The sequence below is a fragment of the Manis pentadactyla genome, chromosome 17 (assembly GCF_030020395.1).
Source record: "Manis pentadactyla isolate mManPen7 chromosome 17, mManPen7.hap1, whole genome shotgun sequence".
NCBI classification, from domain to species: Eukaryota; Metazoa; Chordata; class Mammalia; order Pholidota; family Manidae; genus Manis; species Manis pentadactyla.
The window spans coordinates 13,684,067-13,756,155 of NC_080035.1; the positions used below are offsets into that span (position 1 = coordinate 13,684,067).

General features: G+C 42.0%; 1 protein-coding gene across 1 annotated transcript; it reads right to left on the reverse strand.

Moving 5' to 3' along the window:
- Nucleotides 1-23,685: 23,685 nt before the first annotated feature.
- Nucleotides 23,686-52,527, reverse strand: TNFSF11 (TNF superfamily member 11). The gene is made up of 5 exons (XM_036932426.2): nt 52,154-52,527; nt 45,722-45,889; nt 29,210-29,255; nt 29,031-29,129; nt 23,686-25,220 (listed from the first exon to the last, which is right to left on the reverse strand). Exons 1-5 carry the CDS (start codon nt 52,382-52,384, stop codon nt 24,799-24,801), a joined length of 966 nt encoding a protein of 321 aa, XP_036788321.1. The 5' UTR covers nt 52,385-52,527; the 3' UTR covers nt 23,686-24,798.
- Nucleotides 52,528-72,089: the final 19,562 nt, after the last annotated feature.

Genomic DNA, 72,089 nt, shown 5'->3' on the forward strand with positions numbered 1-72,089 from the left:
TATACTTAGAAATGGAAAGGTTATGCATGAACATTTTAAAGCACTGTTTAATTGTCTTCTAGAAAGATTTTAGCAGTTTGTCATTCTAGCTGTGGTATGTAAATCTGCCTCCCCACATAATTTCCAATACCTAATATTTTTATATTTAAATCTTTTTCCCCCGATGTAACACATTCTTGCGTTTAGAAGAGAATCTTATTGCAAGAATTGAATCAACTACATATACTAACCACTTATAATAATAAGACCAAAAAAATGATTTTTTGAAAGTTCTTGTTTTAAGGAACTATTTTGAGAGAAGAGTAGAGTCAATTTGGAGCAAATTAAACAAATTTTAAGCTGTGTATGTTTGCATGTGAAACTTGGTTTCAAATTTAAAAAATAAATACAATTTCACTGTGAAACATTTGAGGGCAAAAAATATAAATAAAGTGAGAATCACCCTAGTTACCCCATGATAGAAAATCACCTATAACAGTTTGTTGTATATCTATCTATTCTTCTTCTTTATTTATACTTTCATTTATATTTACATTATTTATTAACTTTTCTTGATGCATGCATCATTTCATATCCTTTCTTCACTGAAAAATATCTTTATATATTTTCCCATGCTATTACAACTCCTTCAAGAATCTGATTTTTAATGACTCTATTATATGGTTATAACACATTAGAAGCTAATATTCATTAAACACTTATTAAAATAGTAGCAATTGGATTTAATCCTTTGAAAAACAATATAAGATCATCAATATTTTAACCCTTGCAGTGGTAGACTTCATTATTGTACCTAATTCTTCACTCCTCCTTACAGAGTAGTGGTTCTCAGCCAGGGATGAATTTTGCACCCCAGGAGACATTTGGCAATGTCTGGGGACATTTTTGGTTTATAATTGTGGAGATGCTACTGACATCTAGTTTGAGGAGGTCGGAAATGCTGCTGAACACCCAATGATTCATAGGACAGCCCTTGACGAAAAAGAATGATCTTGTCCAAAAGGATAATAGAGCAAAGGTTGAAAATCCCTGCTCTGGAGCCATATCCTTTGCTGTGTTATTTTTTTCACTCCTTGGCTTGAGGTTTGGTCAATGTCACTTGCTTTAGCTAGTAGAACGAGGTGGAAATTACAATGTCATATTGTTTATGTGTTTTCACATTTCCCTCTTGTGGCTCTTCTATCACCATTTAAAGAACATGCTTGTCTACCCCAGCAGAGTAAGAAAGGATGAGAGATGTGTGAAGCACGGCCACCTAGCGGACATACGGACCTGCAGTAAGACGCAGAGGCGCCCAGCCCAGTCCAGCCTTGATCAGGCCAACCCCAGCCAACCTTTCCATGTGGTAACTATGGTAATTAGTGACTATTGTCTTAAGCCACTGAGTTTGGGGGCATTTTTAAATTTAGCAATAGCTAATCATTATGTTAGATGAGAAAAACTGATTTGTTGCAGGTCACAAAATTAGCAAGTCAAAGAGCTGGGTTTCAAACTCAGATCTGGCTGACTCCAAAGTCCATTCTTAACCTTCAGACTATATTGTTTTTCTAATACCATCATTTATGTAAGGACTCTTCTGTTGGGTAACTAAGTTGTGTTTCTGTGTTTTGCAATTGCAAATAAAGCTTCTTTGGTAAACATCTTTTTACATATATGTTTATCTCCCATTCAGGTTTCTCTAGGACAGAATTTCTCCGACGATATGGACTTTTTAAGGAAGTTGTTGCATTTTATCTGCCTAATTTTAGAAAAGATTTAAATTATCTAAATAATTAAAAAAATTCTTTGTAACACTTTGCAATATATACATGTATTAAATCATCACATTGTACACCTTAAGCTTATATGTGTTTCATGTCAGTAATATTTCAATAAACCTGGAAAAAAATAAAATAAAATGAACCCTCAAATTCTATTAAAATTGAGTCTAATTTGTCTCATAGGCCACATTGTAGTTTTAGATAAAACATACAATGCATAAAAAATGTACTCTTGGGCAATATTTATAAAATTTAAACTTTATAAGGAACCCTTCTACTACAGACAGCCGTGTGGTTTTACGCAAGATGCAGTATATCTGTATTTTTAAGTTATATATCATTGGCTACAGCTATAGTAAGATTTAACTTTCTTCTTCTATCTGGAAAAATACAACCCTCTTCTATAACAGTTTATCTTAAGGAGCCATTTTTAACAATGAATCAGATCTTGAAATAAAAGGCGGGTGGGGGGACCTGTCTAAAGTAGTCACTCCCTGAACGTGAAGTTCACAGCAACTGTGTGGCAGCAGAGGGGTTAAAGCTGGCTGGAGGGTGATGTGCTGTAGCCGTCCTACGCCTAATAAAATGCACGTCAAACTGGCATGTGAATAATGTTACTTCACCACTGTAAGCCCTGGTATAAAAAATATAGATAGATGTAAATGGCTCCCGGAAGCCAGCATGTGACCCCATGTGGATGGCAGGATTTATTAGTGGTTTTACTGCCACTTTCACTTAGCATGACCACATCAGCCCTAGACCATCGGTGTCAAAGCCCTCCTCCCGATGGGTGGTGGTCAGCAAGGGCCAATGCAAAGAACAAACATCCAGCTCCCTGTGAAAGGGGGCAGAGGAAACTGACCAGGGAATCTGGGGCAGGCACCTGATAAACATTTTTTGACACTGGAGCTTTGATGTCACTGTTAGAAGCCACCTGGGGCCGAAGCTACCCCGCCTCTCCACCTTGCTGGCCTCCTCCACCACGGAGCCCCCACCCCTGCCGCTGCACAGCAGGCCAGCCCTGACACCAGGCTGCGGCCCTGCACCCAGAGAGGCTTGCTTGAGATTTAAGGCTCTTCTGCCAACCTAAACATTTTATCTTAGTCATTTTATCTTGCAATTAATTTGTTTACAACTGAAGTCTGACGGTACGATGGAGCATGCATGCCCTGGGAGGCTCGAAGGGTCAGCTGGCCGACCCTTCCCCCCGCAGGTGCCCCCCATGTTCTTCCCGGGTCCCCTCCCCCGGCCCCTCCCCCTCCCTCCCATGACAGCGGCAGCCCAGCCCTGACAGTGACTGGTAGGTCGTGGGGAGGTTGGGAAGAAGGAGAAGCCCGCTTTCTGCCCTTGGACTCCACCTCCAGCAGGCACAGGGATGGCGGGGAGGAGATGAACTTCTCCCGCTATGATGCTGTCCTTGGGCCCTGTGTGCGTGGGGCCTGTGTCATGTATTTTCTTCTCACACATTTCACACATTATTTACTAATTTTGTACCATCCATGAGCAGGGAGGCCTCTGTCTGAATGCTGTCTTCCACCGGCTGGCTGCTGCCACCCCAGCAGAGGGGGCTGCTCTGTTCACTCATTTTCTATCACGCCAGCTCCACAGTCATGAATGTGACTCACCCATTTAAAGTGTTAGAAGCTTCATTCTGGTAATGAGAAGACTTTACCCCTAGAGGTTAAATAGCGTGTTCAGGATGACAGAGGTAACAAATGGCAGAGCCTAGACCTGAGCCAGATCTTGTGACTAAATCCAAATTCCAAACCCACTCTCTTCCCATGGCTCGATTGCTGAAGCCCTCGGCTAAAGAACCTCGTAAGAGATGGTGAAGCGCAACCCCGGCCGGACCTCTCCCGTCTAAACACAACGACTGCCATCAGCTCTCATTAACTTCTCTTTCTGGCTAGTAGACGAGATATGCATAAAAAATGGAGGGCAGTGCATACCTGGCCTTGTGTGGTACATAATAGGGTGTTGAGTAGTGGCCTCTGGACTACGACTATCTGGGTCTGAACTCGGACTCTGCCACTTACTGTGTGCCCTTGGTCAAGTTACTGAAACGCTCATGCCTCGGTTTCCCCATCTATCAGGTGAGGATAACAATAGTAATTATTTTGCAGGAAAGTTAGGTGTGATGGCACCCAGTAATTTTTTAATTATCATTATATAATAATATATAATTATCATTATGATGCAATCTTTTGCAATTTCACAGCTTGAGGGGGTGTTACCCATGTGTTCCTACCACATCTGAACCTCAGTATTTCAGATGCTCCAATAACCTTCTAATTGCTCTCCCCACTCCCACCCCCAACCCCATAGTCTCTATTTAGCCTCTTAAGTGACACCGTAAGTTCTTAAGAACCGTAGTCATACCACCAGGGAGAGAGACTTTTAAAGGCGCTGTAGCCAACATCCAGCGTCAACTGCCAGCCATGAATGAAGATATCTCTACATGATTCCAGCCAAATGATTGCTTTAGGTAACTAAGTTTTGGGCCTTTACGTTACAGAGCAATAATAAACAGGACATTGGCTCAGATATTGAAGTCATCAAATATATTAAACACAGACTAATCAGTTCAAAAAAGAAATGGCAAGAGGGAGAAGTTCAGCATAAAACTAGGACTTATTGGAAAGAAACAAATAGAAATTCTAGAACTAAAAAATACCTCACCTGAAATTTATTCATTAAATGAGGTTAGCAGCAGATAAGAAATAGCAAAGGCTGGGATCAGTAGGAAATGCCTAGGCCAAGGATGACAACCCAAAAGGACGGTCAGTGCAGAGGAGGGTGTGAGATGCACACGGGAACAGTAAAGGGTTAATATGCATGTAATTGGAATCCCAGAAAGGGAAGAGAGAAGTGGATATGGGAAGAAAAACCAAAGAAAAAAATAAGAGGCTGATTGTCTGATTTCTGCATTCAGGTTCAGTGTGGTGTGAAAATAGGGACATTCTTGGGACCCTGAGCAGTGACGTTAGAGTTCAGAAACAACCATGAACTGGAGAGAAGGGGAAGTTATAGGAGGTGAGAAAAGGGGATGGAGTCTGAGGTATACAGAAAAGAATATTGAGATGACTAAATTGCAGACCACTGAAGCCTGTGTCTAATTATTTTTTGTGTTTTTTTTTAACACTAACATCACTTGGCACATGCCCGGCACAGAAGAGGTTCTCAGTAAAACATGTACTGAGTGGGGGGCATGTGTTCCAGCAAAAGGAGAAGGCGGTTGCTTGGGCTCTTCAGGCTGGCCCTTGAAGACCTGCAGCAAGTACCCTCCGAGGAAATCCTTCAGGTCCTCTCACTGCCTTCAGTCTTAATTTGCAAGAGATGCTTGGCCAGAGACAGGACCTGAGAGGGAGATGAAGTGTGCCAGGACTAGGACGGCATGCTGTCCAGCTTGCTTCATTCCCGCTCCCTCCCTCCCTCCCTCCCTCCCTCCCTCCCTTCCTTCCTTCCTTCCTTCCTTCCTTCCTTCCTTCCTTCCTTCCTTCCTTCCTTCCTTCCTTCCTTCCTTCCTTTCTTCCTTCCTTCCTTCCTTCTCTTATGAAATATTCTTTGGACAGCCCCTAGCTGCTGGTCACTGTGTGCACAAAGATGAATAAGACATAGTCCGTGCATTGGTGAGGGCAACAAACAGGTAAATACAGAATTACAATTCAACCTTCAAGTACCACAGGGACCCAGAAAAGGGACTGACTGAATGATGGCCATGACAACACAGAAAGCCTCTTGTGAAGGGGATGTTTGAGCTGGAACCTCAAGAATGAGGAGACAGAGGTGGGAAAGGGCACATAGTCAATGACCCAGCATGTGGCATTTTGATGTAACTGGGACATAGTGTGTACAGGCCAGGGGATAGAGATTTCAGGAGAAAAACTTGAAAAATGAGGTTGATGCCAGTAGATGTTAAGTGTTAAGATGCACTTAATCTGTTGGTGTAAGACTTTAGGACCAGCAAGTGCCATGACTGTACCTGTGTTTCAGGGACTTGTCCTGCGGACACCATGGAAGAGGACTGGGCATGAGGAGGCAGGGCTGGGCAGGAACAGTCTGGGGCCGCATCAACTCGCTGCCACGAAATCAACTGATGTTCAGTTGAAATATGTTTCCTCATCGTCTTAATAACCATTGTTTCCACTCATCTGAGCAGTTGTGCAGTTGTTAAGTCATCTAGGAACCCAAGTGGCTATTGATCTCATGTTTTGAGCAGCCCGATTTGGAAGCACAAGCCTTTAGCAGGCCCTGTCCAGCCAGAAAGGAACCATGTTGAAAGAACGGGAAGCTTTTTTTTTTTTTTTTGTGAGGGCATCTGTCATATTTATTGATCAAATGGTTGTTAACGACAATAAAATTCTGTATAGGGGAGTCAATGCTCAATGCACAATCATTATTCCACCCCAAGCCTAATTTTTGTCAGTCTCCAATCTTCTGAGGCATAACAAACAAGTTCTTACATGGAGAACAAATTCTTACATAATGAATAAGTTACATAGTGAACAGTACAAGGGCAGTCATCACAGAAACTTTCGGTTTTGCTCATGCATTATGAACTATAAACAGTCAGTTCAAATATGAATACTCATTTGGTTTTTATACTTGATTTATATGTGGATACCACATTTCTCTCTTTATTATTATTATTTTTAATAAAATGCTGAAGTGGTAGGTAGATACAAGATAAAGGTAGAAAACATAGTTTAGTGTTGTATGAGAGCACATGTAGATGATCAGGTGTGTGCCTGTAGACTATGTGTTAATCCAAGCTAGACAAGGGCAATAAAACATCCACGTATGCAGAAGATTTCTCTCAGAACGGGGGGGTGAGGTTCTAAGCCTCACCTCTGTTGATCCCCAATTTCTCACCTGATGGCCCCCCTGCGACTGTGCCTGTCTTAGGTTGTTCCTCCCTTGAGGAATCTTACCCGTCTCTGGCTAACCAGTCATCTTCCGGGGCCATACAGGGAAATGTGAAGTTGGTAAGTGAGAGAGAAGCCTTATTGTTTGAAAAAGTTAGCTTTTTACTTCTTTGCATATTTATGCCCTGTGGCTTCTATGCCCAGCATTTGTCTTGAGGTATCTTTACCACTTGGAAGAATTATGATACTCGGTAAATTTGATATGAGGCACAAATTCTATTTAAGGGTTGTAATTAGGAAGGAAGAAGAAAAGCTATAGAAGTAGCAGGCGGAAGAAAACATGGGAAGATTGATTATTTCTTTGATATATCTTCTTGTAGAGTAACTTCAGCATGTATAGGTTTTAAGCTACTACTTAAATTGCACACACACATTAACATAATAGGAGTATAGTTACATAACCAAAGCATATCTGTAATTACCAGCCATCTGCAGTGAAACCAAGAAAACCAGTTAGGCACCTTAGGCATTTGTGAAAACTTATCTATGATATGGTGGATATTGTCCAAATGAACTTGAACAGTCTGAGAGAAATCAGACAAATTAAAACAACCCATTCCTGGGGACTGTTCACATGCCATATGTTCTTTTAACAATAAATAGTTTGTAGTTGTAAGACTTTGGAGCGCTACAATTTGCACTTCTCCAAATTCTTGGTTGAGTTCCAACAGTATAGATCCAGTCCAATTTTGTTGTTTTACTGTATGCACAGGCCAGCTTAGATATCTCCTTCCTCATTCCCATGGCAAGTCCAGGAACTGGTGGGATGAGTGCATCTACAGCTGTAGCAGTGCGTGGATCTTTGTTGGGGTTTTTTGATGATCATCTTCTGGCATGAGTCTTCCCGAGAGTGCAGATGTTGGAAGTTCTTTTTCATATCGTATCTTAGTTCATTTTCGGGGTAGCCCAATTAGGCTTTGATCCTCTGTATAAACACAAACAGACCCTTTGCCTACACTTTTATATGCCCTTTATACCCTTGTGTAGAACTCGTTGGAGGTTACCACACAGGAACTGCCCTTTTTTTTTTTTTTTTTTTTTTGCTATCACTAATCTACACTTACATGACGAATATTATGTTTACTAGGCTCTCCCCTATACCAGGTCTCCCCTATAAACCCCTTTACAGTCACTGTCCATCAGCATAGCAAAATGTTGTAGAATCACTACTTGCCTTCTCTGTGTTGTACAGCCCTCCCTTTTCTCCTACCCCCCCATGCATGTTAATCTTAATACCCCCCTACTTCTCCCCCCCTTATCCCTCCCTACCAACCCATCCTCCCCAGTCCCTTTCCCTTTGGTACCTGTTAGTCCATTCTTGAGTTCTGTGATTCTGCTGCTGTTTTGTTCCTTCAGTTTTTCCTTTGTTCTTATATTCCACAGATAAGTGAAATCATTTGGTATTTCTCTTTCTCCGCTTGGCTTGTTTCACTGAGCATAATACCCTCCAGCTCCATCCATGTTGCTGCAAATGATTGGATTTGCCCTTTTCTTATAGCTGAGTAGTATTCCATTGTGTATATGTACCACATCTTCTTTATCCATTCATCTATTGATGGACATTTAGGTTGCTTCCAATTCTTGGCTATTGTAAATAGTGCTGCAATAAACATAGGGGTGCATCTGTCTTTCTCAAACTTGATTGCTGCATTCTTAGGGTAAATTCCTAGGAGTGCAATTCCTGGGTCAAATGGTAAGTCTGTTTTGAGCATTTTGATGTACCTCCATACTGCTTTCCACAATGGTTGAACTAACTTACATTCCCACCAGCAGTGTAGGAGGGTTCCCCTTTCTCCACAGCCTCGCCAACATTTGTTGTTGTTTGTCTTTTGGATGGCAGCCATCCTTACTGGTGTGAGGTGATACCTCATTGTAGTTTTAATTTGCATTTCTCTGATAATTAGCGATGTGGAGCATCTTTTCATGTGTCTGTTGGCCATCTGTATTTCTTTTTTGGAGAACTGTCTGTTCAGTTCCTCTGCCCATTTTTTAATTGGGTTATTTGTTTTTTGTTTGTTGAGGCGTGAGAGCTCCTTATATATTCTGGACGTCAAGCCTTTATCGGATGTGTCATTTTCAAATATATTCTCCCATACTGTAGGTATCCTTCTTGTTCTATTGATGGTGTCTTTTGCTGTACAGAAGCTTTTCAGCTTAATATAGTCCCACTTACTCATTTTTGCTGTTGTTTTCCTTGCCCGGGGAGATATGTTCAAGAAGAGGTCACTCATGTTTATGTCTAAGAGGTTTTCGCCTATGTTTTCTTCCAAGAGTTTAATGGTTTCATGGCTTACATTCAGGTCTTTGATCCATTTTGAGTTTACTTTTGTATATGGGGTTAGACAATGGTCCAGTTTCATTCTCCTACATGTAGCTGTCCAGTTTTGCCAGCACCAACTGTTGAAGAGACTGTCATTTCCCCATTGTATGTCCATGGCTCCTTTATCAAATATTAATTGACCATATATGTCTGGGTTAATATCTGGATTCTCCAGTCTGTTCCATTGGTCTGTGGCTCTGCTCTTGTGCCAGTACCAAATTGTCTTGATTACTATGGCTTTATAGTAGAGCTTGAAGTTGGGGAGTGAGATCCCCCCTACTTTATTCTTCTTTCTCAGGATTGCTTTGGCTATTCGGGGTCTTTGGTGTTTCCATATGAATTTTTGAATTATTTGTTCCAGTTCATTGAAGAATGTTGCTGGTAGTTTCATAGGGATTGCATCAAATCTGTATATTGCTTTGGGCAGGATGGCCATTTTAACGATATTAATTCTTCCTAGCCACGAGCATGGGATGAGTTTCCATCTGTTAGTGTCCCCTTTAATTTCTCTTAAGAGTGACTTGTAGTTTTCAGAGTATAAGTCTTTCACTTCTTTGGTTAGGTTTATTCCTAGGTATTTTATTTTTTTTGATGCAATTGTGAATGGAGTTGTTTTCCTGATTTCTCTTTCTGTTGGTTCATTGTTAGTATATAGGAAAGCCACAGATTTCTGTGTGTTGATTTTGTATCCTGCAACTTTGCTGTATTCCGATATCAGTTCTAGTAATTTTGGGGTGGAGTCTTTAGGGTTTTTTATGTACAGTATCATGTCATCTGCAAATAGTGACAGTTTAACTTCTTCTTTACCAATCTGGATTCCTTGTATTTCTTTATTTTGTCTGATTGCCGTGGCTAGGACCTCCAGTACTATGTTGAATAACAGTGGGGAGAGTGGGCATCCTTGTCTTGTTCCCGATCTTAGAGGAAATGCTTTCAGCTTCTCGCTGTTCAATATAATGTTGGCTGTGGGTTTATCATAGATGGCCTTTATTATGTTGAGGTACTTGCCCTCTATTCCCATTTTGCTGAGAGTTTTTAACATGAATGGATGTTGAACTTTGTCAAATGCTTTTTCAGCATCTATGGAGATGATCATGTGGTTTTTGTCTTTCTTTTTGTTGATGTGGTGGATGATGTTGATGGACTTTCGAATGTTGTACCATCCTTGCATCCCTGGAATGAATCCCACTTGGTCATGGTGTATGATCCTTTTGATGTATTTTTGAATTCGGTTTGCTAATATTTTGTTGAGTATTTTTGCATCTACGTTCATCAGGGATATTGGTCTGTAGTTTTCTTTTTTGGTGGGGTCTTTGCCTGGTTTTGGTATTAGGGTGATGTTAGCTTCATAGAATGAGTTTGGGAGTATCCCCTCCTCCTCTATTTTTTGGAAAACTTTAAGGAGAATGGGTATTATGTCTTCCCTGTATGTCTGATAAAATTCCGAGGTAAATCCATCTGGCCCGGGGGTTTTGTTCTTGGGTAGTTTTTTGATTACCTCTTCAATTTCGTTGCTGGTAATTGGTCTGTTTAGATTTTCTGTTTCTTCCTGGGTCAATCTTGGAAGGTTATATTTTTCTAGGAAGTTGTCCATTTCTCCTAGGTTTCCCAGCTTGTTAGCATATAGGTTTTCATAGTATTCTCCAATAATTCTTTGCATTTCCGTGGGGTCCGTCGTGATTTTTCCTTTCTCGTTTCTGATACTGTTGATTTGTGTTGATTCTCTTTTCTTCTTAATAAGTCTGGCTAGAGGCTTATCTATTTTGTTTATTTTCTCGAAGAACCAGCTCTTGGTTTCATTGATTTTTGCTATTGTTTTATTCTTCTCAATTTTATTTATTTCTTCTCTGATCTTTATTATGTCCCTCCTTCTGCTGACCTTAGGCCTCATCTGTTCTTCTTTTTCCAATTTCGATAATTGTGACATTAGACCATTCATTTGGGATTGCTCTTCCTTCTTTAAAGATGCTTGGATTGCTATATACTTTCCTCTTAAGACTGCTTTTGCTGTGTCCCACAGAGGTTGGGGCTTAGTGTTGTTGTTGTCATTTGTTTCCATATATTGCTGGATCTCCATTTTGATTTGGTCATTGATCCATTGATTATTTAGGAGCGTGTTGTTAAGCCTCCATGTGTTTGTGAGCCTCTTTGCTTTCTTTGTACAGTTTATTTCTAGTTTTATGCCTTTGTGGTCTGAAAAGTTGGTTGGTAGGATTTCAATCTTTTGGAATTTTCTGAGGCTCTTTTTGTGGCCTAGTATGTAGTCTATTCTGGAGAATGTTCCATGTGCACTTGAGAAGAATGTATATCCCGCTGCTTTTGGATGTAGAGTTCTATAGATGTCTATTAGGTCCATCTGCTCTACTGTGTTGTTCAGTGCTTCCGTGTCCTTACTTATTTTCTGCCCAGTGGATCTATCCTTTGGGGTGAGTGGTGTGTTGAAGTCTCCTAGAATGAATGCATTGCAGTCTATATCCCCCTTTAGTTCTGTTAGTATTTGTTTCACATATGCTGGTGCTCCTGTGTTGGGTGCATATATATTTAGAATGGTTATATCCTCTTGTTTGACTGAGCCCTTTATCATTATGTAGTGTCCTTCTTTATCTCTTGTTACTTTCTTTGTTTTGAAGTCTATTTTGTCTGATATTAGTACTGCAACCCCTGCTTTCTTCTCACTGTTGTTTGCTTGAAATATGTTTTGCCATCCCTTGACTTTTAGTCTGTACATGTCTTTGGGTTTGAGGTGAGTTTCTTGTAAGCAGCATATAGATGGGTCTTGCTTTTTTATCCATTCTGTTACTCTGTGTCTTTTGATTGGTGCATTCAACCCATTAACATTTAGGGTGACTATTGAAAGATATGTACTTATTGCCATTGCAGGCTTTAAATTCGTGGTTACCAAAGGTTCAAGGTTAGCCTCTTTAGTATCTTACTGCCTAACTTAGCTCGCTTATTGAGCTGTTATATACACTGTCTGGAGATTCTTTTCTTCTCTCCCTTCTTGTTCCTCCTCCTCGATTCTTCATATGTTGGGTGTTTTGTGCTGTGCTCTTTCTAGGAGTGCTCCCATCTAGAGCAGTCCCTGTAAGATGTTCTGTAGAGGTGGTTTGTGGAAAGCAAATTCCCTCAGCTTTTGTTTGTCTGGGAATTGTTTAATCCCACCGTCATATTTGAATGATAGTCGTGCTGGATACAGTATCCTTGGTTCAAGGCCCTTCTGTTTCATTGTATTGAATATATCATGCCATTCTCTTCTGGCCTGTGGGGTTTCTGTTGAGAAATCTGACGTTAGCCTGATGGGTTTCCCTTTATAGGTGACCTTTTTCTCTCTAGCTGCCTTTAACACTCTTTCCTTGTCCTTGATCTTTGCCATTTTAATTATTATGTGTCTTGGTGTTGCCCTTCTTGGATCCTTTCTGTTGGGGGTTCTGTGTATTTCCGTGGTCTGTTTGATTACTTCCTCCCCCAGTGTGGGGAAGTTTTCAGCAATTATTTCTTCTAAGATACTTTCCATCTCTTTGCCTCTCTCTTCTTCTTCTGGGACCCCTATAATACGGATATTGCTCCTTTTAGATTGGTCACACAGTTCTCTTAATATTGTTTCATTCCTGGAGATCCTTTTGTCTCTCTCTATGTCAGCTTCTATGCGTTCCTGTTCTCTGATTTCAATTCCATCAATGGCCTCTTGCATTCTATCCATTCTGCTTATAAACCCTTCCAGAGTTTGTTTCATTTCTGCGATCTCCTTTCTGGCATCTGTGATCTCCTTCCGGACTTCATCCCATTTTTCTTGCGTATTTCTCTGCATCTCTGTCAGCATGTTTATGATTCTTATTTTGAATTCTTTGTCAGGAAGACTGGTTAGGTCTGTCTCCTTCTCTGGTGTTGTCTCTGTGATCTTTGTCTGCCTGTAGCTTTGCCTTTTCATGGTGATAGGAATAGTCTGCAGAACTGGGACCAGTGACGGCTGGAAGGACTTCCCTTCTTGTTGGTTTGTGGCCCTCCTCTCCTGGGAGAACAGCGGCCTCTAGTGGCTTGTGCTGCGCAGCTGCGCGCAGACAGGGTTCCTGCTTCCTGCCCGGCTGCTATGGAGTTTATCTCCGCTGTTGCTGTGGGCGTGGCCTGGCTCGGGCAGCTGCTCCAAAATGGTGGAGTCGCGTTGGAGCAGGAGCTGCTGGGAGGCTATTTATCTCTGTAAGGGGCCTCCCTGCTCCCTGCAGCCCAGGGGTTAGGGTGCCCAGAGATCCCCGGATTCCCTACCTCTGGATTAAGTGACCCGCCCTGCCCCTTTAAGACTTCCAAAAAGCACCCGCCAAAACAAAACAACGACCACAAAAATAACAAGAAAAAAAAATTTTTAATTAAAAAAAAGGTGGTCGTTCGTTTTTCTTTATTCTCCAGTGCCAGCCTCTGGCCTCTGCTCACTGGTCTTTCTGCCCTGTTTCCCTAATATTGGGGTCCCTGTCCCTTTAAGACTTCCAAAAAGCGCTCGCCAAAACAAAGCAGCAAAAAAGAAAAAAAAAAAAAATGGTCGCGCGCTTTTCTTATGTCCTCTGTCGCCCAGCCTCCAGTGCCTGCTCACTGTTCTTGCTGCCCTGTTTTCCTAGTATCCAGGGCCCTGCACTCTGGCCTGGATGGCGGGGGCTGGGTGTTCGGCAGTCCTGGGCTCCGTCTCCCTCCCGCTCTGCCTGCTCTTCTCCCGCCGGGAGCTGGGGGGAGGGGCGCTCGGCTCCCGCGGGGCCGGGGCTTGTATCTTACCCCCTTCGCGAGGCGCTGGGTTCTCTCAGGTGCGGATGTGGTCTGGATATTGTCCTGTGTCCTCTGGTCTTTATTCTAGGAAGGGTTGTCTTTGTTATATTTTCATAGATATATGTGGTTTTGGGAGGAGATTTCCGCTGCTCTACTCACGCCGCCATCTTCCGCCCCCTCCTCCGGGAAGCTTTTATACCGAGATCCTTAGTGTTTTTATCTAGAGCAGGAAATTTAAGGGGAATTTCAGATTTCAGAAAAATGTGTGCATGCTGGACATCCAGCTCCAAAGATTTGCTTGGAAGCCAAGCAGGCACAGTGGGAAAGTTTCAGGTGGAGGTCACACAGTGGTGAGTGGATAGTGCCCAGTGGGCTTTGCTGCAGAGAAATCTCCCAGTTTGCATTTGGTACACAAAAGTGGCTTAAAATCCTTATCCACATGGTTTTCCCTACACTATGCATATGGCTGCCTCTGCTCTCATCCGACTTCTGGCTAACAGCTGTTTGTGGGAACTGCAAAACTCACTCTCTTCACCCCTGGGAGCCTCTCAAGGGCACTGGTCAAGCCTGGGCCACTTGTGCTTAGTATTTCCTCCTCTGGACATTGTCTGGATTTGATGCCCGCAACTGCTGTACTAAGTTGCTAACACCAAGAAGATGAAGTCAGCACTTGAGGAGAACAGACCAAAGGGAACAGTAAGACCCAGATCTGAACCCTGACGCACTACACCTGTAGCCGGATGGGCTGCTAGATTTCTTATTATGGAAGAAAAACATTTCCCAGTTTCATTATTGTGTAAGCCATGGTGATTGGGGTCCTCTGCTACAGAAAAAAGCATCTGAAGTTACACCTCCTAAATACACATGGACACACACACACACCCCAAAACAGCTCCTCCTTAACAGACCTTTGCTGTCCAACATACCTCTCCTTAGTGAGCCATTCTTTTCACTGGGAAATTTTCTTTCTACCTGAATACACAGATCTCTGGGATGGCCTCTTTAAGACATTTCATTTTCCTAAACAGTGGTTTAAATTTTGTTCAATATTTTATGGAGTCCTTACCAAGTGCTAGATACTCTAGGGTGTAAGGGTATTAGGTTAAAGGAAAGGGTTCATAGAGGTGTTCTTTAAAGACTTGTTTTTACAAAATGAAGAAGAATTATCTAGGCCACCAGCGTGGACTCCTCTTGTCTCACCACCAGGCTCACCACAGGCTCAGAGGCCTCACCAGGCTGAGAGGGGGAAGGTCCGAGCGCTCAGTGTAGAGGGGCAAGAACGTGGATCTGGCCCTGAGACTAAGTCACTGCCGTTGGCCTGCAGGAAAGAGACAAGGACCCATCCCCCTGGGACTGGGGTGTCCTTCCTTTCCGCCTCTCCCCTTTCTCTTCTACTTTAGAAAGAGAAAGGCTGGAAGAAGCAAGCTCAGTCCCTCAAATGTGACACTAGCATCCCACAGGCGAAAACCATTTGAAACGTCAAATCAAAGTAGAATTCACTGGAAGATCTGGGACCGCATAGAGAACAAGGCATGAACTGACCCCGCAGACCCCTCACACCTTCCCCAGCAATTATTCTGGTTTGGGAGGCGGCTCCAAAGCGGGGCATGAAGGAGCTGAGTAGGAAAGCGGCTCCCAGAAAGTTGTTAGACGTCATCAGGTCCGATCGTGTAACTGGTCTGACTTCAAGAATAATGCCACTGTTCAATCCGTATTACATTTTATCCCCTCTGACAAGTTAGCGCATTTATTTAACCTGAACTTTCAACAGCACAGGATAGGTGATGTGGCCATCATTATTTTAATTCCGTGAATAAAGAAGGGGAGCTTCAGAAGGTTAAGTGTCTTATCCAAAGCCCTTTTCAGTGATGACAGGGAGAGTGATTTTGTGGAAAGATTGATGACTGCAGTGCTGCCTTTTACAGAGCCAAATTAGTGGGCTGGAGGGACTGGTGCCTGGAGCACTTGAAATGTAAGAAGACAGAGATGAAGAGAATATATTTACTTCACTCTGTACCAGGAAGGAATTAATTTTTGGTCCCTGGGGCCATCCCCAGGGGTCAGGCTTCTAAGGCCATGTTCCTCTAACAGAAAGGAGATGCTCAACTATTTTGGGGATGCTGATGAACTTCAAGAATCCTCTTACTGAATGGGATATTCAAATTTGGACCCTATGTGAGCTGTCCAGGACAGCCAAGAGGGGGCTTAATGCTGCCATGTTGCAACCCCGTCCTCTGCCCTTCCATGTACAGTTGACCCTTGAACAATTCAAGGGTTAGGAGCTTTGGGGCAGTCAAAAATCTGTGTATAACTTTTGATTACCCCCAAACTTAACTATTAATAGCCTTCAGCTGACCAGAAACCTTACTGATAACATAATCAGTTAACACATATTTTCTATGTTACATGTATTATAGATTATATCCTTACAATACAGTAAGCTAGAGAAATTTTATTTCAAATTGTCACAAATTTCCAAAAATGTTTCCAATGTATTTATTGAAAAATATCCATGTATGAGTGGACCTGCACAGTTCAAAGTGTGTTGTTCAAGGGTTAACTGTACATCACTCTCCTTCTCTCCTAGGCATATCTTGAACAGAAATTTTAAAATATTCACTTAAAGTGGAATAAATCAACGTAGTGGTTCAGGACCTACATTCGGGAAGACCCAGGGCTTTGAATGACGCGTGCTTTACAGGTACACCAGTGATCCCACCAATCTCTCTAAATCCCCTGTGAAAACAAGATTATGTTGTCTATAACTTTTTAAAAATAATTTAAAGGCTATAGTAGATATTAATATTAACAGTGCACAATGAAATCCAAAGGATTTTATTGCAGAGCACAAATAAGAAAGGTTCTCCAACCATGTTTGCTTAGTTCCCTCTCTACAACCAGCTTTTATAGCTAGAAAATCACAATTCTTGCCATGATATAGAGCCAGAAGCTTAACCCTCTCTCCAGGCCAGTAAATGCTTTAGACATGGTAGCTTGGATGGTTGGCCTTCTATGGGCCAATATCTCAGGCCTAAATAAGAACTCCTAAGTTCTGGAACACGGAAGTTTCTGTTTTAAAAGAAAGCCTTTATTTACCTCTAACCCTTATTATATCACAAACAAAACCGTTGAGCTGTGAGTTCCTTTCAACAATCCAGTAAAAACAAAACAAAAAAAAACAAGAAGAAAAACCCAGCTTATTGAACCGCGATGCCACAAGGCTACCTTATTTACCAGGGGACTTGCAGGCTGAGGGGACATTTCAGTAGCTTGCCTGTGTCTGTCAAGGTGCCTCTCTTGTGAAGGATAGAAAATAAAGTGAGCGTGTTGTCTAGACATCTTTAAAAAAATTAACTCTGAACCTTTTGGGTTAGCTTATGGTGTCCAGGGAAATATTCTCCTTTACAACCATCCTGCTTCCTCATCTTCTCTTAAAATCAGGGGAAATGGCTGAAAACAAGCGTTAGGAGGGACGGAGGGAGTGTCGGACGCTAAACCTGGTTCCCGGGGAGCTGCGCAGCCCTGCTTCTGAACGCAGACGAAGGCGAAGGCTTCAGACAGCGGAAGGCAGCGTGCTGGGGGGAGTTACTTCCTCCCGTCCGAAAAGCCAGCTCCTCCAAGGGATGCCCTTGCCCCAAGCCCCTAGGCCATTCTGTTCCAAAAAGACACAGGCTTTATTCATTTATCCCAAATTAATATCAATGCCAAAGCTGCAGTGCCATTTTTCTATTTCGAAGATCAGTTTCAGTGCTCTTTATATTGACTTCAGCTGCAGTGTAACCGTCAGGGAGCATTCGAAGAGGAGGAAGTACGCAGTCGCATTTCCCTAGCGCGGCGAATTCTCATACTGGTCTATCCCTCCTGGGATCTGTGTCCATGCGTTCACATTTTAAGAAAGTCACAGATCTGGGGATTTTGTGCTATTCAGTGTTTTATCGATTGCTTTCCCAGTCTCAGCCTCCTCCCAGCAGCCCCCTGGAAGCCATAACCCCAAAAAGGAGGCCATCAGGTGGACTGGCCCCATTAATAGTTGGGATTCGGAAACTGTTGTACCTGAATAGTGACCCCCAAAATCTGTGTCCATTTCCTGACCCCCTAGGACCTGTGGATGTGAGCTCATTTAGGAAATGGGTCACTGCAGGTGTAAGTGAGGATCTTGAGAGGAGAGCCCCTGGGTCCTAAATCCGGTGACAGGTGTCCTTATAAGAGACAGAAGCAAAGAGAGTACAGGGAGAAGGGAGAAGGCCGTGGGCTGGCAGGACAGAGGCGAGGAGAAGCAGCCCCAGGGGACTGCTTGGTGGAGGAGCCAAGACAGCGGTCTCCCCGCGGGCCCCCAGAGTGCCGGCCGCCCCGCTGATCACCGATTTTTTATTTCTGGTTCCAGAAGTTCGAGAACAAATTTTTGTTGTCTTAAGCCCCCAAGCTGTGGCAATTTGTCCCAGCAGCTGTAGGACATGAACGCAGAGGGTGACAGCCTGTCACCATTTCGGGGACAGGGTTGCATGCAGCTTCCTGGCCCTTCCCCACAAGGGGCCCCATCTCCTGTCAGGCCCTTTCTGCCTCGGTGGATATGGGCCCCTGCGGTTGCTTCCCACCCTAGGGCTCCCTGGGGTCTTGGCAGGGGCACTGCCTATACCCCCAGGCAGCTGGGGTCCAGCCCACTTCTGGGACAGTGCCAGTCTTCCTTCAGAGCTGAATCCCCACTTGAGCCCCTGACCACAATTAAGGTCACATCCCCGGCCTACATGAACTCTCACCCCTCCAGGTTGCGTCCCTTTGCATCCCTCTTTCATTCCCATGTGCCACACTCCTCACCACTCCTGCACTGTGGACCTGGCCCTGACCTGGGATGAGACTTGCCTTTTGGACGCAGGGCCACCTGTGTTGGAGATTTTGTATACGACAGGTGGATGGCAGGTGCTGCTCCTGTCCCCAGGGTGATGTTCTGTGAGAATATTTTTCTCCTGCTATTAAAAGTAATGTCTCGCTGTACCTTAGGATTTAGATAAATTCCTCTTGATGCCCCTCCCTATTTCCTATGACCTATTTCCCCATTGAGGCACTTTTTAAAAGTCTCATTTATTATTTGTGCTTCCCCTAGTTTTGAATGTGAACTTTTCTCTTTTTATCTATTAGTGTGCTTCTAAATTTGAAGAGGCTCCTTTTAATCTGACCAAATGTCCTCAGTGCAGCTTTCCCTGCACTGGTTCAAGGACACTGCCCTAAAGTACCAGCATCTCCACCCCAAGGTCATGGCCATGGCCTCGCGCCTTCCCTCTGTCCCCGCATCTGCAGGCTGCTCCATTCTGTATCTCACAGTGTTTGGGCAAATGCTGCCCATCCACAGAAATGCAGTGAGCAAGAAATACAATAAAAACAAACTTTCGGGAAAGCTGATACTTTACCAAAGATTTCAGGGTAGCAGGTGAGGCTCTGGTCTCTCAGTCCCCTTGCCTTTCCTGCATTGCCCACACAGCTGCCTGCAGCCCCTGGACGTGCAGGCAGAGGTCCTTGCTAAATGTCTGCCCTGTGCATCTCCCTGGAAAATCTCTGCCAAGCTGGTCTGCCTTTCTCTGTGCTCTGCAACTCTAGGAAACATTTTCTCTCTTCCATGTTTATTAAAGATGAACTCTTTCAAATTAGTTATTTTTAACTTCTAATTGAGCAAAACCACAGTGACCATTAGAAAAAAAAGAGTAAATACAAATCCTGGTAGTGACCAGCAGCAGGATGCCCTGGCGCAGGTGGGTGGGCTGTGGGGGGCCCTGGGGGAGGCTTCCTAGGACGAAGGGTAGAGAGGGTATGTAACTGCCTCATCCTAATCCCCACAAAATCTTATAAAGCTAAATGACCAAGACAAATACATCTTACTTATTCAAATTCAATATGATTTCATTCATATTTCAAGGAAAATAAGCCCTCACTAGGTTAGGTGGGTTCAGCAAGTGTACTGCTTGTACCTCTATTAAATATTATCTTACTCTAGTTTAGCTATGGTTTGGTTTTTAGATATTTATTTCATTCCTGGACTCCCAGTAACTTGATAACTAGACTGGATTAAGTAGTTTTGCCCCAAAATTCGTGTCCACCCAGAACCTATGATTGTGACCTTATTTGGAAATAGGGCCTTTGTAAATGTCATCAAGTTAAAATGAGGCCATACTGGATCAGGGTGAGCCCTAAACCCAGTGACTGGGGTTCCTCTGCAGGGAGAATGATTTGGAGACCCAGAGACACACAGAGAAGATAGCCATGTGACAACAGAAACAGAGACTGGAGTGACACATCTGCAAGTCAAGGAACACCCAAGATTGCCAGCAACCATTAGAACTTAGGAAGAGTCAAGGAAGGATTCTTTCCCAGAGCCTTTAGAGAGAGCATGTCCTGATGACACCTTGATTTCAGACATTCTGTCTCCAGAACTGTGAGAAAATAAATTCGTGTTGTTTTAAGCCTCCCACTTTACAGAATTGTTACCTACACAGCCCTAGGAAATCAATTCAATATCTATCCTGGTATCTCCCACAACACAGAACATAGAGCTTTGCTCTCTCTAGAGCATGGCAGCTAGAGAACAAGAAGACACTGTGTGCTTGACCCTGGAGACATAGGATGGGACCAGGCAAATGGGACAGGAGAACAGTACAGTGGCCCTTACTTATTGAAGCTCCTCCCATGTACCAGTCCACACAACTCATCCACACAGCCAGGATGAGTCCTGCTTCACAAGGCAAGAAACTAAAATCCAAATGGTGGCCACCTGCCCAGGGTTACCAGGCCACAGAGCTCAGACTCCATCCCTGGGTCTGGCTGACACCCAAATCTGTGATCTTTCTTCCAAAAGATGTTCACGCCTCATTAGGAGCTTTCATTCCACCAGTCTATAATATTTATATCAGGCTTTTGAGGAAATGAAGCTTCTGCAGAATCCATAGGAAAAGGGAGAAAATAGGTGTTGCCCAAGAGAGTGACATCCTGTGATTTTAGGACCCTCATAAGAGAGCCTACAATATCTGATGATTTTTTAGAAGAACTTACTGTCTCTGAAACCAACCCCAATTTCAGGTCTGGGTGCTACCAAAGGAATAAGTAACTTCTAGCTCATTCCTTTGCTAACAGGAAGGGACACTATTTCAAATGATCAAAAAGAAAAATGTCTACAGAACTTCCCTACAGACACTGAAAGCCAGCAGTGAAATGAATAATATTATAACTGGTACATGTCTGGCAATATCAAAGAGATTGTCAATGTAAACACCCAGAGTACCGGTCAAGATGTAGTAAGAAGCTCCTGTAAAGAAAATCAGTCAACAAAGGGGAGAGAAGGAGATGGGTAGATGACTAGGAAATAGATTTTTTAAATTATAAGACTAGAGGTATCATAAAAGTGTTACTAATCAAAAGGATAGATTTCTGTTTTATAGCTAAAATCTAACACTGTGTACACATTTTTATTGTAAAAAGTGACACAAGGCTAAATCATAATAATGTGAATCAATAACCAATTAGCATTTATAAATGCAGCTACTGGGAAACATATTTCAATTTCATGGCAAGGAAGCTCTAGAATTGTTTAACAAAGACAAAAGTGAAGCCAGCCCATGCTTGGTATGCGCCAAATGACTCTACAGACTAAATGTGGAACTGCAAGTTGAGTCAAAGGGGTGTCCCCAAAATGTACATGTATAACTTCATGCCACGATCTCAAGCCAAATCAATGACTAGACACAGAGAGAAAGGATGAGGCATGAGGTGCTCAGATCCCCACCTAAGTTACTGAACAAATATAATATCTTCTCTGTATTTTTTTTTAGGATGGCTGATGGAGATGAATGAGACACAAGGAAGTAGGAGAGAAACAACTTCACTAAAAAGAATTGCTGTACATGTAGTGTTTTGGAAAGATGATGCAAGGGTGCAGGAATCTGGTTTAGTTGTGAAAGTTGACTTAAGACAGATGACTTTAAATTTGGCATGTTTTCCTTCCTTCAGATTTAGCATGTGTTGGGAAGACTGAAATGGTGTAGTTAAAATGAGCAAACTACTCAAGTGTGCCAGAGCATCCAGTATGTGTTGGTTTCCTGACATGATTTTGTCATTCCTCAACGTATCCACTGGGCTGTTGCTGAGTGCTGACATGACCTGACTCCATCTCATCTCAGTCAGACGCGGCAGCCTCTGTATTCCCCAAGGGCTGCCAGAGAGACAAACTGGTCCTCTGAGGCAAGAGCCAGAGACTGGGGAGGAAAAAAGACAGAAAAAAAAAAAGGGAAAGGATTAAACATGTCTAAGAGTGAAGTAGGAAAAAAGGGGTGAGTGAGAAAAAAAGCAGGAGTAAAAAGTAGTTCATGACTGGGAAAAGTAGGGTATAGTATCCTGCATTTTAGATCCTGCTACTCAGATCCCAGATTGCTTTGAGCATCACCAGAAAAGAGAAAAGTCCTTTTCCTTTCCTCCACACACTTGGCACACTGACAGTTGCCTCCTTCAAGGCATTGGTCAGTTCACACCAACATTTCATTAAGTCATGGGTTTATTCTAGGAAAGCTCTAAAAATCCCTGACCTACCAGTTGTTTACATACATAAATTCACATTACGGTTAGGATAAATTTTTGAGGTTTTATATAGAGGATCTCCCTAAGCATCACAGATCATCTGCCATGTTAGTCCCAGGTCTGGCTGGTGCCACCATGTGTTGTCTCACTGGATCCCCAGTTCTTTCTATCCCTTGATTTTGGGCTTTAGCTCATCTTTGAAAGATGGCAAGTTAGCTGCCTCTAAGTTAACAATAGTAATGGCTACTCTATTCTATATCCACTTTTGGAGCCCTCTAGCCCATCTCTTATCCAACCTGATTTTACTTCTAGACCTTCTGTGATGCCCAAGATTGGTTTCAGTGGCCTCCTCTATTCTCCCACATGCTCCACATGCCCATACCCTGGAACTTACCACACGACTATGAGGCTGTCCCCCAGTAGAATGGAAACTCCTCAAGGGCAGGAAGTATCCCCAGTGCCTGGTACAGTGCCTAGCCAACAGTTGGTGCTCAATAAATAATGTGGACCAACCAACCAAATGAATGAATATTATTCACCTTTGGAAATGACCAAATCACATTATAGGACCCAGGGCAGCTAATGAGGCTCTCTATTTAATAAGATTTTGTGTCAGTAGAGAAATTCTCCAATTGCTTATCAAAATTAAGTTTTCCTTAAACCAAATTTCAGCAATATGCAACTGAACTCATATTCTGTGCCAATCTACCTCAGATTGATTGATAGTTTAAAACAATAGGTGTGTTTTGGTTAATTATTGAATTATGCCATCATGAGTCTGCTGTTTAAAATTTACAATTTCTTTTTTAACATCTGCCATTTCTTTTTTCCTATCCTGTCACAACCATCAGGAAACATTTATCCATAAATGGCAAGAGCCTTAAATCATGGCTTCCTGTGCCCTCTCAACTGCTTGTTTTCCTTATTTCTCTCATGTGTATAACCAACTCTCCCACATAAATTTCCATGAGATAGAGCATCCTGCCCACTGCTAAATGCCTCTTGACTGTGGGAAGGTATAAAATGTTTCAGGGGTTCCTCCAGGTCAAACTGTTGTTCTGTAGGGCATTATGAACTTGTGCAAAACACCATTTTTTTCTCATGTTAAATGCATGACATTAACTCCTTTTGTGAATAAAGAAACCCCTATTTTCTATCACGCTACATTCTTGCATCCAAATCCCTTGTAAATTGTAAATGATTTTTCAAACTCTGAAGTTTATTCATTTAACTGAATCTATTCCTAATTTTGAATTAAATCTGCATTTCTCCCAGTAACCTTTGGAAAGATAGAAGCCACATTACCACATTGGAGAGAATGGGATCTTAGTGCAGACAAAGAAGAGAAGCACAAAATCACAGGAAGTTCTTTTTATAAGTTTATTTGTGTACCAAAAAAAAAATAATGTTCAGAGGAAATGTTTTTATTGTACAGTATGAAATAACTTCCACTAAATTAAAAATGGGATTTGTTTTTTGCAGATAAGCCACTGATAACTTTTCTATTAAAAAAAACCCAAAATTTGTAATTTAAAGCACTTGTAGAAAAAAGCACCTGTTCAATTATTATATAAATACTCTTGACAGATTCCAGTAGCCCATCATATATACTCTCTGGCAATGTCAGCTTTCTGAAGTCAATCAGCTTCTAAATTTGAAAGGCACCTGGTGGCCAACATCCTGCTTATTATTTAGAGACATCCATTTTAATGTTTTTGCACAGACTTGACAAGTCTGAAGAACCATTAAGTTAAAAAGAATGAAGAACTATAATACAGTGGATATTAGCAAACAACATATTTTTCCCTTAGCTGCTAGTTTTCCCCAGGGGATTTACAAAGTGCACCAGTTAAATATGTCTGTACATTTAAAACTTTAAATATGTTAACAACAAGACATTTTTAAATATTTTGAATCAAATACTATAGCACAAATATAATTTACAATACTTTGCACAGAAAACATTACATCTAAAATATAACTTTAGATATTATATAAAAATACATATATTTTCTCTCCTCATTAGAAAAAAGTATTTTCAGGTTCCAGCATGATGTAACAACTCAAAAGTACTTAGCCCTTCTGATGATTACCCATTTGCAATCACATAACAGCCTCTGACTTCAGCTGCATAGTGGCACCTAACAGTGGGCTAGATCCGGAGAATTAACCCCTCCCAGAGACCAAACGCAGTTTTTCAACAAGGCAACTATAATTGCTCCAATCTGGTTTAATTCTAGGAATTCATTACAAAATTTAAAAGCCAGTATATAAGAAAAACTGTAACACACTTTAAGTTCAACATCTCCTATTGGCTGTAAATATGCGTGCTCATTACTGAGTCAAGAGCATGGATAGAGTCTTCTTGTACCATTGTGGGTCATACTGCTTAGTAGTCTCACATGTATATACATCTTTCTTGGCTTGTTTAAGAAAAGTTTTCCATACATCCTAGGAAATACATAACAACATTCTACAAAAATGGGACTCAATCTATATCTAGAACTTTAAAAGCCCCAAAGTATGTTGCATCTTGATCTGGATCCAGTAATGAAGGATTGGATACCTCGATGCTGATTTCCTCACCAGATCGCAGTTTAAAAAATCCTCCAACATTTATTGAGTAAAAATGGAATTCAGAATTCCCTGACCAGTATTTGGTGCTCCCTCCTTTCATCAGGGTTTGAGAACTCAGGATTCTGATGCTGGTTTTAGTGACATACACCATCAGCTGAAGATGCTCTGTAGCAAGGTCCCCTGAAGTTTCATGGTGTCGAAAGCAAATGTTGGCATACAGGAAATAAAAGCCATCTTGGTTAACTATTAGTTTTCCATTGCTGAAAGTCATGTTGGAGATCTTGGCCCATCCTCGGTCGTGGTACCAGGAGGACAGACGCACTTTGTGGGAACCTGAGGGAAGGGAAGGCATATGATTTAAAATCCACCCCTTCAAAGAGAAGAACATCTTCACAATTCTATGAGGTCGGAGAAAAACACAGCATAACATTGTTCCAATAGCAGAATAGCTTCTCAGAATTTATGTTCTGAAAGGGGAGACACATATTAAAATGTACTTAGTGTTCTCTGCTAGACACCTCAGAGGAAATACAGACAAAAACTCCTTTTTCCTGCCCTCAAGGAGCCTACGGCACATGAGGGATGCATATGGTATGTGTGCAGACAAGAAGCAAGGCATGAGCCCATGGGAGAGGCACAGAGAAACTACGAGAACCCAAAGGAAGGAGAGCTTACTTCTTCCCAGGAGAATCAAGAATTACTTTATGGAGCTGCTACTGAGCCTGAGAACTTAGAGGGGGAACAGAATTCAGCGAACAAAAGGAGGAAGGTCACTTAAGGTTGAAGGAAGAGAATGAGCCAAAGACAGTTGAGACAGACAAGCAAGAAACCAGTATGTAGACTCCACGATTCCAATGGTCCAGTGGAATTCCTCCAAGGACTGTGTATTTCCTGAACTCCACATCTTATCCACAGGAGGACGCTAGAGTGAGCCAGAGAAGCCATTAGTGGCACTGCTGTCCAGGACCCACCACAACACACGGCCTTTTTCACTGGAGGTCCTCCCTAAATTCATCCCAGATTAAAGCATCCCAAATGAATCAAGATGAGACTATAAAACTATCACATCCTCCCAAACATTAGTCATTCCTCTGGGGTGGTAAACAGCCACCTACCCAATCCACGAACAAAGCAAACAAAACTCAGTATGTTTCCCATTTCAAATCCGAGGTTGCCCTCCTTCTTACCTTGTGCCTATATTCAATTCTTTATTCAATCAATTATTTGCCTTATTGTGTATCTCCCTGATGGCTCTCAACAGAGAGGAGCAGAAAGACTAAGCTGAAATCTACCCTCTCAATGGGATGGATCAGCTAGTGTCAGACCGTGGACTTGGAAATACAGGAAAGGCAAGGAAGGACTAAAACAGGGCAGAAAAAACAGCAGCCTTGATTACATAACACTCCCAAATGGAAGGAGTGCCCTCATTTCCTATGAAATATATCTGTATTTGTATTCATTCACTCATCTACTCACAGATCTACTCAGTTGATCAATCATTCAATAAATATCTGTGTGGTGCTTTGTATGGGGATTTACTCTGCCCATAATTAAGATTCACATCAAGCAGTGTACCCTCAAGGTACTTACCAAGAATAGTGGAGAAAATAAGAAATGCTCATACAAAACGAAAATAGAACATTTTGATCTCAGCATGTCACACAGCACACGGGTGAAGTTCAGTTAAAGCAACTGCCAAGTGAAAGCTGCAGAAATTGGTGGTAACAGGAGAGCTCAGACCAGTGAGCAGCAAAGGAGGAAGACGCCGGGGAGAGCTTGGATGGAAGTGGAGTGGCCGGGAGGAAGGAGAGCCCTGCCTGCGAGGGCGACTGTTCAAAGGCGGACGCCCACAGCATGAGGAGGAAAAAGGGAAGAAGGCCACCAGTGCAAACCGGACGGCTGGAGAACAGGCAGTGACAGCTGAGACAAGGGAAGAGAACCACGCTGCCGTCCGTCTCACGGGCCTCCCGCAGCAACCCTGGCTTCCCGTCACTCAAGACGCATGCTGACAGCCCACCCAGCCTCCCTGCCACTTGTGGTCACCGCTGTGAGATGCTGGAGAAGAAGCCCCTCCAAGTAGTCAGCCTGAGCACCCGCCTAAAGAAAGCGATGCATTCTGGCCTCACGAAATACTTCCCAGTGCATTTTCTTCAAGAAGCGTTGAAAATGCCAAAGCTAGCAGTCAGTATAAGACAGATTCTGAAGTCTGTCTTAGGTGTAAATAAATACAAAACAGAGGCCCAAAATGCACAAATAAAATTAAAGCCACCTTCCTCTGAAAACTCCAGTATCGACCAAAACAGGGAGAAATGGACTCAAGCGTTGTTAGCCCAGCCAGAGGAACAAATTCTGTTTTCTTAGAAGCAGCACACACTACCTCATTTCACTCAGTCACAAACTAGATAACCACAGGAAACTAGCCAGGAGTTTTGCCTTGTTTTTAGGCAATGATTTAAGGCTAGGTGCCTGAAGAGAGAGCTTCGTGACTAAAACATGCTTGCTGTTGCCAAAGAGACTTTGGCATAGAGTCTGATGCAATATTTATCATATGCCATTTAACATGAACTGAAAAGATGAATGCAGAGTACAGTCATAGCACACACAGCTGATCCATCAGTATTAATTTGATTGCCTTTGCTAAGATGCAAAATAGTTCTCACTCAGAAAAATTAGCATAGTCCACTGTAGGTCCCTTATACACATACAGAGAAAATTTATTTATGAAGCAAGTATCTGGGACATGATAGCTTAGGAAAATCTGAAGGACAGAGTTGGTTCCTCATGTTTATGTCTGCAGCCAGGAGGAGTCTCTGTGGCCCATGCTATGATAGTGGCTTCAAAATCGTTTACTAAAACTTGCCAAGGAAAACATGCCTGAAAACATTTTTTGAGCAAGGTGGAATATGCATAATTATTTAATGAAACTCAAATAATAACAAAATTACATTCATCCAGCGCTTACTACATGCCAGCTTCCATATACACTTCCATACACACTGTTAGCACTTCATTAACTCTTCATAGCTACCTGTGAGGTGCATACTGTCAACCAGCCCCGTGAAGACACTGACACACACGATTCCACTAATTTGCAGGAAGTCACATAGCCAGTGTGCAGTGCAGTGGGGCCTCAAATCCAGGCCGTCAGACCTTACAGCCCTTATTATTCTAACTACATTAACCTACTTCTTACAGGAAAAGAAGAGCATAAGAACTCTGAATTTATTTCCCTCTGAAAAAGCCAACTGGCCACAGGTACTTATAGTAACATATAATGGAAAAGCAAGGATGCGGTCATCAACTAGAACAGAGTTCAGATTCTAATCCTGCCACCACTGTGACCTTGAGCAGATAAAGATGTGGACTTGAGTTTCCCTGTCTGCAAAATCTGAATGATAATCACTCCCTTGCAGAGTTAGAATAAGGATTGGAGATAACAAATACAGCGTGAAATGCCTGATACCTAATGTGTTGAACAAATGGCATAATAATAATAACAATGTTCAATTGTCACTCTATCATAATTTTTTTTGTAATCTTTTTGATGCTCACCTATCCCAAGGTGGAGTAACCTGTAGGGATTATATGATGAAATAGCTGGGTCATTATGGTAGAAGTATGCACAGGGCTCTCGGTTTCCTCTTTTCCAAAAGATAATCAGGTCTCCATTGAGCTATATTCTTACCCAAAGAAAATGACAAACCCCTACTGCCTCTTAAATATCACTGCTTTATGCCCCTACCTGGAACTCTGCAGGAGACGGTTGAGTATATGACCCGCTGGATAATTCATGCTCCTCACAGGTCAGCAATGGGGATGAATCAACTTTTGTTTGGGTAAATATAGATGAGCATAACAAGGATTGTCTTTCCCAGATATGCAACCGTAGTTCGCAGTCATTCAAAATAAACACCCATTTTTATGATTCGAAAATGAACATACTGATGATATCCATTCTGGCATGATTGAGAATCAGTTTCCACAATGTGGATTATTAACTGAAGACTATGTGATCTTTCTTCTGGTCTAGAAGTTAAGGGCTCTTAAAATTTTAGTAACAGGCAAATAATAAGTCTGAGTAATCAAATGAGCTGATATATGACTTTTTAAATATTTTTCATGCTGGATGCAAATGGAACTTACCGGATGGGATGTCAGTGGCATTAATAGTGAGATGAGCAAAAGGTTGACTGTCAGGCTTGCCCCTCCTGGCCACATCTAACCACGAACCTTCCAGCATAGCTAGAGATGAGAGAAGCCATGTTAGCAGGAAGACGAGTGACCCTACGGGACTTTGAGTATTCCTGCAGATCCATGCTTACCTTTTTCTGCTCTGATATGTTGTGATCTAACAATATGTTGCAATTCCTGAAATTAAAAAAGAGAATCTTTTGATAAGGCATTAAGAATTCAGGACTATTGGACATATAATAAATTAATCCTCATTCCTTCAAAATATGCCAGAAGTACATAGGCAGAGAAATTCCCTGATGTGATAGGTAGCTATCAAGGGAAGTTCACCCTAGAGAATTATGTTGATGTGCTTAAAAAGTAGATCACACACATACCATCTAATGAAATGTATTGGACAATAAGAAGAAATATTGTTAAAAAAATGTAAATTATAAAACATGGAATAATTGAACATAATTAAAAATTTGTAGCAGGTAAACAAATTGAGATCAAGTTAACTAGGAAAATAACAATTACCACAGAATATATGACCTCTTAAATCTTTAGGGAGGCTCATTTTATGTCTAGTTCATTAGTGTTTCATGATCATAATTTCATTCATATTCCTGTTATAACACTGAAGCTCAGCCCACAGGAAAGAGAATGATGCTTCACTCCCACTGGTTAATTTTTTATTTTAAAAAGTCAGAGTGTATTTGAAGTATTCCATGGAGCTTTTAGACTACCAATAATGAACTCAAAATATTGCTGCAAATAGAGGTTTAGAAGCATCCTGTTAAATGGTAAGATGGAGTGGATGAAACCTCAAGCTTTGACTCAAGTTCAAATGCCTTCTCAGCCACCCTCACATACTATAGTAACAGCACCTCTACCACATGGGGGTTGTGAAGATTACATGAGATAATGCACGTAGACACTTAGTAGGATGCCTGGTAATTTCATATATCTAGATACTAGAAACAATCTGGAGAGAATCCTGCTTTCTCTGTTATTGGGATGACTACCCATCACCTCCTCCATGATGTTTAAAAGATAGGCCAGATAAGTTCTTTGAGGGTCTAGAGACAGGGGCTTTGAAATGATAGATTATAGATAGATAATAGATGAGAGATAGATTGACAGAGGCGATTACACAATCTCAACTGTTAACATTTGGAAAGGTTTAGAAATAAGATAGCATTGACCCTTCTTCCTTTGGCATCCCCAAGATACATGAGAATCTATTCTATCCATAAAGACCCACAGAGGAGTAAGCACAGCTGTCCTCAGCTACCTATTCTAAAGCCCTAAAGAAGTCACAGAACGACCGACTTAGAAAGAAACCCTGGGGCTCATCCCAGGCTGCCTTCTGCCCCTGCCTGGGCCTGGGGCACTGCCCTGCACAGCTCTGGGGCACCATCTCCAGCAAGTTCTAGGCAAATGGTGCAGGGCAGTGGCTTTCACCAAGCCTTGTTCTTCTCCCAACTCCATCCAAGATTTATTTCTCTCTCCCACTGGCCTCCAATCTCCCAATTCTCTTCCCATGACCTCTGGATTCCTAGTGGTACTCTGGTTTCTGGAATTTCCTGGTCTCGTCTCCCCTGCATTCATAACAGAGATTTATATATGTACAATGTCTATATACACATTGCATATATCTTTACACATTTACAATATAATATGTCATTATACATCATGTATATCCTTAGACACGTATACATTCAATGTATCTTTATCTGACCACTATCTCTTCAAAGACTGGAATACGAACCTTGATGACAGAGTAACTCAGGGATTTAAAGCTACCCCTCATTTCCCCTCTAGCCTTGATCTGCTTGATAATCAGATGGGAGAGGAAGGAGGGGAGAAAGAAGCAAAGCTAAGTATGACAAATGCCTTCAAACGTCTGTTGCATGCTTTGTTATTGAGAAGAACACTGTTGTTATTGAGGAAAACAAGTAAAGAGCCTTTGTGCTGGCTCAGTGGCTCTCAAAGCATTGTGGGCATGCAGCACAGTCTTCTGGGCATCGGGTGTGGGGCTGAAACCCTTTCCAATCCTGTAGGTCTTGGGTGGGGCCTGGGCATTTGCATTTCTAAGAGGCGAGCTGGCAGTGCTGGCCTGGAGCCTCCATCTCACTTCCCTAAGGATTTCAGAGGTGAGCAAATTTTTGGGAGGGAGATTTTCTTGAAACTTGAGACCCAGGCAGAGAAGCCGCAGCTGAAGGCAGGGAGGGTGGGGGTGGCACCCTCCCACTTGGGAAAGAACCTCTGCCCATTTCATCAGTGGCTTCTGGGTCAGAGCTGTCACAGAAACTTTTATTAGAAAAAAACTCAATAACCAGCACCGTTTAGAAGCAATTTCGATGTCTGCTAAAAAATGTGTCATGACCCAGGATGAATTAAAACCCTAGCTAGAGAAGATGAGGAAATGCTATTTTCATGTTACAGCTGTTGCTGGGTATCCAAGAACGGCAGGTCCTTTCAGAAACCCTACAGGGAAGTTTCTAAGTGAAAAAGAGAGTATGCGATGGGTCTACAACCTCAAGCCACAAAAAATATATATATTTACAATATCTGTTCTTGTGTCCCTTCCTGTCCCCAAGTTTTTGAACTCTTAAGACCATCATTTATGTGCACAGATATCAACCATAAACATACGACTCTTCTAAGACTCTGCTTTTAGGGTGCCCCAGGCCCGAACCCCAGCCAGTCTAACTTATTTAGTCTGCTATTGACTTGGTATATCTCCCCAGGTGATCCTCATACGTAGCAGGCGGTGAGAAACATCACTGAGTGAGTATTCCCATGAACGGGTGGCTGGTGACACCTCTGTTCAGTCGTAGATTTATTATATTCTCACAACTTTTATATATTCCAAATGTTGAAAATTAAATAATCCCTTACATTTGTAGCTAACAAGGTATTTCCCCTTGTATTATATTTGATTCTTATTAGAATCAGAGGCTGGGTAACAATTACTAACCTCGCCTTTCAGACTGGGAAATGGAAGCTGAGAGAGGATAAGGACTTCCCTAATATAACTGAACCTTGAACCAGTGCCTTCCAGCTCCCTCTCTAGGGCTATAAGCCAACCCCCCCTTTACAAGATGGGGTCATCACATATCCTCTGTCAGCTGGGAGAGTAGGATCAATGGCCGGTGATGGGTTGAGAACATGCTACTGCAAAATATGGTACCTTGGCATACTGAATATGAGTTTGAGGAACAGCACGGGCAGGAAGGGCTCTCTGACCCTCCCTTCTGTCCTAAGGCAGGTCATGAGACCCTCTGGTGAGAGGTGCTCTCCTGGTACCTGGTGCAAAGGAGCCTCCTGCTCACCAAGACGAAAGGAGGTCATGAGGAACCTGAAGAAACAAGCCTTCCTAGGTTTCCCCCATTTACTGCCTTTAGCTCGGACCTTTGTGTCCTCACATTTTTCCGCACTTTTTCACTCTTCATCAAACCCAGTATAAAAACCCATTAGGTTAACTATTTTTTCCAGTTTCATTTCCTTATGAAAGCTCTTATGTCATGTAAAATTTATATTAAATAAACTTGCATGCTTTTCTCTTATTAATCTTTTCTTGTCAGTTTAATTCACAGGGCCCCAACTGGTGAGCCTCAGTGGGGTACAGGGAAAAGAATCCTATTTTTTTTTTCCCCTACACCTGTCTGAAGTCCTTAAAAGGTGGTTCCCTCCCTGAAGTAATAACTTTGACAGGAGGCTCACCTTGCCTTGGGGATCTGGCTGCCAGGTACCTGGGGATCTGACAAGAAGGAGCCTCAACATCAGAAAATACAGTCTTGGAATTCCCAAAGGCCTCAAAAAACTGCCACACCATTCCCCACACTCAGCCCCGCAGGCCTTGGGCATATGGCGCAGCGAAAAGTGACTCTATCAAGCCCAGTCTTCAGAGCAGGATACACTCTACTTTGTCATTTTTCTCAAAGGTCAGATACTTTGCTATTCATGTACCAAATACAGAGCTATCCTGAATGCCTCCCCAATATTTTTAATTTTCAAGATTATAAGAAACCCTTTTAAAAGGAGTATACAAACTTTACCCCAACTGACAATTCCATTTATTTTCTAAGCTTTGCATTTACATTTATTTTCATCCACATTAGTCCCTTACTTCTGTCACATTAGTTGAGTGTTCTAACATTTGCACAGTTCTTTATTCTCAAATCTTATTATTCAGACATTGCTTCTGGCTTCTTTCATTCTAATCATTTAGTTTGGGGAAAACACTACAAAGAATATCCCAACTCCTTTCCTCTAAAAAAATGTATTCAGATAAAAGAGGTCTTTTAAAAATGTTGTATGTGTTTAATCTTACTTTAAAATTAAAAACAGAACACACAAACAGTTAGTTAATTCTGGATAAACATCAATGTATATGTTGACTACTCTATCAGAATGCCTGCAGATTAAGGGTGAGGGAGCTGGGCAGACAGCACTCTCTGCAATCTTGTCTTGGCTAAGAGCCACCAAAGAGAATGCAATGTCCCCAGGAAGATCAGAGAACTTTCTTCTTATACTACAGCACATTTAGCATATTACATGCAAGGGACAAAAAGAATTGCCCCTTGATTTCTATAAACTACTTATTACAACTAGGATTATTGTAAGTTACCAAGAAAATTCACATGAGTGAATGAATTTATGTATGGTCTCGCTGTAATAAGTAGGCTTTTCTGTGAATCTATGCATTTTTAGATAAGCACAATTTGGGCCTAAATTATGATAGCTTCATTTAGCCCTTCAAAACAGAACAAAAAGGAAAACCTCAACTGGTAGGCAGCCAAAGAAATCCCAGCCAATTCAAGAATAAAAGAAAGCCTCTGACATACTGCCACCTAGTGGACACTGTCCAACATTGACAAGCCTGGGATGTGACAGCCAAGCTTTGCAAATTTGAAACTGCCCCCACTCCGAAGTCTAGAACAATAGAGATGAGGAAATTTCACATTTTTTAATCTTCTCATTGTGGTATTTTCCTATTTAGATTGCACTGACGTTTCCTCTTTGCCTCCAGAGTACATCTGAGCAGACGAGAAAACCGATATGATTTTTTTTTAATTGCGACTTTTATTTCACTCATAGAAAAATGTTGGGATTTCACAATTTCTCCTCCAGGAAAGAAAGTACACAAAAGATCGATGTGATTGTGTAATTGTGGCCTCTGAGCCTGCTTCTCTTCCACTTCTCCTGACTCAACATCCAAGAAGCGTGATTCCCAGGAGTGTGATAGTGAAAATCAGAATGCAAACCGTGCCTTCGGTCTGTTGGGACAGGCTCCCTTGAACGTCCTCTAAACTATTTTAGGATATTTTGCCAAACATCAGGAGAAGAAAGACATCCAAGAACTGGCTCGATCGTGATAAATCAAAGCCCCATAGGGGAGATTGACACTGTGAGTGTCAACACCTAGGAGTGCTTTTAACCCCCTTAAATCACTATGGGAATTTCGCTCCAGGTAATTTATAAACATTTGAAGCAAATGCCAATCCAGCCTTTGCAAACTCAGCTGGACAAGTGCCCCAAACAAGACTTTGATAGCATTCCAATTCAAGAGTATTATTAAATTGGTCTTTGACTGCAGCGCTTTGTCTTACAAAATAATACAAATAGATTTAAAGTCCCACTGAGGACATTCCTAGCTGTAAAGATTCCCCAAAAAGGTCAAGTTGCTGAGTCTTGGGCTTATCAGACTGAAATCCCCCCATGCGTTGTGATGTGAATTGTGTGACCCAGGCGGTATCTGTCAATCAGAGCATGGAAGAAGCAATTTGTTCAGCCAGATGCTTCGGAACCACTGGCACCAGCTCGTAGCTGGGGTCTCAGGTGGCTGCCTCTCTCTGCGATACCAGCAGCAGCTGCAGGGACATCTGGCTGGTTGAAAGAGGATTTAACACCCCGTTTGCCAGATATAATGCAGGGTTCACACACTTGTTAACATATGTAATGCATTATTTTAACATCTTAATGATACCTTTCATGTAATTCTTCTCCAACCTAGTTACAAGAATAGCGTATTCATCAGCCGAGTTAGCAAATGAATGCCACACATGGGCTGTTTCTGAAAATGAATAGCCAGTTTCCTATTCCTGCAGAGAAGTCCCACAGATTTCCACCTAGTTAACAGCTCAGAAATCCATCCTCTGCTCACCAGCATGAGTACCACTGCCTTCCTTCAAGCTTCCATCATCTCTCCTTAGGATTACAATAGCCTCCTACCTCCTCTCCCCTCACAGTCTCCTGCTTTCCTCGAGACTGATCCATTCCTGCTAGAGTGATCGTCCCAAAGTGCACGCTGGGAGCCAGCTCTCCGTCTAGGAGCTGCTGGAGACTTTAACAAGAGCAAGTCCACGTTCCTTACCTGGGCTTTAAGGTCTCACAAGACAGAACCTGGTTACCCATCTGGGTTCTCCTGCTGTTCCTCTTCTGCACCCCCAAACTCCACCACTCCTAGGACACTCTGGGATGCCACAGATTCCCACACAGAAGGCTTATAGTCCCTTCTTCCTGCAAGAATCCTTGTTCATGTAGACTTTGCATACAACTGCCTCCTGGGAGAGCTGTCTTCCAGTCTTACCAAGAGCTCATCGTTAATCATAAAGCTTTTATTTGCATGGTATTCTTGGTTTCCACGGCACAGAAAGAATGCCCACCGGGTGGTGTGCCGCAACTAGAGACAGGATTAGAAAAGATATCTCAGCCTCTTGCTTTCCTGCCTTCCCTAAAGCTCACACTGACCTTTTAATCCACTGGAGATGGGGGGGGACACTTTACATGCACCACAATGGAGCTAGTAACCCCCTCGTTCCTTATGGTAGCAGTACAAAAACAGTGCAAGCAAATAACTTTAAGCAGGATCCTTTGAGTATTCTGTCACCTAAAGTCCTCTCAGGAAAGGTGTAGTGCAGCCTGTGCTTCTCAGCCCAGGCTCCCTGGAGCATTTTCCTGCAGGGCACCAGGACAGGTGGGGACAGGAGCACTGGGGCAGGGGAAGGGCCAGGGCCTCATCTTCCCCGCTGGTTGGGGACAGGTGCTATCCAGCTGCCCAGCAAATAGCAGGGAAGAGAAGATGATAGATAGGGCCTGGGGCCCCTAGTCCTCAAGGTAAGAGCCATCTCTCTCACTTGAACTTGTAACTTTACATTTTGGTGTCTCAAGTTCTTATTTCTAACTATAACCTATTGATTTAAAAAATTCTCCCAAAGCCAAAGTCTTCTCAAAAAGAATTCCATCCCCCTCCCCCCACCACTGGAGCACCCCCTCCTACCCTGATCTCTGCCTAAGGGAATCGGCCACCCCATGACCATCTCTGAAAATTCTCAGTGAACTTGACCCAGATGGGGACGGGCCTCCTCCTCCCACCACAAGTACAGTCAGCAGGGGCTCATTTCTCCCCAAAGAAGTCAGCTGATTGGAAAAGACCCGTCTTTGCACACAGATGAAGTAGTCTACCCACCGAAGGGCTGGAGTAGCGTGCCCTTGTTTTCCTAAAGCACACCGATGCTTTGCTGGCAGTGCGGTGGCTATGCTGGGAATAGAAAATTAGTTTTTATTGTTTAACCTTCATGGTTTAAATGAGGAAGCTCCTGCTACAGTTAAAGGTCCCCTCGGGTTTTCATAAAGCAGCCTTATGACAGCAATATTAGTCTTCATAAAGAGCCCATTTAAAACGTCTTGCACTATGGTACTCATTAAAAAAGTCTAGTCTCAAGGCTGGGCAGGGTAACTGCAGTGCGGCATCTTGGGCCGACCGTGTTATTCACCACAGCTCTGCTTTCTTTTGCCACTGTACGTGGTGCCGCCTCACGCTGGCAGAGCCTCCGACGTTCACAAACCTCATCTCCTGGGAAGAAGGCTTTTACTCTCACAGGCCCTGCTCAGGGGATTTCCGACTGCCAGGACTGACGCTTGCACGGGAACAGAGCTCCCAGGCCGGCCTCGTTGGACAACGAGGCCAAAGGGGGGAGGGCAGGGTGGCCAACGAAGGTCCTCCGGGCTCAAGGCACCTAACGTGTTCATGCCTCAAAGAGGGAGGAAACTCCAGCCTCAAAAGAGCAGTAAAAACACTGCATTTGGGCATGATCTCCAGCACTTTGAATCTTTCTGGGCATCTGCAGTGAGGCTGGCTTCTGGCAGCTAGCCACCCGATGACACCGAGAGCGGGAGCAAGCATGGATCACTCACTCACTGAATTGTTTCTGCATGTTTTCATTGAGCATCTATATTCTACTCTGTGCATATCACTGGGGAGAGAGAACATCACACAGTCCCCTGAATGTGGAAACCTCACATCTGAGTGAGCCAGACCCACACTGAGCTGACACAACTAATGATAAGACAGGGTGCATACGAGAGCCCTGGACATGCGCAAAGGTGGGCAGGCAGGCATCAGTGGGGACTTCCTTTGGAAAGTAATGCCCGAGCTGGATTTCCGAAGACAGTCAGAAAACTGACTACACAAAGAAGGGTCTGGAATGCCATATAAAGGACCATCACAAAGATCCGTAATTCATTCATTCATCCATCCAATCCACAACATTTACTGATGGCTGCTGGGAGCCGGGTGTCCTGTGCTGGGGTAAGGGTGCTGTGTTTCCAGGGCAGACTCCCTCTCTGCCCTCACTGCATTTATGATCACAGCACGGAGGCAGAGGGGGGACGGCACAGCCAGGTTAGGGAAATCCTAGCATTCTCCTGTGCTGGGGGCCCTGAGCGCAAGCTGCGGTGGGGTTATGGGATGGAGCACAGGCAATGGGTCTGGGGAGGAGGGGGTTGGAAGGAGTTTCCGGAACACGAAGGACTTGGTCATATGTGTTCAGGAGCTCAGACTTCATCCTGATGACCACAGGGATCCACCAAAGGATTTTTTAAGTCCAAAGTAAGTGACTGTTCAGATTTTCACTTTAGAAGTCACTCAGCGGTGGAGAGAGGCTGGACTAGAGGCAGGAGCGGGTGGCCACTTGCAGCCACCCAGGCTAGAAATGATGGTGACGTAGACAGAAGCCAAAAGTTTTGTAAGGAGGTAGAATTCACAGGATGGGAGTAGAGTGAAGAGTTAGTACGAGTGGAGGAGCAGCTTCTGGTCTGGGGTGACAAGGACAAAGGAATTGTCATTCACCCCAGAAGGGGGAGTCAGATGAGAAGCAGGGGTAGGCACTGACTAGAAGGAGTCTCACCTTGTTCAAGGAGATTCTGAGTCCACCAAAACTTTCTCATGAATATGAGCCTTATGGTTTATAATTATCATTATTATTTTTACTAGTATTACTAGTACTAGAACTACTATTAGTACTAGTATGACCACCTAGTGTTCTCGGTCACCTCACATCCAGACTGCTCTCGGCAACTTTCAAGACCCACCCTTCCCACACCACACAAGCTTGAGCTCAAACACAGTCAGTTCATCCACCAGTGGCTCTCACCTCCTCTGAGGGTGTTCAGAGCACCTGCTTGGCCCCAGGTACTTTGCCAGTACCCACCCTGAAGCCCTCCTTTAAAGACCTACCAGCCCTTCCGGGAGATTTCTGAAATCACCAAGTCTACCCCTGACTTACCAAATCAGAATCTTTGTGACATATCTGGGAGCCTTTTGTTTATTTTTTTCAGTAAGGTCCCAAGTGATTCTCAAGATTAAGCAGGTTTGGGAAGCACTGCTCTAGGCCACATCAATCCTCCAAATCCAAAAGCTATACTTCTCCTAGGAAAAGCCACTCCTGGTGAAGCAATCCAATCTTCCCCTTACCACCTTCCCCTCCAACCAAGGACCCTCAGTTTTATTCACTTCGGGTGTCATGGCCCAAGATCTCATGCCATAAAATTAGATGCCCTCTTTCAGGCATGTCTTTTTTCTTCTCTGTTTCCTTAAAAATGTCAGAGTATCTTTTCTTCCATCCTGGAGTACTTATAGCATGAAGATAAGCCCACCTCTGACAACACAACTCACTGGTTAGCTCCCTCTTGCAAACTCTCCTACCTTTTGCCCCAGGTCTCCCCTGACACTGAGTACATCATAGCCAATAGCCCACTTTTGGGCAAAAAGCAGTAGAAGGCCTTGGTTTTGTAGGAAAATTCTGTGGGTCTTACTTCAGCTTTCCCATAAAGACAGCTTTTATAAATGCTAGATATGATTGGGGTTGATTGAATTGCAGTTCCCAAAAAGGTTATGGCAGAGATGAAATCCCATTGGAAAACCACTACATGACTAACATTGTGATTTGGGAAAATCAGTGGCCCTAAACCCCAAGTTTCATTGTGGGTTTTCAAGAAACTTTCTTGAGACACATACTCTTGAATACAAAGGCAAAGAAATAAAAAATGGGGTTTAATTTTTTCCTCGTTTTTGTTGTATCATTTAACTGAAAAGTAAATGAGAAATAATGGCTATATAACAACTCCAAAAATTACTTCATAAGAAGTAACTTATTCAAATCCAAATTGACTTATGTACTTCAGTTTTAAAAAAGGCAATAGGCTTCTTGTAATGAGTGACATTGGAATTCTAAGGGGTCAGCTTTACATATGGAGAAAACCACTTAACCTGATGAACTTTCTGGTTTTAAATTAAATGTTCTTGAATCCACAAAACCTACTAAAATCTATGCAGGTGACAATAAAAGTTTACTCAAAGCAAAAATGTGGAAATGTATATGCCTAAACAAACCTTTTAAAGTTCTTTAAAGAGAGGCACACGAGTAAATCTACTTTTAAATTTCTCTCTCTATTGGAATCTAAATAATCCTGAAGTACTTTAACTTTTAGAAAATAAAATCTTGACCAAATTTTTCTTAAACTTGCATATTCGCAAAAGTTAACTATTCTTCTAGTGAGTCCATTTTCCTTCCTAAATAGGGTTTAGTGAATGTCAGAGACTGTTGGCTGCCCCAAGGATCCATTCTCTCCTGTCTCCAGTTGGTTATAGGAACTCCCTTCCATGGCCTTTTGTGCAAATGGCCACTCGGCTGGCGACTACAGTGTGCAGCCTCCCTCGCAGCCCAGTGCCATCTCATGAGTAAGTTCCCAGAAATAGGATGTTATTGGGAGTGATGATGTCTCAGCTCCTAAGTACTCTCCTCACTTGTCCTCTCTCCCTTTTCTCTACCTGGGAATGACAGTAAGTGGAGAAGCCAACTTAGACCCAGTGACCTGCTGAAGACGGAGGCTGCCGCCTGCGGGCCCAGGGTCCTTGGGTTCACCTCTGGATTACTGCACACAGGAGAAAAAATTTCTATTTTATTTAGTTCACTGAGTGATGGGTCTCTTTCACAACAGCATAGACTATACCAAGTAACAGTGACTATTTCATTGAAGATCAAAGCATTGTGAATCTTTGGGTGCACCATTCTTCACAGTAGAGGATAGTTTGCATTTATATTGTGAATCCTGCAGGAGATGAGGCCAAAAATTTACTGACCTCCAGGGAATAAAATAAGAAGTCTAGGTTAGAATTAATTGCTTAATAATTATGGCTCTGATTCACTCCCCATTTTCCAGTACGTCTCTGGCAGCTCAGAGGTTTACTGGCTCCAGAAATGGTTATTCAAGAATATGTCAATATGACAGCTTATTGGTAGTCACCATGATCACCATTGGTTGTTCATATTCTGGAGTGAAATGAGAGTTTTATAGAATCGTATAAGAAGCCGGAGTTGTGTTTTCAGTTCACATTGTAGGCCTGCCTCTATACAGTTTACAAGCTATGGAGAGGCAGAGACACAGGAAAAAGGTTGAAAGGGACAAATCTGGGTGAAGATAACTGTAAACAAATATTAACCCATGTTAAGAAAATGAACTGGTTGCCATGTGGGGGAATGGGTGAAATAGGTGAAGGGCATCAAGAGATACAAACTTCCAATTGTTAAAATTTTCCACTGGGGTGGAAAGTCCAACATAGAGATATAGTCAATAATACTGTAATATCTTTGTATGGTGACAGTTGGTAGCTACATTTCTCATTTTGAGCATTTTGTAATGCATATAATTATGAATCACTCTGTTGTACACCTGAAATATATCAACTGCACTTCAATCAAAAAATTTAACTTGTATTGCTATTGTACTGAGGTATTATTGCTTCAGCCTATAACATTAGTAACTATCAATTATAACATTAATAAGACATCAGATAAGAGAAAACCAGGCTTATCCATGACCCATGTTTATTTAAAAATATTACTCTACAGAGTTCAATAGGTCACCGATCATTCATTTGTTCTTTTCCTTCATTCCTGAGACTAAACTAGGTCTGATATATTCAAAGGTGAGCAGAATAACTGTAGTTCTTCTGATGAAGCTTGCCGCTTCATTCCACGATCTCTAAACATTTCTGATTATGTAGCTTCTTCGGGGGAAAAATTCAGGGCTCCTAAACATACATATATATTTTTTTAATATTAAATAAGAACATTTATATATGTTAGGTACATTATGAAAGAGCCACAAGAACATTTTAAAAGCTAATTATTACAAACTACACATGTAAGCCCCTGTGTTTCCTTCCCACGTCTTAGGGGGTCATCCTGAACGCACTCAGCATCCCGCTTTGGAGAACAAGGTGATTTGCGTGATTTGTATATTGATCTCTCTCCTTCATATCACTCTTCCAAATATTTTTGAAGGTAAGTTCAGGAAGTTTTCTACAGTTACCTAGTATGAGGTCAACAACTGGGCATACTCAAATCAAGTAGTCACAGCCCCGTGTGCTTAGAATGTATGTTTAGTGCCTAAACCGATGGCCTTCCACTGAGACTGGCAGGAGGCCCAAGGCCAACTGCCCCCTCTCGGGCCTGAGCTCACCCCTCCACTCCTCAGGCTGGCAGAGGCCGGAGAGGTTGCCAAAGCTGGAAACAAGAATTGCTTTATAAATCGGACACCATGTTTGTCCTAATGTTTTCTTTATTGTCATAGACTGTTATGATAGACTCGGTAAATTGCAGTTGGTAGGACTCGATCACCAAGAGGCTTTCAGAGTTCTGTGCTAAAGGGGAAAAAAAGCCAAGAAAACCAGCCACAAACAAAAAAAGGGGAAAAAACAGCATTACTTGTCTGACCAAAGACAGGCTGGGTAAACACTACTTTTTACACACATATAATGTAATATTGTGCTTATGTCTAGCATTTGTTACCACTGGGTGGGTTGATCTTCAATAATGATTGCAGCCACACATGTAATTTTGTTTTATGGGTTCACTCAATATCTATATTAGAACTTAAACTAAGATACACACCTACTTATGAATGTCTGATACATTCATCCTATTTTCAGAATTGGCAAAGAGAAATGAGAAATTTATTTTGGCAAGATACGTAGAATGTCACATTAAGCAATGCTCATCATCGAAGGATAACACATTTGGCAAGTCATTATTTGGCAAGGGTAAGAGAAGAATAAATCTTTGGGTATAGGCGAAGTTTTGGAGAAATGCCTGGCATGGTATGTGCACTTAATAAGCACTGCTTGATTCTAAGGATAAGCTAAGAATAACGCTTGTCTCCTTCCTCTTGTCTGGGGGAAGAAATGGCATCTTCTACCTCCAAATATACTTTGGTATATTATGACAGCTCCTTATTCTTTAAAAGCATTACGCATGAATAACAGGTAAAATTCTATAGCACAACAAAAACAAATGTGAAATTAATGAAATAAAGTTCTACTTGTCCTGTGAGTTATACTAATCTATTATTATAATTAAAACTGCATGCCTTAATAAGAGCAGTTGATTATTTTTATCTGACCACCAATCTTTTTCCTCTGTCTTGCCAGATACTGAATCTCTCATAATTAGTGTCACTCATTAGGAATGAGGTACCATGTCTCATTCCAGGCTCCTAAATCAGTGAAAATTCTGCCATTATTGCTCATCAACATCTTTAAGTACAAATCGGTTTATCATACTATCAAGGCAGTCACTTAGAAAGCTCAAAGGAAATGGAACAATGAACAGGTAAATTCTGATAAATCAGGTAGGGGCAGAAAAGATCACTGAAGCAACAGAAGGTGCCAGGGAGCAGTGATTGGTCACCAAGGACTCTCTTCATCTGGGATTTATTTTCACTTAGGGCATGGGATAAGGCTCTCACTCTCTAAAAATAGTAAACAAACTGTCCCAGTGCCATTTTTGAATAATTCAAACTATGTTCATTTATAAAATAATTTTATATTATATTAAATCATATATACAGAACATTTACACACATATAATAAGATCTACTCTAAGATGTTTGGTCTCTTTCATGAATTACGACTTTGCATAATTGTCTTTACACTATCCAATTCTATTTTAAACGCCTCTGCAGAGTTTCTAGTTTTATTTCCATAAGCTTTGTACATTTCTTGTTAAGTTTATTTTTAGAACTTTAAAAAAATTATGGACTCTTTCATTTGTGTTTCCTAATTATTGTTTGAAATGGAAACAGCTAGTGATTATTACCTTTAAACTTTTACAAACTGATGTTTTGCTTGCAACCTTTCCATTCTTCTGAACATTTCCAAGTATGTAATCATATCACATGTAGATTCTGCCTTCTCTTTTATATATGCATATATTCTTTTCTCTTCACCTTCTCCTCTTTTATATATGTATATAATTTTTCCTCTTCATTCTTTTGTGTAATTACATTAGCTAGCACATTCTAAGCAATGTTAAATAATGGGGGACACTGGGCTTCTTTGTTGTATTACTGACTTTAAGAGAAATGATCTTATTTTTCATCATTAGTTAACTTTTAGTTTACTTGGGATAACATCAAGAATTCATCTACTTCTGTTTTCTAATGGATTTTAAACATCAGAAATACATGAAAAGTCATTGCTCAGTGTCTGTGAGATGATGTTTTTCTCCTCTCAGCTGTTAAGATGAGCCAATCTTGCATGCTGATAAATAAATGTTAATGGTATCTGTTCTTAACATTCTTTATTTTCAAAACTATCTTGGCTGATCTTGCATAAGTACTTCCAGAAGAAACCCAAAGGATGATTTTTCAAAAACCAGGACACTGATGACATTGAAACTTTATCTCTTCCTTGTAAGGAGATATAATATGGGTCAATTTAAACAGAACACTAGGAAACAGCCATCTACTTGACCAGAGTTACCTCAGTTAGAGTTTCGGTTTTGACCTAGTATATTTCCTGTAGTACATATAAATTGTTTATAAATAGATTATTCAGTATTTGGTAGATGGGATAAAAAGCAGACTAATGAAAATGAAACATAAAACAGAACAATAAAAATGAACAGACTGGAGGAACTGCTGTTGCTGTAGTTCAAAAGTTATAATATAAAAAGATCGAATTTAAACCCATATGCATCTACTACATAAAGCTAAGCACCTATACACTAATTATAATGAAAATGTAATTTTTATAAACGATATGCTTTCATAGATATTAAAGCAATATGCACTTCATTGATTCTATGACTTTTTTTACATTTCAGTAACTCTGAAATTAAGATGGAACTGAAATCTATAAGCATACTTATTTTTTAATTAACAGTTTCCTTTCTTTGTGAAATAATGAAATAATAATTTCACGAAATAATGATTGCATGAAATAATGATGTAAGTTGAAAACTGGTTCTCTTACATTTGATCAAAATTATCTTAGATTTGCTAAAAATGCAGCAATTACCAACCGTAGGGTTATACCACAGCTTCCTCTTTCTACCTCTACCTGCAACACATATTCTCTTTTTAAAAATGCTATTCTTCTACGTGGATTTTTAAAATATAAACTAAATTAAACTTTGCTTTAGATTGAAAGAGTTTGAGGACTTTAGGATTTACTCTCAGATGAGCAGAGGTGACGCAGGGAGCGACCAACTAGCAGCTGGGCTGTGTGGGAGGACGCAAGGAGGCATGCAGAGTCCCACCCGCGCACAGTGTGGGCAGGCGTGCCTGCCCTGCAGCCCCGGGATTCACCCAGTTTGGGTGAGTCAGCAAGTCAAATAATTCCAGGGCTGTAGGACCCCCAAGTGACTTATCCAGGAAAGAAGAGAAGGAAGTTACTGTAGGGTTCCTCAGGGGGACCTGTGGATGGAAGCAGGGTCATGGGTCTTCTCTGGCCCCATCTCCTCCCTTCTCACCCAGCTCTCCCAGAAAAGGAGAAAATGAGCACAAAATTTCCATCTCCACCACGACATCACTTTCTGCTCTGCTTGCTTACCTCCTCCCTGCAGATGACAACAATGGACCAGCTACAAATATTCTCAACAGAGCCCTGTACCAGCTGATGTGTAAAGGGGATTCTGCCATTACAAACCGAACATACAGCTAGCAGAGAGTCCTGGGAACCGAGGAAGCGGTTCATGGAACAGGGAATTCAGACTATCAGACTGACCCACTGACTACCACAAACTATCTCTGTCCTCCTTCCAAATGTGAATTTCAATCCCTCCTCTTAACAAAAAAGGAAATGAAAAGAAAGGAAGGAAAATATTTGCATGAACATCTATGTCTCTGTCACCACAATTAGCCACTACCAACTTCAAAAGAATTCTGCTAATCTCTTTAAAAATTATCTTAGCTCTTTTACAAATTATTAAAATTAAAAGAGCAAAGTCAACAGCACTTAGCCAGTATTAATTCTCAGTATCAGTAGAATCATCAAGGGCCCTTGGCTTATAACCTCAGTGTGGCCTCACCTTTTGCACAGCTGCGTGAAAGCCCTGTTTAATTCTCTTACATGAATCAGGTATTAATTTTGTGTCTTGACTCTCCAGAGTTGTGTCTTGCAAATCTGAGTTTTCATGGAGTTTGAAAATTCTGTTTATGCAGTGAGTGTCGTCTTCTGATATTCTGTTAGGATCCATCTGAAAAAAAAAAAAAGTAAGGATGTTGGAGTGTTTTTCACTGATCACTCTGCTATTTAATAAAGTGAATTAAGGACAAAAAAATTCATTCTTGCAAGAGTTTTTAATGTCCCCAATAATTAATAGTTAACACAATTACCCTCAAGTTGGCGAACATTGACTTCTAATTCATTTTTATCAGTAGCGAACAATCAACCAGAACACAAGCGTACATGTGTGATTCATGGGGCAATTATTAAAATTGTCTGGCAACGTGGAGGTTCTCACAGAGGGTAGGGCCATCATGGAAATCAAGTGTGGTCTGTGCAGGTAGAGAACCTTTTGTCTCTAAGTCAAACGCAGCATACTGGATAGGATTATGAAGCCCACTTGGATATCTGAAGCAAGAAGCCTACTAAACCAGGCAAAATCAGCATCATCTTTAGCCACCATGTTGGCCTCGCCTTTTACCTTAACCTGTGTGTATTTTAATCAGCCAAAGAAGGAAGGAGGAAACCCACCTCCTAGTCCCAAACCAGAGGCATAATTTCCCTTTTAGTTGAATCTCTTGTCAGTATTTCTGAACGTAGAGTGGTGCGTCTGTCAGGGGTTGCACGGGAATGCGTGCGGGTGATATTTAGCGTCACAGGACTGAGGAGGACCATGGGGTGAGCAGCCTATATGGTGCATGCTGTAACAGGTTAAAATTCTGTAATGTAAGGGGCTGTGCCACCTGAAATATCCCCATTGAGTTATTAGCCAGTTGCCTGGTGAAATAAAATAGGTGCCTGCATAAGCAATTTTTAAAGGATTACTCTTTTCTTGAAATTGTCTGCCTACTCCTCCTGGGGATCTGACAAATCTTTATGGTGATTTCAACTGCTAAGTAAAGGGTAGAGATAATTACCTATCAATTGTTTTAATAATAATAGTTTATTATCCTCTTCTTTAAAAACTTCAAGGTACTTTATGTGCATTTGCTCATTAGTAGGTATAGACTAGATGAGAAAAGGAAAAATTACTTAAGTTTACAATAACCAAAGCTCAATTAACACCAAATTGCACATTTCCTGGCTTACTTATCTTTTTAAAAGTAATCAGAAAGATGTGCAGGTTTAATAACCAGCTATCAGAAATAAACTAAAAAGTACCCTACCCATGCCTGAGATTCTCAAAATGAAATGATAGCCTTTTAACAACTGTGCACCCACTAATACAAATTTTATTATTCCAGTTTTGCAAACAGAAAGATTAACTCTAATCATTGGAGAGGTATCACTCATGAAGCAAGACAGTTTGCAATCCATATTTACTTCCCAAATTTTCTTTAAATAATTAGCACATATCAGAATATGTGTGTTTTTATGTAAAGAAAGCTTTCAATCACATTAAAAAGAAAAACTCACTTAGGCCACTGTTTCCCACAAAGCCAGAGAAGCCTGAAAAACTGAAACGAAGGGTCATGGGGTTCAGGCCTCAAGAAAGAAAACTCATACAAAGGCCTCAGTTGGCTCACCACCAGAAAAACTGCTGAGTTGAAGGAACTATGTGGTGTTAGTGAGGAAATGCCTGGGGACCCTAAAATTGGTTACCCTCTGGTCCTGCTGACAAAGGAAGTGCCACCAAACTAAAGCAGCAGTCCCCATTCCTCCCACTACCAAAAGTATCCCCCAACCACCTGCAGGCTGCTGCGCTCCCTGGGCACTTGTTAGAAATGCAGAATCTCAGCCCCTCCCACCCCCACCCCGCCCTCCACCTGCAGAATCTCAGTGCCTGGGGCACTGCCATGGAATCTGCATTCTAACTAGACCCCAGGTGACTCTGCACATTAAAGTTTGAGAAGTAGTGCTTTCAAATAGCCAGTGTACAAAGACAGATTTTCTGCTTTCAAAATGTCTTCAAATGTCCTTGGACACCAAGGAAAAAAATCTTTATAAATTTTTTCACAATACCACTTAGTACAAAAATACCAGGATAATAATAACGGTTAATGATCTGATGCAAAATAATATTATGCAAAGATTTTCTCCCTTCTCTCTTAAAAGATCTCCATGCCCAGATGCCACTCCCAGCCAATTTAATCAACATCCGTAAGGCTACGGGTCATTTGAATCTCTCCTCAAGTGCTTCGAATATGCAGTTGAGAACCACTTCTGTGGAAGCAAATGTTAAAGCTAAAAGACAGATAAAATGCAACCAATTGTTTTCCCAAAAGAAATCATGAAAGCATGGCATAATTAATTTTGATATACTCATTTAATTAAGGATCATACATTAGATCCATTTCTTTTTAACCTACAACCAAACGTCTTTCTCATTCCAGTGCTCTTGCAGCTCAGCGATGCTTTCACAGAAATGGAAACTAGGGGGAAAGGGAAATGAAAAGGTTCAGTGGTGCAGGGCCAACCACACACACACGGGTAAATGAGGGCCTCTGCTCCTGGGGTCTCTATGCTGGAGGGACAGCAGGGCAAGGAGTGGGATCGGTCCTAGATTCTCCACAATGCTCAGCCAGTGGCTGAAACATCGCATCTCCTCCCCACTCCATTATCTATTGGCACAGCACTCTGGATAGCAAATTAATTTGCATGACTGAAAAATGCTGTTTTAGCCTATTTTAGCTACTAATTAGATAATTTCCATATTACAAATTTAAAAAGGATATATTTTCTAGTGTTGCAAATCATTTTAAAGGCTTTTTCAGTAAACTAACCATGCCAGGCATCAGTCTAGATGCAGCAAATAAGGTAGTGAGCAAAACAGGCCGTCTTTACCTTCATCAACTTACACTTGACAGAGGAACACAGAAATTTGTCAAAAATCACAGTAAACGGAGCAAAAAATGAATTCACTGTCCCTAGAAATGTCTGAAAACATTAAATAAATCTTGACTACCTAATTTTGAATGGACTTTCAAATGCATTTATCAAATGCATTTATCCATGTGAAATGAACTCAGTCTTTTTTTAAAAACATCCTTAAAATTTAATCATTTGTAGGGTTAAATGAGGCAGGATGCTTGACATTTGTGCTACTTTGTTATCTGTTTTTTCAAACAGGCAACCCGCGTACATCTACATCAGATTTTCAGTAGTGGCTGCCCTTCTGTTTGGGTAACAAAGAGCTAGAGAAGTTGGTGTGCACATGGAGGATGGGAGGAAGATGTTAAAAGTGAAACACAGATTGAGTTTTCTGAAAAGCTTATCTCATCGCTATACTCTGAATATGGTTATAGATGTTGAAAAAAAATGCACATAAATCTTGCAAGCAACTTTTTGGAAGGTCTTTTTTTTCTATCTTTGTAAACCAAAGTAAGAATACTATGTGTTAAATATACAGCACAAACCACATACTATTTTTTCTTTGGCAAGGTTGGTGGGGTAAAAGCCAATCTACACTGGATCTAGTACTCTTTTTTTTTTAATCTAAGCATAGGCAATCTGCAAACATTCAGGAAGCTGATTCATTTTTAACTATTCAAATATGAGTTGAAAAAGGGAAAAATGTCATTGTATTTTTACTCTTTCTGAGCTTTCTTCTAAATGCAGTTAAAACTAAATTGAAATGTTTTTTCTTAAGGTTTTTTATAGCTACCCCCAACCCCTTAAAAATAATAAAACTGCCTACTTAATTCTCATTCTTTTTCCTGTAAAGTACAAACATTTTACCTGATACTAGATAATTTCATTCTAATTTAAATGCATTGAGAAACCCCAAATAGCTGACGTACAACTTTAGTGGAGATCAAAAAACTCTCTCTTCTCTGGTATCAAGTTCTAATCCAAAGGAGCTGAAATATGTAAAAAGGTTTAATCAGTGACAGGTTAAATTAAATCTATTCTGTTAGCTAAAAGTTTGAAAGAAGGCCTCAGATATATATATAAGTGGAAAGAATTGTAGAGTGAACCCCTATGAACCCATCACCAAGCTTCAGCAATTACCAACGCATGGCTAATCTTATTTAATCTATAAGCAATCACTTCCCTACCTTCCATCCTCCCACTTACCATTTTAAACAAATATACAAACATTATAGCATTTCATTTGTAATGACTTCAGAATGTATATCTGAAAACACTGAGGAATTTATCCCCAAACGATTAGGACCCTTTTAGGTATCAAATATAGATACCACACCCAGTAAAATGCAACCACATCTAGTGGTGTATTCCCACAAACACATAGCTCCTGATACTACTACTTCTTTACTTTAGGAGATGACCTTTTAAAAATGTATCACAAAATGGAATTCAGAGTAATGGCTAATAGATTTTGCATAAGTCTTATAAAAACCCAACCTTTACGGAATTTAGGAAAGTTGTACCCAGAAATGTGATGACATTAAATTCTCCAAATGAAAATTTTCTACCTAAGCTCACAAACTTACATGTTTACTTTGGAAAAGGATTTTGAGAATTTCACTATTATCTATGTGAATCAAGACTACGTTATGATAAATGATCATCAGAAGGCTAGACCCTTCAGCCTGCCAGACCGTTAATACTGAGAATTCCTAAGGAGAAGCTGAACAACTATTAAAAGAGCCAAGCAGGTCACTCCTTCCTACATGGTCACACTGATTCCTATGGTTCTTGCCAATCTAAGCCACTCATGGTCCCTAGAACTTATTCATTCCTTATGCCTCTTGTAGTGGTGAACACTCACTTCACTATTACTGCTATGAAAATGCCATATCCCTAAGGTGTTAGAAAAGGTAAAAGAGAACTACTGCATCTTCTGTCCCCTTTCTGACTTCTGTTCTTTTGTTATTGAATAAGAATTTTAAGTCTTTTATTGTATGTCCCTCCGTTACCTGGCACCATGCCATACACGAAGGAGGTGGGCAATGTATGCTGAATAAATGACTCATTCATATTCCATAGCATTTAAAAGTGCATGTGCAATGCAGGCCCTCAAATACACAAGCATTAAATGGGAAAAATCAACATGCTGCATGGAAACATGGCTAAACCGCTCATTCTTGACTGCAGTGAACTCCAATGAAAGAAAAATGTTTTATTGCTTTAATATAGATTTATGTAATCTATGTTGCAAGGAAATCTTTTAAAAGTTTTCTTAGAAAAAATCTCTTAAGAGATTATTTACATTAATATACAAATACACAGTTTCTAAACTATTGCTCTTACTTCCACCTAGTTCTATAAAACACAAACTCGTGTTTTATGAATATTTAACAAAAAGTCTATGATTTCAGGCAGTGTAGTTCAAGACTCTGGCACGTGTCAAAACCATAAAATCCAAGCAATGCCATGTTTCGGTGCGTCCAGTTTGGTTTAGTAAATCACCTTTGAATCAGAAAACCAATTTAGTCCAAACCCAACTCTCTTTTCCCATAAAAAAAATTTTTTTAAAAATTTGCACAGTCAGCCCCCCACTTCCTCTGAGAAAGAGTTCACAGAACCAGACAAGAGCATTTGAATGCATCCCACCAACTGCACTGCAATTTCCAAGAAAACACAGAGTATAAACCACCAGAAAGCATAATGTTACAATTTTACCCCTTCCTTTCTTCTCTCTCTCTGCAGTTCGGGGCCGGCTTGCTCATCTTTTAAAAGGTTGGTTATTTGTTCGGTTGTGGCGAGAACCCCGCCACTGTCACACACACCTTGCTTCGTCCGCGCACCTCAATGGAAAGGCACGTGGGTCCGTGTCTGTTCTTTCACCCCGCGCGAGCGGGGCCCCTGTCCCGCCGCCAGGCTTCTCTGCCTACACTGCCTGTCGGCCCATCCGGAGACTTGGGCATCCCTAAGCCGGTGCTCCAGCGGCCGCCGGCAGGGCCCGCACTGCGTGCCCCTCCAACCCCGAGGCCCGCAGACCGCCGGCCAGCAGCCAGCTCCGGGGGCCGGGCTCCTCCACCGGGGACTGGGCGGGCAGAGGAGGGTCGATGCCTACGTGAAGGAGCTCAGTTCTTTTCCTAAGTGGACCGAAGTTCATTCTTAGCTCCAAGTGGGGCACGGAGCGGGGCTAGGAGAGGTGTGCAGTCATTACCAGAAAAGGCGAGCGGCCGATGCCGCCCCGTCGGGGGAGAATCAGGCGCACCAGGACCAGCGCGCCCAGCCTGAGCGCTGCGGCGCCGGGTGCGTGCGCGGAGCCCACCGACGAGCGCGGGGCTGTCCACGAACGCAACGCTCCCTCTCCAGAGTCCCTCTCCTCCTCCTGAGTGTGCAACATCTGGGGAAGCCAGGCGGCCAGATTCGATGTCCCACCAGTGCCGGTGGGGGCAGGGGGGCGCCGGGCCGCGCGCCCCTGGAGGCGAGCACTCACCTGCGCTCTGAAGTAGAGGAAGAGGGCGACGCTGCAGACCACCTGGCCCAGCCCCAGCCCCAGGAGGGCTACGAACGTGGAGCGGGAGGCGGCGGCGGCCGGGGGCGGCGCGGGCGGCGCGGGCGGCGGCGGGGCGTGCAGGGGACCCTCGTGCGGGGCTCCGGGGCCGCCGCCGCCCATCTCCTCGGAGCCGCGCAGGTACTTGGTGTAGTCTCGGCTGGCGCGGCGCATGGCGCTCGGCCGGCTTGGGCGCTGGCCTCCCTCTCGCTCCCTCCCTTGCCCGTCTGCCCGCGGCCAACTCCTGCGGCAGCGCGCGGCCGGCGCGGGGCCAGGCGGGCCTCGACGTGGGGCGCTCGGAGCCGGGCGCTGCTCCCGGGGCGCGCGGGCGGGCAGGGCGCCCGGCCGCTCCAACTCTTATAAACCGCTCCACGAGGGCTGGCCTCGGGAGCCAATCAGCCCTGGGCGAGGCCGCCTCCTCCACTCCCACCCCTGGCTCCCCTTCCTGCCTTTCGCCCCCCGCCCCCTTCTTACCCTCACTGAACGGCCTCCTCCCTAAAGGGCCCCCAGAGCAGTAGGCTGTGAGTTGTCCCAGCGGCTCTAGACCCACTTGCCCATGCTCAGCTGCCTTTCTGAAAGCCCAAGAGTTGGGCCGCGGACCTTCAGCCAAGTTGCCTGGGTTCAGGGTAAAGGTGACATCACAGGCATCACTCAGACAGTTAGCATCCCGAGCCTCGGTTTCCCCTATAGGACTTGGTGATCTCTAAAGGCTCATCCTATCTCCTTCTCCTCCTCGATTCTCCCACCCCTCACCAAAGAAAAAAATTATTCAACAAGGAACATCCTACCCTCAGGGTTCCTCAGAGTGGAGCGTCTACCGTGGTTCCAAATATAGGTTCCAAATTAAATATTTTGGCAACTTTAAAAACCAGAAACCCCTTCCCAAGTCCTTTTCTGTATCCTCAAAGTGACTGAGTGAGGCAGGTTTTGGATATGGCTGCAAAGAGCCCATACACACTAACTCCAACTCAAAACACATAACGGTACAGAGAGTGGGGTGACGGAGCTGCATATATAGGACCATATTCTGCCTTCCTACAGAGTTCCTCATGTGACGTCCTTCTGTAGGCAGTTATTTTCCTCAGTACGCTCAGGATACCATCTCACTGTATTCCTGCCTCCGTGAGGATGGATCTGCAACTCCTCCATCAGTCCACTGTTGCTCCTTCAAAGGTAATGAACCTTTCTGGCCCTTTTATTTACTTACTTACTCCTCAGTATTCCACTCCCCAATTAATATATAAACCCCATACCTATTTGGTCAATGATTTTCTAAATTTTCTTTTCTATCAAATTGCATTGAAACCCACTGCCAAAGACATTGAATCTCTCTTATTTGTTCATTAAATAAACATTTTTAAAAGCCTGAGAGACCCAGTTCCTTCCCTCATTGACTTATCATTTAATAGGTAAAGCTATTTAAGCCAAATTAAATATGGTTCTCTAAGTGTTGTTTTACAAGTAATGCTACAAGTAATCAAGGAAGACTCTGACTAACTGTGACTAAATGGAAGTCCAGAAGGTTTTCACAGAAATAGTATGTAGTCTGGGTTTTCACAGATATATAGGAATCTGTGGGATCAAGAACAAGGAAGTTGACATTTCTGAAAGTACAGGCAAAGGTATGGAGGCTCAGGAGAGTGTGACGCATTTGGGAAAAAGACACTGAGTGCAGATAAAGCACAAGAGGCCCCTGCACGGCGAGCGACCTGATATGGTAGGTTGGGGCCAGATCATGGTTGGCCTTCTGAACCACGTTGAGGTTATCAGGTGTCCAATGACAATGTCTAAGCGCAAGAGCAACACAACCAGATGACTGTTTTTAGAAAGTTTATTCTGACGTAATAGAGGATGGTGGGATGTAAGAGGGAGAAAGGGGAAATAGGAAGGCCAGGTGGGTGGCAGCTGGCAATTGTCTGAGCTGAAGTGACGGATGCATGAATTAAGGCAGACAAGGTCAAAATGGAGAAAGGGTGACTGATCACAGATATTTAGAAGGCAGGGGCAACTATTCAATGGGGGGTGAAAAAGGGAGAGGAGTCTAGGGTGACTCAGGTTTCTGGTTGAATGACGGAGGAGTGGAGCTGTCTCAAAGAGAGGACACACAGACAAAACAGGTGAGGTGGATTGGTGCAAAGAACAATGAGGTTTACGTTGGACATAATGAATTTGAAGTGCCTGCTTCTCCTCAACTCAGTTTATTCCATAAGCACTCTTTTTCCTTTCAGAGATTAAATATTTGGACTGGATTACTAGGATTATTCTGTCAATCAGGTTTTACTAGAAATCCCCAAAGTAGTTTACCATGTCTTGCCAGTATATTTTTCTCTAAATATACATAGGAAAAACTTGGATATTTTAGATCTAGTCTTTACTGAAATGACAGTATTCCCGGACCTCACTCTCTTCTAACTTCTAAAGATGAGAATTCACATTAGCTGTCAGTATTTCCATAATACATTTGCCCTTCGGGTTCACGTCTCTACGAGGAAGGTTTCTGTAAGGTACTTCCAGTTAGGATCCATTATCTCCATGTTTAACGTTCTCAACATGGAGTTTTCTTTGCAGCATTGAACTCTTTGGTTAGTTATAACATTATGTGAAAGTGTGATGCCCAGACCTTAGAATTCCATGAAAACCGAAAGCCTGCTAGATGTCCCCAAATCTCAGAGGCCAGGTGATGTGTTTGCTGCCTCCAGTTACCTCCAGTGAGTATCACACCATTAGAATTTTACAATAATGAGCTTTGTGTTTGTTTATTTTCTCAAGGCTGTCCCAGCAATTTCTGGCTAGAAAAAGAGAAAGGGAAAAAAAGTGATTTTCCAATCTCTAATAAATACAGGAAGACATGGTATGATACAAATGATACAAGCTTTTTTTGTATAAAATAGTGTGTAGATGCTGATCATTATAATAACAGGGATGGTCTAAGTCAAGAATCTTGATTTTATTATTCTCCATTTGCCCAACTTCCCTGTCCTTTTGAGGTTCATTCTCTGCCCCACCCCGTGTCCAGAAGGCTGACCTCTGTGGCCTGCTTCACCTGGGCTCCCTTGTCCTGTGGCTACTTAGAACTCAGCCAACGGGAGGCACCGGCAGCGCTCTGGAAGGCAGGAGAGAGAAAGAAGCGCCTTGATTCTCGTCCAGTACCCCAATCGTATTCTCGTGGAGGTTCTGGTCATGGTTGTTCCATGCGGCTATAGCTCCTATAGCCTTCCCTCCTCCGCAGCGCCAGTGCTTTCTGAACAACAGTAGCACCTTCCTCTGTCTTTGTCCCTACAGGCCAAAGGATGTGTATTAATTTCTTACTGCTGCTGTAACAAATTACTACAAATTTAGTGGCTTAAAACATCACAAAATTATTATCTTACAGTTCTGGAGGTCAGAAGTCTAACATGTCTGCAGGGCTGTGTTCTTTCTGGGGTCTCTAGAGAAGAGTCAGTTGGTCTTTTCCAGCTTCTAGAGGCTGCCTAAATTCCTTGGCTTGCAGCCCTTTTCTCTGTCTTCAAAGCTTGTCTTTCCAATCCCTGACCTCTGTCTTTGCAGGCACAGCCTCTCTCTGACTCTGCCACTCTTCCACAAGGACCCTTGTGAGTTTATGTGGCCCGACCAGATAATCCAGGATAATCTCTCTTTTCAAGATCCTTAACTTAATCATAACTACAAAGTTCCTTTCACTACTTAAAGTGATACATTCACAGGTTCTGGGGATTAGGATGTGGACATCTTTGGGGGCCAGTATTCAGCCTCCTACAGTGGGAAAGGCATCGTCCTTTTCCTGATCCTTGGATTTTCCACCATCTCCTGTTAAATTGCTTAACCCCGTCCACACCTCTTAAAATCAAAGTCTTTTCAGTAAATCCCTTAGGTTTGTCATCTATTTCCAGCCAGGACCCAACATGGCATACTTGCTAAATTTGAAGGCAATTGCAACTAATTTATAAGCATGGGAATTATAAAATATATCTGCATCCCTTTATGCTAATAGCATTTTTTAAATGAATATCACTGTGATAAGAAATAAGAACATGAAAATAGCTTCCCCTGGAGATGGGGTCAGCCTGAGTGACCTTCAAAAGCTGGTGTCATGTGTCGTTTGCGCTGATCAGTTCTCCTTCTATCTCTTTTCTTACTCCTCTGAGTGTCCATGAGTCGTCTGGTCTCAGGTTGAGGCTGCTTTTGCTCACAGAGGGCCCATTGAAACCTCCTACCTGGGTCTGGCTTCCCTAAAAATCTAACCTCAATTTCCATAACCCTTTATAAGCAACCTGTTCTTATCACATTCCCCTGAGCTAACAAATTAACTCATAAGCTATAACAAATTAACATTGACTTGAATCAACAGACAGTTGAATTAAGCTTTTAGGTTCTCAGTTATCATAAAATACACTGTTTTATCCCTAAAGGAGTGCTTTCCTAACGGTAATTTATGAGACTCCGGGAACCTGGATAGATAGGAGGTGGAAGTGGAAAGACTGTGTTGGTCACGTAGAAAGGAAGTGCACCTGCCCACGGCTTGGTTTCTCTTCTGAGCACGATGTTGAAAATATTCATAGTAAGTTTACCACCAGCTTCCTGGGAAACAACTGTTTGATAGGTTTTTGTTATTAGTATTATCTCAGACTTATCCTTAAAATAAAATGATCTGAAGTATTATACCTTTTAAATAGATTTTAGAAAATACAGATTTTAATCAGAGATTGTAGCCGTTTCTGAAAACATAATCAAGTGGTATTAATGCTATTAAGAAGTATTACTGTATATATCTTCCAAATGTACCTTACACCTTTTCCCCCTTCGGTTTGCTTCAGGAACCAATGCTTATTATTTCTTCTTTCCTTTTCTTTCTTTCCCTTTGAAACTCCTATTTTCACCATAATAGGTATCCCAGGTCTGTCTCTTATTATCTTTATTGTTTAACTTACAACTTGCTTTTATTTTATTTTTTGATTCTCCTCATGAATATGTTCCTTTATTTCATCTTTTGTAATACCTTCTTATATCTCCTTAAGAATTCTCCTTACAATCATTTTGAAATTCACTTCTGCTTCTTAACTAAATCTCCTCTGCAAACCAACTGTACTGATTTTGTTTGCTTGGTGGCTTGGGTTCTTCTTTGAAGCCCCTGAGACCCTTTAAATTATATTGACCTTTCTTTTCCTACCAATGTCCATGAGTGTGAGTCCCCACAGCCACTGTGTGATGTCAAATTACTGGAGGTATCCTGAGCAATGGTAGATGCACAGGAAGTGAGGGCTAAGGGAGATGCTTCCTCACCAGTAGGCTGGCTTAAGGAAGGCCAATGGGATTCTCTCAGGAGGGGAAACTTCAAATAATTCCATATATCTGTTTGCATGAATGGGGGACATCTGGCCAGAGTCTCTTAGTAAGCTATGGGGTCGCTTGTCTTTTCAGATTTCCTGGAGTCTGTTAATGCTTAGTTCTACTCATTTCTGTAAATAATTTTGTCTGGAAATCAGCCTGTCCTTTTCTATTCCTCAGGACCTGAAGCCTCAAGTAAGTTTCCCATCCCCATTACTTTATCATTTGAGATGGGAGTAGAAGGGTGTCGAAGGTATTTGCTTATGCTGCCATATTCCCAGAATGCTTATTCCTTCCTCTTTCTTAGTGAGCCTCTCATTTTCTGCCTAGAATTCTAAGATGGCTTTGTTATTACCCTTCTTGCCACCAGCCATCTCCCACTTAAACCCATCATGCAGATGATCTATTTATCATGAGTAACTGGCTATTTAATTTCCCCCATTTGAAACCAGCCAGTGGCCTACCATTAATGAAAATAAAGTCTGAGCTCTTTACAAACTCCTCCTTAATCTTTCCCCACGTGTATCTTTAGCCTCATCTTCCATCACTTCCTGCTTTATACTTTAGAACACAAAGAATAATTTGTAATTTCTCTGCACACTATGCTGTTTATTTCAAATCCCTATATGTTTGTTCATGCTGATAATTTATTCATTCAATAAATGTGTACTGAACAAAGCCATGTGTTTGGCACTGTGGTAGGCATAGGAGGTACAATGCTGAATAAAACACATAGTTGTTGTTACCATAAAGCCTACACTCTAAGACAAGTGTTGCCCTAGATTGAAAGAACAGAACCTAATAAATGCCAAAGGAAAAGGATGTATATTATTTCTTCCCTGCAATAGGACTTTAAAACCACTCAATAAAATCAGGTTTGATTTATTTATTAGGTAGGAGATCTCAACAGACCATTACTACCACTATAACCATAATAACCAGACAAAACCAGATAACCTTTTTAAAGTATATTTTTAAAAAGACATCAACAAGTTGATGATGCAAAGAAATCTAAAGGGACTGTATTTTATATGAAAAATCTTTCCTAGGTGAGAAAATACCAACTGCTACTTTCTTCCCTCTGAATTTGTCAGGATAAACCCAAACAGGTATAATGTTGAGATTGCTACAGGCAGAGAGATTCTACCGGAAAAGACACGATACACTGAAATTTGGAGGAACTTCAAATGCCCATCTCATTTTCTCTGACTACTGGTTTTCTTCTCCACAGGATTTTTGAATACTGGGCAGCTGACCTGGCTGGGGAGCTTGGTTGGGGAGGTAGAAGGAGAGCTCACAAGGGTCTCACAGTAGAGGTGACAGATATGGCTGGAGAGAAAGAGCTACAATAAGAACAACACAAATAAATAATAAATAACCTTCAAGATATTTTGTTAGAAGAGTTGCACTGAAACTAGAGCTGCAACCAGCTCGAGTCCTGATTGGAGTGAGGTCTGACTGACGTTAATGCAAGATAGTATCTACATCAGGTCGTTTATACACTATGTCTACTATGCAATTAAAAAAAATTACATGACATGATAGGAAGCCAGAATGTACAGCTCAGAATCAAGAGAAAAAAAGAAAGCTGTCCAATAGAGGTAGACCAACAAATGATGCAAATACTGGAAACAATAGGCAAGGATTTAAAAATAACTATTATACATATGGTAAAAAAATAAAGAAAGAAAAGGTAAAGAAAATAACTGAAAAGACATAATTTCATCAGAGAAATGGAATAGTTTAATAATAAGCTAATGCACATTCTAAGAAAATAAAAAATAAATAAGATATCTGAAATTAAGAATTCATTGGATGAGCTTAATAGCAGACTGGATCGAAAAAGTCAATTCTAAGGCAGTTCGATAAAAAAATTTCCAAAATGAATCACATCCAGGAAAAATAATTAGAAATTAAAACAGAATATATTAGAAAGATCTGGAACATTCTCAAGTAATCTAACATATATGTAATTGGAGTTCCAGAGGAAAGGAAGGAATAGGGAAGAAGCAACATATGAGGAGATTATAATGAGAATTTTCCAAACTGAATAAAGACATCAACCCTGGATTCAAAAAGTCAGAAAATTCCAAACAATATATATACAAAAAAATCATACTTAGGCACACCATAATCAAAATACTGACATACTAAGATTAAATCAAAAACAAAAACCTTAAAATTGCTCAGTAATCCATGTTTTTCTTTTCCTTTTACCTGGGAATCTCTAGCAAGTCTTAACGATTTCTTTATTCACACTTAAATAATAAAAAGTTCTCTGTCACTTTTGGTCCTGAGAATACATTCAGTTTGTTCTTTAAAAGAAGGAATCAATTTAATAATAAAAACTTTGATTCCGTTTAAATGTTCTTCCCTTATGCACGTCAGAACTATCAGTGTGGAAAATCTGCCATCGGCAGAAGCAGGTGCTGTGGGTGGGGTAGTGCAGGGCGGAGCAAAGGACAGGAAAGCTCTTACCTACTGGTATAGTTGTAATTTGGGTTGGTGCTCTTTGGGCTTGGTGAGTGAATATTCAGAGCTAATTCATGGGGCACTTTCATGTTTCCTTGAAGATTTTCCCACCAAAAACATCTGACTGAAGTTCCCTCACCTCTGGCTAATTACTTGTCACCCCACCTCTCAATTTCTGCAATTTATAGTACGTCCTATTCTCTTTCTTCTGGCCACAGCCTGTCTCTGGCTGGAAGTCCTCTTGGATGGAGTCCCTTTAAATATTATCTTCCCACTGTCTCCTCCTCAGCTGCCCACATCTTGACCCTTGTACACACTTCTGCCTTGTTGTCAGTAAAACGTATTTTGTTCCCAATACAGTTTCATCTTAACTCTGCCACCAAGCAGGCAGCTTCAGGTACAACCACTTACTTTTAATCTACTTATACATGGGACCAATCCCAGTACCTCTGTCATCTCAAACATCAGAACAAATGTCAGCCTCTCCAACTCATCCTCTCAGAGCCCCTCCCATATATTCCATAAACAAACTATCCCTTGATTACTTCTTCCTAGATCATTTATATCCTTAATCTGGTTTCCAGATCCCTTCTCTACAAGTGTCTTCTTTGAAATATGGGATTTTTTTTGCCACCTAGGGTTTTGTTCCCGCTTTAACATGCAATTACTCAAGGAAATAGTCTCTTACTATATAATGCAATTAGTGAAGTGTGTTCTGAGAGCATATAAGAGAAGTTCTCACCTAGATTGGGAAGTTCAGAAAAGATTGTTTGGAGGAAGCCATATTTAAAATGAGACTTGTGGAATGAGTAATAGCTATCCAACACTATTGGGAAAACCCAATTTAAAAGCCCAGAAGCTAAACAGGATGTATTTAAGGAGCTAAAAGAAGGTCAGTATAGCTTGACTAGAGTGTGAGGAAGGCATGGGTAAAGCTGAGTCTAGAAAAATAAGCAAGGATTGAATCATCAAGGGTTGTCAGTCATGATAAAAATTTGAATTCTGTTCTAAAAGCAATGGAGAGTCATAAAAGCTCCCCGCCCCCACCGCCCCCCCAGGGGAGATGGCATACTTGTTTGCAATTTAGAATGTGCCTCGGCTGCAATGTAGATAATGAGTTTGGGGGAGGATAGTAGAAAGAGATGGACAGAGCTGGCCATTGACAAATGCAGGCAAGAAATGATACCATGGTAGTGGCAGAAATGGTGCAGAGAAGTGAGGGGTCCCAGAGCCGTCTAGGAAGTGGAGTGCATTGAGTTTGGTGGCTGACTATGAAGGCTGAGGAAGAGGAAAGAGTCAAAGATACCCCACAGGTTTCCATCTTCTGCAACTGAGGGGTGCCATTCACTGAAATGAAAAACCCTGAAAGAGCAGGTTGGACACACTTCACACTCGGCAGTCTGAGGTGCACCCGTGAAGTTTTTCCTGCCACTTCTGTTTATTTGGTTGACTTATTCAACCTTCAAGTCTCAACCCAGATGACAGCCTCTCCAGGTTTTTCTCAAGTCCCTAGATTTTTTTTTTAAGAGCACTTTCTCTCTCCTCTCTCACTCAGCTTTATTCTCTCACTTTCTTTCTTACAGTGACTTTATCTGTTATTACATGCTTTCCTCAGTAGGCTATATGAGCTGGCACACAGTAGGCACCTAATCAGTGTTGTTGACTAAAGTGGGTCCTCTTGAATCTTAAAATACTGAAGCAACAACAAAGATGAAAAAATAGTTATGTTGCAGTGTTTCTGAGAAAATCCATTTCCGAAATAAGGAGTTTGTCAGATATCATTTTCGCCACCACCACAACAAACAGGTGTAACATATTCACACGCAAACCCAGCACTTGAGCCTTCTAGGACAGGCAGAAGAAAAACACTAAAAACTGAAGGTACTCACATGGGAGTGTCCTCAAACTAATATGTATCGAATTCTTGAACAAATGGCATATCAATTCTGACATAGATCTTATGTTCTTTCTCTTATATGAGGCTGCATCTCATAAAACAGTACATGGGTTTTGCCAAAAGTCCTCATGCAAAACAAGATGGAAAGAAGTGATTATTTACCATGCATATGTCCATGCTCTATTTCAGAGTAAGCTTTACAAATCTATCCTAAAACAAAATGGTTAAAAACAGGGACCCTGGGGCCGTATGTTCTGGGTTTAATCTAGGCTTTGCCACTTACTGTCTGGGTCGCCCATGTTTCTGTGCCTTAGCTAACTCATTTGAAAAGTGAAGAAGACATTGTACAACCTTGTAGGGTTGTAATGAATGAATATTATCTATGTTTTAAATACAGATTAATATCTACCTGCTTAATACCTACATGTTATATTCTTTTCATTCTTCTTCTTGTTGTTGTTATTATTACTGACTACTACACAGCATCACTTCTCAGCCAGTGAGATTTCTGTCAATCAACATCAGTCAGTACTGGAAGTAAGAGGAAGGGTACTCAGAAAAGAGTCGTCCCAAAGTCTGTGCGCTTCTCTTAGTGGCAGCAATTAGGAATCTTAAAATAGTCATTACAGGTTCTTCTCTGTAAACATAAATCCAGCATGCATAAAAAGAGACAGAAGAATTGAAGCAGAGGCCTCTCCCCTACAGGAAAGGATAGCCAATAGCAACTAGAGATGACTGGTGAGAGCAGTGCTGGGGCTGGGGGTAGAATCATGGAACAGCAGACTGGCCCCAGGCTCGCACTCTTGTGGGGCGATGGCCAGGCTCAGTACCATAGTGCTGACAGGGACAAGACCTTGAGAAAAAGTTGGACTTACATCAGTATGCTCTGCTTACCCAAGAAGGTATTGTATGGAAATATTTCTGTCATGATGGATTATACTTCTCAAGATGTGGGTGTTACACAAGGTAAACTTAATCTTTTATCTGGAAAATCTCGTTTTTCAATAGTGAAATATTTTTGAGAAGTGTGTAAGATCACTACCAGTAATACCAAGTCATCTATTTGGATGTGCTAATACATCCAACTTAATTTTTTATTATTATTAGCATATCACAGGACAAGTGGGCAGACTGCCTAACCTCATTCTATTTTTTACATTTGCATTTACATTTGACATGTAATCTTTCTATACACAATTGTGATGGAAATTGTGACTCATTGTAAAGGCATTTAGAAGAATATGGAATTCTTTAATATCTTCAAAGAAAAATTAGCATTTCTAAGAGCCTCATGCTGAACAATACCAACATTTTGGACTAGGGGGGATTCACTGATAAAAACCCACCACCTTGAAAGGCACATGTCTCTTGTTGGAATTTTCAAGTCCGACATAGAGAGGCTTGGTGGGGATGTTCTAGAGTGGATTAATCATCAGATGGGTAGTTAATCTAGGTAATCTTTAAGGTTCTTTCCAGTCCTGAGGTATAAATTAGCAACCTTAACTGTCCCTTCCTGGTCATAGGCTGCAGTTTACAAAATGTTTTGAAATGAAAAATATTCCATATGAACAAATTCCGTATTTATTTGTTCATTGTCTACATCACCACTGTCCAATAGAACATTCCGCCACAATGAGAATGTTCTAAATTTATGCTGTCCAACATGGCAGCTATATGGAGCACATGAATTTCCTCAGTTTCTCACCACTCACTGAGGCTAGTGGCCACCACATTGGAGAGCACAGATCTATAGTCACTTCTCTATCTCTGAATTATATCTGCTTATTAGTAGTTTGCATTTAGAGCATTGGTTCACAGAAACAAAAGATCAGTGTTACCTAAGGACTCTAGAGGCAGCCTCTGTGAGTAGAGCTCTTGATAGAGCTGAGGAAAATTCAGCTTCACTCTGATCCAGAGCCTAGCACAGTGCCTGGTACAGAGTAGCTGTCTACAAATATCATGCAACAAATTTATGAATTCTTTGAATCTCTTAATTCAAAGTTAAACATTCAGTTCATTTAATCCCATAGGCTCCTTTTAAAGACAGTACCAGTTTCTTATTTGATTTTCACTCTGCCAAAAGTCCAAGGATAATAAAAGTTCAAGAACTTCATGAACCAGCTCAGCACATGACCTCAGAGATTAGTCAACAGCTTAAACAAACAAGGCTGGCCAGCAGGTCCCTGCTCTATTTTACCACAGTCTGGGGCAGGGACAAAAGACATTTAGGAAAGGACTTGTGAGTATTTCTCTTGCCTCATCAGCCATCCTCCTCATGTCCAACCCATTAGTTTAATCTACAAAGTGTTTGGCTGATGTTAAGTGAAGTGGCAGCTTTTCCTGGGGACCACTGCAATCACCCCACAACTGCCCTCAGGAGCCTCTCTCCGTGGGACTCAGGGGAATCCACGTCACGCGGGGCCCCATCCCAGTGAGACAGAACCACAGGGTGGATGACTGTCACTGCATGGGCTCTCACTTTTTCTGTCCAAGAGGGGCAGCTCTGCAGTACCAAGAAGGGTTTAGACAAATAAACACGATCAGGACACACTATAATTAATGGGCTCCACCACACAGCCAAACTGCCCAGCTTCACAGTTTTGGACTATTTTGGATTCACCATAGCACTTGGCATTTTCTGCAAGTGCTTCATTTGGAAGGAGAGCTGGTCCAGTCTAGGTTGGGACTGAGTAGGTGCTTCATCCAGTACCCACTGTAAAAGTGAGTCTTGTATGCAATGTTTGCTGGTTGATTTTCTCCACCCCTCTCTCACTGATGTAAAGAGTGGAGGACCCCAGACCTACAGCCACTAAAGATGGGAGAAGACCATAGTCAGAAATGAAAGAGTTTGGTTATGGGTTGAATTGCATACCACCCAAAATTCATGTTTTGTGAAGTCCTAACCCCCGGCACCTCAGAATGTGACTGTATCTGAAGATAGGGTCTTTACAGAGGTAATTAAGTTAAAATGAGGTCATTAGGATAGGCTTTAAGCTGATATGACTGAGGTCCTTAAAGAAGAGGAAGTTGGGGCACAGACACATGCAAAGGGAAGACGATGTGAAGACACAGGAAGGAGATAACCAAGGAGAGAGGCCTGGAATAGATCCTCCCCCACAGCCCCCGGAAGGCGCCAGCACTGTCCACACCTTGATCTCAGACTTCCAGCCTCCAGAACTAAGAAAACGAATATCTGTTGTTTAAGCCATCCGGTCAGGGGTTCTTTGCTATGGCAGCCTCAGTAAACTGATACAGCCTTCTTCCAGCCCCATCTCTGTAGGGCCACAAGCGTAGATAGGCTATGATCTCTTTTCCAGGTGTTATATTTTACTGCCTTGAACAGGTAGCCTGGGCACTCCACTGCCCCAAATTGGAGCTATTTTTCCTCCCCTGGACACCTTTATCCAAAATGCAGCAAGTATGTTGTGGCAGCCCATGTGATCTCTCTCTCTCTCATTGCTTCCTCCTTTTCCATTGCCCAGAATCCCATCTCCAGGGTCTAGCCTGCCCCCAGGAAGTCCCGGGAAGCTCCGATGGGGTTCCAGCGTTCAAGGCAATTCTCCCAAAGTTGTCCTTAGGAAAACCCAGACTGCCATGGGAAGGTAGCTCTTATCAGATGTTTCTGATCCGAGTGGTATTTTGCCAGGATTCATGGGAATAAAATATCTTCTCCGTAAAACTCCCTCCTTTATATACTGCCTCCAATAGTAAAAATTATTAATGAAATGAATTGTATTGCTTTTCATTTTACTCAGAAGATGAGATGTCTGTATTTTCCTTCCCACCACAAATATGTGACCCCTATTGCTATTCTGTATTGCCGTATTACTACTGCTATGTTAAAGAGTTGGCCACATGTTGAGAACCCTGAAGGCCACTACAGACTGCAGGAGGCTCTTCTGCCCTCTCCTGAGACCTATCCTGGTCTGGACCTATTCCCTGAGAGATTTGGACTTCAGGGATTGAGGGTAGGGATCAGAGCCAGTGCAAGGTAAGAAAACAGTCAGATGAGGATGTTCCTGGCATTGTTATCTAAATCTATCCTTGAATCCATCAGTGCCTGGCTAAGTGGTAGGTGGTGTAGGGCCCTCGCACAGCACACTGAATGGCACACCATGAAAGTAGGTCAAACTCAGTCCTCAAGGGTTCCTTCATCTGTAATGGGGTTGTACTGAAGGGGGACTTGTCAGGAAAGCGTGGTGAGGAGTTGGGAATTTGTTAGGAGAGCTGGCCCTTGGGACGGTGTTCAAGCCATCTCGCTGGCAGAGAACCTGCCAGATTTCTTGCTGCAGCATTAAACTGTCCTGGCTCTGTGTCCATCATTTAGCAGATATTTAGAACAGAATGGTTCAGATTGCTCATCCCTCAGGTTCACTAGCCCTTCAGGGAGAAAAGTGGGCACCCTTTCCCCATAATTCTTAGGGGGAAGTAGCCACACATTTCACCTGAGTAGCTCATTTCAAGCATTTAAAAGCATTTTCCATCAATAAGTTCTTATTAAGTATGATCACAAATGTTAACTAGACTTGTGTATATATATATGTGTGCACACACACAAATATCAAATCAATATCTTGGACACTTGAAACTAATATAATGTATACATCAGTTGTACCTCAATTTAAATAAAAGGCCTGACCTCCTCAGAATTGACACAATCATCAGAAACAAGGAACTTCTGAGACCCTGTCCCAGTGAACAACATCCTCAGGAGATAAGACACTGATGTAACGTTGTGCCCTGGATGCGTCCAGAAACAGAAGGACATTAAGTAAAAACTAAGGAAATCTGAAGAAGCTTTGCACCTTAATTACCTTGTGCCAATATTGGTTCACTAACTATAACAAATGCACCATACTAATGTGAGGTGTTAGTAACAGCAGAAATTAGGTGAAGGGCGTCTGGGAACGCTGTTCTATCTTCTCAGTAAATTAATTTTTTTTGTATCTTTTCTGTATATTTAAAACTGTCCTAAAAATTGTTTATTTACAAAAATAAAAAGTTCTTTATAGTCAACCTAATCCAACACACTTTAACTTAATTACTTTTTAATATTACTATTGTAATATTTTGATATAAAACCAATATGTGCCTACATGAAAATATGAAATATCAAGAAGAAAGGAATCACTTATAATCTCTTATTGATGAAATCAATGTAAGTAATTTACTTGTGCATATTTGTAGATTTATTTTGAAATGTTTATATTATTTAGATTGGACTCTACATGCACATTTGCATCCTCTTTTCTATTTGATATTGTTATTAGTATTTCTCCTCATATTAATATTCCTCCTCATTCTAAGTATCATATCATAATTACTTATGATTATGATAAATATCACCTTCATAAGTAAAGGTTTGACACCATATTTTGGGGTGTCATGTTTATTTTAACATTCACAACTATTTGGTGTCACTGAAAATAAATCATTAAGCTTTTGATTTTAAATTACACCTTACTTGTATAACAGATAGCCTCCTATCTCTCAAACCCACCCAATCACCAAAGTTCCTGGGGTTCAGGGTCAAAGGTAGGAAGAACTTGGGTTCCAGACATAAAAAGTACATCACTTTTTTTTTCAACTTATAAATTCAGTGGTTTGCTCTTTAGGGACAGAAAATATTCCTGGTATCAAAACAGCCACAACAAAGTGTCCAACTTTCCACTTTAATGGCTTCATCCCATAAATCACTTAGCTGTTGCCCATTTCTGAATATCAAAATTGTTTCCAACTTTTGGCTTTCATGTAGAAATGATTTGATGAACTTTACTGGCTATGGAACTTTCACTGATTTCTGTATTATATCTTTAGGCTATATTCCTACAAGAATTACTACATGAAAAAGAAAAACTTTAAGGCTCTTGATTCACATATTAATCTATAATTTATACTCTTGCAGCCAACATCATCTTCAAAGAGCATAACCTTTTATAATCCTAAAGTGTGCCCTTCAACTTCTGCCTCACCAGATCTAGTGACCTCAGTTTCTTTAAGCTCCTCTCAAAGGAGTTATAAAATTCTAGGTGCCCAAGGAATGTGTAATCTATCCTGGATGAAGAAGTTTGCTACCAGAAGACTTTTCAAATATGAAGGGAGAGACTTTAGATTCCACTCTCCCAGGAAAGCACCCGCAGCCTTCACAGGCTGCTCTCAAGTGTCTTTCACCCCTCACACCTCAGAAGGTTGCTATCCCTACTCTAACAATATAAAAGGCAAAACATGCACAATGAGTGTATTGACTAAACAGAAAAATAGCATGATTGTTCACAAATGTACACACAAAGATAATGGGGCTAAGTATTTTAAATCTGGACCATACCAATTCATATGGATTCATGTCAGTATCAGTAGACATTTATTTATTATTCAACCAATACGCAGTAAGAGTCTGAGAGGTGCCTGGCATCTGGTAGATGCTGGACATACAGTGGCAAGAAGCATAGACACAGCCTCCACACATGGAGTTTACGTGGGTGAGCAACTATGTGTAAAATTACGTGGGTGAGTGAATATGGGTAAGAGCACATGATTGAGTTAGAGGAGGAAGCCTTCCTGCCAGGTTGGGAAAGCCTGTGGGCAAAACAGTGCAACCTGACCTTCTTTCGCCGGCCCGTCCAGCCCCGCTCCCAAGCCTCCCACACTCTCAGAAGTCTCTGTGGATTTATCTTACTTTTCTACACTTCACATGCTTTCGGAGAAAGGCAATACAGAAAGTGATCACAGATGCAGAGCCCTGTAATTAATTGAGGTACAATGCTTGGAAAGAGGAGAGGAGATGCCCCCCAACTTTGGTGTTAACCCCCCAGTACAATGCTTCCATGAAGGTAGACTATGACAGGAAAACTCACCACCACCCTGACTGTGACCTACTAACTACAAGGCCAGGCTGGCAGGTTTCCTATGCAAATAAAGCTTCCTCACTGTGTGCCTAGGGCAGGTTTTATTTGCAGAGCAGCTGACCAAATCCTGGGGCTGTGATGAAAGCCTAGACTTCATGGACCCCTGATCATCCTGAGCATAGCTGCTCATAATGCTAGTCTGTCCAGGGGTATTTTCTGTCTAGTCCTTTGCTTGTCTATTTGTCTTTTCTCCAAATCTTTAGCAACTCAACAACAAACACCAGAAACCTAACTCCACTCAAAACATTCACAAATATACTGCGACCATGCTTAATGGCATTGAAGCGAAGGAAGTGGGGCAGGGGGGAAACAGGGTGTTGGTGGGTGTTCCCAGTTCCTATGGTCACAGTCGTTAGCCACAGCCTTAAAACACACGGTATCGGGTTCTCAGCTAATCCCTCGGCGGGAAGAGCCGGGAGTTTCTGACCTCCTTTGGGGTTAAGGCTGCTGGTCTCAGTCTGTGCGTAAGCGAGTGGTCACAGTCCTTAATTGCAAAGGGGAAGCGGTCAGAAAACACACTTTGTCCTGGTGAGATTGATAACTCGTAAGACATCTTGGAAAGATACCAGGAGTAACAGTGAGGTTGTATGTGAAACTAAATATACATGCATCACTTGTATGTTTACTTACAATTTACAACATATTTTGAAAAGAGAAAACAGCAGAAAGGAGTCTGAGATGGAGTCCAATTAAAGAATATTATTGGCAATGAAGCCAATAATATTCTTTACTGTTTCCTTTCTCTGATGAAGACAACACTTTGAAATAGTAACAGTTAACATTAAATCCAACACTATGTCCTGGTTACTAGTCAATGCACTTCCAGTGTATTGACTCAGCATTTATTCTAGCAGTCCTTTAAAAAAAGAGTTCCCTGTTCCCATTTTACAAGGAAACTGAGGCCCAGAAAGTTAAGTCACATCCAAGGTCCCTAAGATCTAATGAGTAGTAGAGCCAGGATTTGTCCGCAGTCAGATGATTCCAGGTTCCATGGCAGCTGCCATCTGGAGCTGATAATTTCCAACAAGTTCAAAATGAACTTATCCCAGGGATAAGGGACACAAATTTTTTATCATTCTGCTAATGAAGTTGTTGCTATCAAGATCAAGTCACGAGCATCAGGGGTGGTTTTAATTGGACAGTCACTCTCAGTGAGGCCCATGAGCAGCAAAGCATATTTCCTTTGTGCTACCTTCACATTTCTTAAGAAGAAAGCAATCTAGAGAAATGAAATAGACTGACCATATGCAGCTTACCAATCTGACATTAAAGGCTGTTTCTGTTTGGGACCACCATGTTCTCTGGGCTGTCATTTCATTACTTAAGGTGAAGTAATTGTTGCCAGGATATGCTGTATTATCAACTCCTAGAGGGCAAAGTAGTTAAGTCTAGAAACAAAATAAGATCTTATAAGTAGTTCGACAGTGACATTGGGACCACAAAGCACACTTGGTGATCGTAGGCCCACTCTTTGTCATCTAGGAAAAACATAACAAAGAGTAGCTCAGCTTTTATGAGTTGTCTCTGTTCAAAATGCAAGCCAAGGACAAGGCTCTGGGTCTTTGCTTTTTGTTCCTGAAGGTTGGCAAATTTTTTGGAGCCTGTTGAAAGCCTCCATTGGGGTGACCTGGAGACTGCATTAAACCCAGAAAAAACTTACTGGGTACCTACTGTAAAAAGAAGACCATTCTAGAGGCTGCAGAGGGTGCCCAAAAATCAAAGAGACAAAGACCTTGTCTCCCAAGAGCTTACGAGGATAACAGTCAAAGTTATTTCCATTTGAAGGCCGACTGGGAAATGGGCCTTGGGATTTGGAGTTAGAGGGGCAATCATTCTACTTGAAAGGACCTGAGAGATGTCTTTGGGGGATGTGAGGCTTGAACTGGACTTTGCAACTGAGTAGGGTTTTAATAGGTAAGTCAGGGACAAGAAGGTAGCTTCAGGTCAAGGAAACACCTGGAGTGAGAGCCCAGGTGTGAAAGAAGACAAGGTGAGTCCTGGAGGAAGCGCGTGAGCAGGCTGAGGGAGGTGTCTGTGCGCACTGACGCCCGCATGTGCCTGCGTGCCGGGAGGAAGGGCTGGGTGCGCTAGCGAGTGCTGACAACAGGCCAGGGCAATGCTGCCTGAGGGAAAGTGTTGGCAACTTTATTCTGCCTGTCAGGGTGTGAATGGTCATCCAAGTTTCTAAGCGGTTGAATGACATGATGCAGGACTTAGAGAAGATCTGCAATGTCTTCAGAAAGTGCAGCCCATTTCATTGGGACCCTAATCATCAGACCCATAGGATGACTTGGGCCACAGCATCCCTGAAGTCTGTTTCTGGCTCCAGTACAGGCCTGCAGCCTGTAGGACAGATGGGCAGGGCCAGTTATACTTTAATATAAAAAAGCATATTATTATTATACTTTTATTACCTGGGGAATAAAAGTATAATAATAATAATAATAGTAATAATATAAACTATTTCACCAACAGCATGACAAGTCAGACAAGCAGCCACTCCATGGAGCCACGAGCCCCACCCGGGGGATTCATCCTCTGTTCTGACCCCACGGGACTGTAGAGCGTGGTGCTAAAGGGAGCCCGCGCTCCAGACTCAGACACCAGTGTTCATGTGCGAACCAAAGACCATCCTGTGGGTGACCCTTGGCAAATTACATACTCAGGGGATGCGGTTGCTAGGGCTACCAGAACACAGTACCACAAACGCGGCGGCTGACCCAGCAGGGATGTAAGGTCTCACAGTGCTGGAGGTGGGCAGCACAGAATCAAGGTGCCAGCAGGTGGCCCACCCTGGGGGCTGAGAGGGGCGGGTCTGTGCCAGGCCTCTCTCCAGCGCCATGCCCCTTGGAGTTCTCCCTGATGCCTGCTCTGGGTCCAAATTCTCCCTTTCATAAGAACACCAGTTTATTGGGGGAGGCCCTACTGTTGGTCTCATTTTAGTTTGATTACTTCCTTAAAGGCCCTATCTCCACATAATGGTCCCATTCTGAGGTACTGGGGTAAGACTTCACCATACATATTTTGGGGGGACACAGCTCAACACATAACACTCAGTTTCCTTATTTGTGAGATGTTACTCACAATATTACCTGCCTGTCAGATGTGTTATGAAAAATAAGTGGCTTAAGCTTATGAATTGCTTTTAACAGTGCGTGGCAAATAGTAAGTGCTCAGCAAATTATAGCTGGTGTTACACAAATTAGCAAAGGGACGTAATGTGTGCTGTCCTTGCCCCTCTGCCCTAGTGGCTAGTACCTTGCTCCCAAAGGAAAGCTGGACT

What these genes read in the sequence shown, in the direction of transcription:
- TNFSF11 (XM_036932426.2), bottom strand. Translation starts at nt 52,384, where the DNA reads ATGCGCCGCGCCAGCCGAGACTACACCAAGTACCTGCGCGGCTCCGAG. An exon ending in TTCACGCAGCTGTGCAAAAG is followed by an intron (nt 29,256 to 45,721) that starts GTGAGGCCACAC and finishes TTTTAATTTCAG; the next exon opens with GAATTGCAACATATTGTTAG. An exon ending in TGCCACTGACATCCCATCCG is followed by an intron (nt 25,221 to 29,030) that starts GTAAGTTCCATT and finishes CCCTTCCCTCAG; the next exon opens with GTTCCCACAAAGTGCGTCTG.